At 58.1% G+C, this 69452-nt stretch overlaps 2 protein-coding genes across 4 annotated transcripts in view; one reads left to right on the top strand and one right to left on the bottom strand.

Moving 5' to 3' along the window:
* Positions 1–34140: 34140 nt before the first annotated feature.
* LOC121167549 (dual specificity mitogen-activated protein kinase kinase 3-like) lies at positions 34141–67638 on the bottom strand. Of its 3 annotated transcripts, XM_040997018.1 has the most exons (13): positions 67474–67638; positions 55347–55413; positions 40627–40693; positions 40291–40339; positions 39883–39996; positions 39654–39773; positions 39047–39163; positions 38600–38651; positions 38369–38496; positions 37952–38029; positions 36072–36211; positions 35347–35392; positions 34141–35062 (listed from the first exon to the last, which is right to left on the bottom strand). In XM_040997018.1, the coding sequence occupies exons 1-13, from the start codon at positions 67519–67521 to the stop codon at positions 34979–34981; spliced, it is 1110 nt and encodes a 369-aa protein (XP_040852952.1). In that variant the 5' UTR covers positions 67522–67638; the 3' UTR covers positions 34141–34978. The 3 variants fall into 3 exon arrangements, with proteins under 3 accessions (XP_040852952.1, XP_040852954.1, XP_040852953.1); XM_040997020.1 differs by lacking the exon at positions 67474–67638 and having other exon boundaries at positions 55323–55385; XM_040997019.1 differs by lacking the exons at positions 55347–55413; positions 67474–67638 and adding an exon at positions 50342–50587.
* A 1510-nt stretch (positions 67639–69148) lies between these two features.
* LOC121167552 (protein NATD1) overlaps positions 69149–69452 on the top strand; it is a 7275-nt gene continuing 6971 nt past the window's right edge. Inside the window, exon 1 of the mRNA XM_040997025.1 lies at positions 69149–69308. Within this exon, the coding sequence (XP_040852959.1) occupies positions 69203–69308 (106 nt within the window). The 5' untranslated portion in view covers positions 69149–69202. The remainder of the gene's footprint in view (positions 69309–69452) is intronic.

Below are 69452 nucleotides of genomic sequence, written 5' to 3'. Positions count from 1 at the left end.
CACTGTCACCATGACTCTCTGGAGTGGAAATGTATTGGTCTTACTTTACAGAAGCCAGGCATGGTAAGGTAAGGAGGGTCAGAGAGCTACCACTGAGCAGTGGGGCCAGGACTCAAAATGGGGTGGAGAGGGGACAGGCTGCCTCCCCATCGGTGAGATGGCTATGTGGGGCCTCCTTCCCAGGGGACACTTGAGCCCCAATGCCCTCACTCCAGCCCTGGCAGGCACAGCGCGTCCTGATTCCCTGTTCCTCCTCCAGGGAGAGACTCCCAGAGGACCGAAAGTCTTCAGGAAACTTTCCCTCCTTCTCCCTCCAACTGACCAAGTAGGGAAGTGATTCAGCCCCCACCCTTCCCTGCCCTGATTCCCAGAAGTGCCTCTGGCCCTCTAGGGGTGCACAGTCAAGGGTACCAGGCAGTGATCAGCAACATGGCAGATCTAAGAGCGTGATTGGTTCTGGGACAAGAGGGCAGGGCTGAGGGGGCCTGAATCACCAACACAGCCACGTGACCCAGCTGGGGTCTTGCCCCTCACCCCACCCAGGGTCCTTTTAACAGCAAACAGTAGGCACCTGCGCTTCAGGGACTGCATCTCACCCTCCAAGTGCCACCTCACCCTCAAAGTGCCACCTCCACCTCCCACTCCCAGCAGGGTGGGGGGGCTGTGAATCTGAATCTGACCCTTGGTAGGACAACAAGAGGTGGGACCGTCCCAGTGCGGAGCCAGTCCATGCTACTGATGCAGGGACCAAAGCCCAGTGGGGCAGGGCCGTGCATGGACCTCCGTCTCACCTGCCCACACCTGTCCTTAGAGCCTCAGAGCTCGCAGTTCCACCCAGGTCAACTCTTCCTTCCAGACATCTGGCTGGAATCCAGGCTGCCTGATGCACCTCTGTACCTACGGACTCCCTACCTGCTCTTCACCCAGGAACAGCTCAGATGGCACCCAGCAGGGGGGCATACCTGCCGACCAGGATTCACCCCCCCACCAGCCCCACTCTGCCTTCCTCCCCAGTCAGCTGTCCTCTGAGTGCCAGCTTGCCATTGGCCTCTCCTGCTGGCTGCTAGATCCACAAGGGCTGAGATGGTCCCATTCTCTGCCCAGGGCCCATGCTAGGATGCACCTGCAGGTACACGCGAGGCCCAGGGCAGGAAACCTGGAGGTGTAGGGTTGCACCCACTCAGCCTAGGTCAGGTCACCCCACTTTGCTCCGGCAGGGAGCCGCAGATGGCAGAATCCCAGCTCCCTCAAGCCCCTCTTGTCACACGACACTTTGGTGGTCGAGCGACCGCCGTGATAACAACTGAAGCTGGCCATTTCCTCGGTGCGTGCCAGGCTCGGGTTAATGCGACACACATACTTCACAAGGATACCATCAGTCTGTGGATGGAGGAATGACGCCAACAGGTGGAGGTGGAAGACAAGGACCCCTTGCCCCACCCTGCCCCCGCCCCAGGCACCTCCAGGTCCTGGCTGACCCCATAGCATTGGTCAGAAATTGGTCAGGAAACAACATGGACGGGCCCTGAGAACGGAATGCCTCCCACCCCTCCTGCCCTGTCGGGAAGCAGGCGTTGACCAGCTCGCTGCGGGAGCTAGCCACTGACTGATTTCCCCGTTCAGGGCTCTGCTCCCACGCCCTGCGGTGGCCCCTCCTCCCAGGGCTCCCCCTGCTCTGCAGCTGTGAGGCTGGCTCCTGCTGGTCAGGGGGGGCAGCAGCCCAGCCAGGAGGAGAGCCAGGACTTCCGGCCCGCCCGCACTCTGCCTGGCATCTCGTATCTCGGGGTTTTGTCCGGCCTTGCAGCCCTGCGGGGGCATCCCTAAGTCTCCGTCTCCCCGAGTTCCCATCCCTGTTCCAAAACTCTGCCCTCCGCCACCTGCTTCCTGTGGGCCGGTAGTGGTCCCCTCCCAGCGCTCAGGAGGTGGGAAATGCCTGGGGCAAGGCTGTGAGCCACCCAGCGAGAGCCCGCCCTGGGACTTTCGGAGTTGGAGGGGGAGAGCAGAAAGGGGCTGTTCCCCTGGACTACCAGCTCTGCACCCCAATGTAGGGTAAGCCCTAAAATGTGACAGAAAAAAGAAAGGTTCCGCATGGGTTCCGTGACTTTAACCCCTGCGCCACAATAATCCTGTTCCAGGTGTAACAAACTCCCAGGAGTCCTGAAGGCGGTGGATGGGAGAAGATGGGCCAGGTCTCCACCCAGCTCGACCCTCCAGGGCCGCAGCGTCGGGGCTCAGCGGCGGAGGGCCGGCTTCCTCCGCACCTCCTCCTTCCTCGGGGAGGGCCCGAGCTTCTAGGAAGGCGACAAGGCCAGCAGGCTCCAGGAGGACAGGCATAAAGGGCAATAAGGGAGGGAGGGAAGTGGCTGCAGCCGCTCGGCGCTAAAAATAGCTTCCCCCAAGGAGGCCTCCCCGCTGGGATAATCCAGCCAATTACCCCAGCCCCTCTCCACCCCGGTGGGCACTGCCGGCTCCAGGCACCCTCCCCCCAGCAACGCACGCCCCACGTGGGGGCCTGGCGCCAACCCTCCTCAGGACCCGCCCTTCCTCCCCCAGCAAGGGGCCTGGCTGCGGCGCATCAGCATCCGCGGACTCTGTGGCTCAGCGGAGAGTGACCCGTGCAAGACAAGTGCGGCCCCTCCCCACCCTGGCAGAAGGAGGGCCTGCTCGAGGCGGGATCTCGACCCTGTCAAGGAAGACAGCAGATCCGCTGGCACTGCTGACATGGCAAGCCTGGGACGGTTGGAGACGAAACCATGGGGGCCTGTGCACGCCCAGGAGAGGGAATGTCTGCTCAGAGCGCCCACAGCCAGACTGCGTGTCCGCACGCTTTCAGGGTTGAACTTGGTCTGGAAAGCAACCTTCTGTAGCAGATTTTTACTGTGAATGGAGAGAAGCCTGCTGATCTGGTCATTGGTGGTGGTGGTGGTCAGGAAACTACCCTTTGTTGGACCTGTCACAGGCCTCTCCCCACCCCACCCCCAGCTCACCACTCCTGGGTCCCCTGAAACCTCGGATCTGCCACCTGTCAGGTGGTCTGGCCCTACTGTGCTACTATGCCTCTGTTGCCGTCCCCTCCCTCCCCCCCCCCCCCCCCACACCCCGTCTGACTTAGGCTGTCCAAGGATTTGCAGTCCTGCTGGGAACAGGAGCCTGTCTGGCCTCTACAGCTGTGCAGACTCATGGCAGGACCCTCCTTGTCTGTGAAACTCATTTCTAGGGGCTGCTACCACCCTAGGAGCTGGGGGGCAGGGGAAGGGGCTTGCCCACTGGGCCTCCACCTGCGCACATAGAGCCGTTCATGGCTCCTTCAATGGGACCGTCTTGTGGGATAGGTGGCAGGAACTCTGGTGCACAGGTGGCTGCTTGGCCAGAGCCAAGCCTGTGCCCACTTGCTCTCATGGTCCCAGAGCAGGCTGGAAGGAAGCGGGCTGGTGCAGACCTGGGCTTTGGGGACAGCCCAGGGCTCCACTGTCTGACCCCGTGGCTGCTGGAAAAGCCAGAAGCTCCTCTTCATGGGAGCACCCAGTGCCAGGCGGGCAGTTCTCAGAGACAGAGGGAAACCTGTATCCTCCTGCCTCACGCCTCCGTTTGCTGTGCGACAATGTGAACATGACACACCCAGCCCCATGGAGTTTTCCTGTGTGGAGCGCCCATGGGTCCCACCCCCATTCTCAGCCCGGCCAGCCCCTGCACCTTTCTTTCTGTCACCTGCCCTCTGGTCACTTGGCTCACCAGCTGGGGCACCTCCGTGGCCACAACACGCACCCCAACATTTCAGCCAAAGTCTGATGCCCACGGGGCCCATTAGGAAGACACGTGCCCTTTGCCAGGGGATTCCATGTCTGGAAATGGATGCCAGCTTTGCCATTGCACCCAACTCTGCAGAAGCTGATCCCTGAGCGGTGACAGGTGCCCCACTGCAGCACCTCGCCACGTGTAACACCCGATGTTTGAAACATGCTTCATAAACACCCGGGGTGTTACAAAGGTTGCAGGACGTGGGCTTCAAGGATCAGTGTCCCCCAATGCCCCGGCAGGCGTTTCGCAGGGCGGTTAAGTTGCCACTTGAGGTAGCCCACATTCCGTACCACACCTGGGGGACAGAAGGCAAAAGGCTCAAATATGCAGGTCCCTGTAGCCTCCGTGAGGGACCCAGCCGGAGTTCCAGGAGCCTGGAGGCAGCTGGAGTCTGACCCAGCCCTAGCCACTGTGTACCTTCAGGCAAGCGAGGATCTCAGTTTCTCTCTACCTTTCAAATAAAATGAAAATAAACTTTTAGATTATTTAAAAGGTAAAATCGAGAACCCATTGCTGTAGCCTAGTGGCTAAAGTCTTTGTCTTGCATGCACCAGGATCCCATATGGGCACTGGTTTGTATCCCAGCTGTTCCACTTCCCATCCAGCTCCCTGCTTGTGGCCTGGGAGAGCAATCAAGGACAGCCCAAAGCCTTGGGACCCTGCACTTGCATGGGAGACTTGGAAGAACCTCCTGTCTCCTAGTTTCAGATCGGCTCAGCTCCGGTCATTGTGCCCACCAGGGGAATGAACTGGTAGACAGAAGATCTTTCTCTCTGTAAATCTGATCTGCCTTTCCAATAAAAATAAATAAATCTTTAAAAAATAAAAACAAAAAATCCATTCCCATGGAAATCCCATCACATGGCAAACCTCATGTAAAATGTACTTCATATTATTAAAAAAAAAAACCTTTGCATATATTCCAACACTTTAAAAATATTTATTTATTTGAAAGGCAGAGTTATAGAAAAAAGGAAAGACAAAGACAGAAAGAGGAGAATCTCCCACCTGCTGGTTCACTCCCCAAATGACTGCAACACCACAGATGGGCTAGTCTGAAGCCAGGAGCCAGGAGCTTCGTGAGGCTCTCCCATGTGGGTGCAGGGGCCCAAGCACTTGGGCCATGTTCTGCTTTCCCAGAAACACTGATAGCAGGAGCCGGATCGGAAGTGAAGTAACCAGGACTCAGAGCAGCCCCCCTATGGGATATGAGCACCTGCAGGCAGTAGCTTTACCCACTTATGCACAGTGCCAACCCACACCCCCCCACATACATACAGTTTTCTGTGTGTGCAACAAAATAACTTGATGTGATCATTCCAAGTCCACACTTTTGAATGGCCCTTGTGTATGCTGGGTCAAGCTTCATGGGAAAAATTATTTAAGACATAAGAAAGGGTACGGACAAGGGCCATCGCTGAGACGCTTTACAAAGCAGTGCATGTCTACCGAGCCACACATGGGTGTGTTGGACAGCAGCTTCTAGAAAGAGAGGCCAGAACCTTCTGGTGGACCAGGAGGCTGGGGGAGGGCGGACAGAAGCGCTGTTCCCCAGGGAAGTCTGCTAGATCTTCCGACCATGGCAATGACTCTGCAATCGCCCAACTTAATAAGACTATCACACAGCCCAAAGAGCAGGGGCAGGGAGATCCAGGGGGCACCCAAGAGGGACTGCCTCAGCCCCTGCCTTTGCCCCCCACCCCTTGCTCCCTAGACTGGACACCACAGCCCCCTCTCTACTCCCTCCATCCCCTCCTAGCCCCGACTGCCAGCACAGCTACCATAGACGACCCCATCCTGTCCAGGGTGATTAATACACTCTCAGAGCTGGCCTGGATCTCGGAAGCTCGCAGAGGGACTCGTCCTGATGTGCTCTCCTGGGGACAGCCTCAGCAGTGGCCCCTGCACTGGAATACCTGCTGGCTCACCACCACCACGCCTTCTGCCTTTGCCAGGGCACTTCCCTCCACCAAAACCCCCCACGCGCAGTCTTGGCCAGAGCCCAGGGTAGCAGATACAGAGGAATTTGGTTCCAAAGCCCGAGGAAAACTGTTTGGGGGCCAGGCGCTGTTAATATTGACTCCATTTAAAATCCATTAACTTGCCCCACCCAGACATGACAAATATAGAACCCGTTGTGAGCACAGCACCGCCCAGGGCACAGCAGCATCCCTTTAAGAAGCTGGTAGACCCCATTGCATTCCCAGCATTCAGCGCCCCAGAGTCAGGACCCAGGCTCTGCCTCTGAACGGGCTGGGCTCCCCGTGGGTGTCTTAAGGGCCCCTGCCCCTCCGCATGGGAGACCTGGGGGCAGTTCCTGGCTCCCCATCTTCAGCCTCACTCAGCTCTAGCCGTTGCAAGCATCTGGAGGGTGATAGTCTTAGTGTCTGTCTCTGGGTCTCTGCCTTGCAAATTGAAAACAGAAAAGCAGGACCTGTGGCGCTGGCATCCCCTGTGGATGCTGGTTCGAATCCCAGCTGCTCCCTGTTTACAGCTTGGGAAAACAGCGAAGGATGGCCCAGGTCCTTGGGTCCCTGTACTCATGTAGGAGACTCAGAATAAGCTCCTGGCTCCTGGCTTCAGGTACCAACCCAACTCCACCCATTGTAGCCAACTGGGGAGTAAATCAGCAGTTGTGTATCTCTGCCTAGAAGTTTTCCTTTCAAATAATTTAACTTTCAATACACACACACACACACTGCATGAGCTGTGTGATCCCAGCAGGTCCCTGAGTCTTTTAGCTACTTCCTCTGCAGATGGGGTCTGCCCCACTGCTCACTACCCAGGTTATCATGCAGGGAGCCCCAGCACAGAGCACAGATCCATGGTGGAGCCACCATGCCACCACTGCCACTTTCCCTTTGGGAGGCGCTGGCACGGGGCGTGTCAGAGCTGGGCTCTGAGTGTGAGCTGGCGGTGGCGACAGCAAGAGATCGCCCCTGTTCCTCCCCAGCCCCTGCCACTGTGTCACAGACCTGTCCTATACCAACATACATCCATTACTGTTCCATTTAGCGCCAAGGCCTGGCTGCAACTCCATAAGTGCCACCTGATGCAATAAGACAGAGATTCCCAGGCAGGTGCTGTGGCATTGTAGGCTAAGCCTCTGACTGCGACACCAGCATCCCATGTGGGTACCAGTTCAAGTACCCGAAGTTTCACTTTCTATCTAGCTCCCTGCTAATGAGCCTGGGAGAGCTGTGGAGTGGGCCAAGTGCTTGGACACCTGCCGCCCAAGTGGGAGACTTGGAAGAAACTCCTGGCTGTTGGCTTCAGACTGGTCCAGCTCCAGCCATTACAGGCCATTTGCTAAGTAAGCCAGCAGAGAGAAAATCTCAATCTCTCTCTGTCTCTCTCTCTCTAACTCTGACTTTAAAATAAAAATTTTATAAGTAATAAATAAGTTCTCACCCAGGGGTCCCGCCTGCCTGACTCCAGCCTGGCCTCCCCAGGCTTCAACCATCTCTCTGCATAAGCACTAGCTCTGGTGACTCCAGACACACAGGGTGGGCCTCCGGCAACCTCCCGCTTTGCAGAGACCCAACAGCTGCTCAGCACCACCACCTGCAACCCTGAAGCTGGTACCCAGCACAGCAGGCAAAGGGGCAGCAGGAAGTCCAGTCAGCACCCCCAGATCCGGCAGCGCCACAGACCTTGGCTCTCAGGGGGTCCCTGAACACCTCCGAGCGACTCAGCCCATGCCGACCCCCGTGCACCAAGCTCTCAACTCGGGGTTGCAAGAAGCCAGATCTTACCCCCCTACACACATACACACACAGACACACACACACCACATTTGCCATTTCCCAGATGAGGAAAACCGAACCATGGCGACTTTAAGTCCCAAAGGGGTCAAAGGCGTAGGTTTATTCCACTCCTCCAGCCAGAGAGGGAGATAGGCAGAGAGGATGGAGGGCCAGGAGCAGGGCTGGTAAAGTCACAGCTCGACCCGTGGCCATCACAAGTGCAGAAGAAAGAGCAGCTTTCCTGTGATCGCAGATGCTCAAAGCCACCCTGGGAGGTGGTGAGTGCCGCGTCACCAAGAGGTATGCAAACAGCCAGGACATGCTGTGCCTGAGCCACTGGCCTCCTGGGTCGGTTTGTCCCAGGCCCCGGGTGGGGGTGTGGAGAGCAGCAGGCACGGGTCAGTGTCCAGGGCTGGGCACCAATTGTCCTGGGATCCCCCCAGGGCTTGGGCAGAACCAGGGCTTAGACACTGAATGGGTGCAATGAGAAGAGCGAGATGTGGAATCCGGGGCGCCATGTCAGCACATGCCTCCCTGGGGGCCTGCCTGCAGCTCTCCCACACCCACCACCTCCCACCCTGGGGCAGCGATTAGGGCTGGCAATGCCAGGGTGAGGAGAGAGGCGCCCACTCTGGCCTTGCAAGCCGTTTCCTGTTACGCCCGGTTGTGTGTCCTGCACAAGGAAAGCTGGGGCCACCCACAAGTGATTCACAAGGAAAAAACCCGTAGCTCCCCATGACCGCCCAGCACCAGTGACCCAGACCTGGCCAGCCAAGGCCCAACACACAGGCCAATTATTGTACTTCAGGGCCAGCAACCCAGGTTGAGGGCTTAGGTCCCAGGCCAGGGGCTGATGGAGGGAGCGGCCGTCTTCCAGCAGGACTCCCTCCCCCCCTGCCAGTTCTTGCCTGGGGCAGTCAGAGGAAGCCTGTGGTCCGTGGAAGGAAGCAGGGAGGCAGGGCTGAGCCCAAAGTGTCCACCAGAGGGACCGGGATCAGACCAGCCCCTTCCCCACATGGTCTGGCCTCCTTCTGGAGCCTCTGGGTCCTCCTGCGAGCTGCAACCTCTGATATGATGATCTCTTGCTATCAGCTCCTCGTTGTCCTGACCCCAGCGGGCCTCGCCTACCCCAGGACCTTGGTACCTCCTGAGTGCGATTCCTTCAGCAGCTTGCTTGGCTCACTTATTCAGCAGGCCTAGGTCTCAGACGGCTCTTCCACGGATGCCTTATTTCAAGGGGCACCTCTCCCCTCCCCAGGCTCCTCCCCAGCTAAGCTCCCCTCCCAGCCCAGCCTCCCCAGTTTTCCCTCCCAGCCCCAGCTCTGCTTCCCCATTCTCCCCTCCTTCTCTCCCCAGCTCCCCTCCCACCCCAGTCACCCTCCCCCACCTAGCTCCCTTTCCCTGGCTCCCCAGCTCTCCTCCCTCCCAGCCCCCCTTCCCCATCCAGCCCTCCTCCTCTCCCCAGCTCCCCTCTCATCCCAGCCCCACTTCCAAGCCAGTCCCTCCCCATCTCATTCTCATGCATCCTCTGGGGACACTGTGTGTGCTAAGTGGTGAGCTGTGCTCATGGTCTGCTCCCCCAAAGCGGGATTGTGCATCTGCTGCACTGAAGACCATGTCCTCCATAGAGCAGAGAAGAAAGCTGCCTGTAGGCTCAAACCATGCAGCCCTGGTCGGGGCCACAGGCAGACTCCAGCGTCATCACAGGAAAAAGCTTTGTCCTGCAAGGACGTGACCCTGCTGGGAGGACCACAGCATCCGACGCTGAGCTCCAGCATGTGGCCGCTGCTGTCCCTCCTGTCATGGCAACCCCACTGCTGCTCCTCCTTGTGTCACCGTGGCACGAGTGCCCTGTGGGTGAGCTGGAGATTAGGGCAGGGGCAGGGGTCATGCCAGCTGCTTTCCCACCTGTACCTCCACATGGTGCCCTGTGCTGGAAGGACTGACTTCGGGGTCAACTGCCAATGTCAGCTCACACAGCTTCATGGGGACTAGCTCCCACAGATGCATGTCAGAGACCCCGAATTGGAGCTCATCCCAGGGGAAAAGGGGACCCAGTTTCATGCTGGAGACCCTGTCCTAAAGAGGAGATGGCTGAGGGCTCAGCTTGCTCGGCACAGATCGGCTCCCGCCACACCCTAGGTGGGAGAGTGTTGATTCGGGCCTCTGTGGCTCCGTGTTTCCATCTGTGTAATGGAGATGGAAATGGCTCCTCAGAGGGCTGCACCAGGAAAGTGAAGTGAGGCTGTTATGCAGAGTGCAGGCAGGACACAGGGAGAGCACTCAGTGATGGATTTGCAGTTATCGGGGTCACCATTATCGTGCCTCGCATCTACCCACCCATCTGAAATGACTGAACCATCAATCACCCAGCCATTTGTCCATCCATCCATCCATCCACCCACCCAGCCCTGCACCCACTACCCATCTACACATACCTTCACCCATCCACCCATCTACTCACCCATTTCACCCATTCACCCACCCATCAGTCACTGGTTCATCCATCCGTCCATTCATCCACCCACTCCTGCGTCCACCACCCATTTACCCACACACATCCCTCCATCCATTCATCCATGCTCTTCACCCATCCACTCACACACACACCTACCCACCTCTTTCTCTTTGTCGTCATCTACAGCTGTAGCTTGCTCATTTATCTCTCTCTTCCAGAGACTTGTCTAGAAGCCGCTCCAGCCTTCCCAGAGTAAATCCCCCTCTCTGCCAAACCCAACCTTGTGACGTAGCAGAGTCTGCACCTTCTTCAGCAGACACCTCTGGACTCAGGAGCAGGACAGAAGGGCATTGCATTGCAGGCATCCCCTGGAAAAGCACTGAGCCACACAGAATCCCTGCCCTGCAGTACAGGGGACAGACAAAATGACTGGATACAGAAGGAGAAGGCAGGGGAAAATGTGGCAGTTTTTGGATGGGTCACCAAAGGTCCAGCTCAGAAAGACCAACAAGAGGGTAATGGAAAAGCCAGCGGGGGTTTGGGGCTCAGGGATGGACACACCGGGCCTTGGGACCAGCACATGCAAAACCCTAAGGTGGGATTTCCCCCCATGAGTTGGAGAGAGCTTTGGGAGAAGGCAGGATGATTGATTGGGCAGGGGAGAGCGGGGGAACGGGGTGGGAGGCTGTGCCTTGGCGTGCAGAGTGACCCAGGCTGGTTGAGGTTCTGCAGAGAGGCAGCAGAAGTCTCTAGGGGGCCAGGGTGTGGAGTCTCCCCGCCCAGACCCTGTGCAGGCGTCAAGTTTGCTCAGGAGCAGAAGGGGGCATGAAGGGGCATGGACTCAGGGTAGGTGAGAGAGTGAGTGTGAGTGGGTGAATATGTGGGTGCGTGACGACAGAGAATGAGTGATGGGTGACAGTGAGTAAATGAATGCTTCTCTTCTCTGTAAGATGGAGTGATGATCCCATTCAGGATCCTGGGGCCCCACACAGCCCCAAGCTGTCCCTCAGGTTCCTGCCTCAGCCCTGCTTCCCTCCCCCATGCCACCGCAGATTCACTGCCCCCCATACACATTGCCAGAACCCCCCCTGGGGCTGGTTCCAGAGCCCCTCCATGCAATTCCCAAATACAACAAAGGCAAAATCATGCTTCTCAAAACTAGCTTGAGGTGTCAACTGCTTAGCTAGAATGTGGAAGCAAGAATGCGAGAAACAGCTTGACTTTGCTGCAGTCTATGTGTGTGGCCAGGGGCTGGGGATTCCTTGTCTGTCAGCAGGCAGCTAGGCAGAGCAGCAGTGGGGAGAGGGAACTGCTGGGTTACAGACCCAAAGGTTAGAGACCCAAGTCTGCAGGTAACAGTGTGGATTCCGGCAAACCAGGACAGCATGGGCAACAACTGGGACAGGACACGAGGTCCACTAGACAAGAGGTGCTCAGAGTGAGGGGAGGGCAGCCTGAGGGGGTTATCACATGGGTCGTTTCAGGCGCCAATAGGCATGGCAGGGCAGGCTGGGTATGAAGATAGCTCTGCCCAAATGGTCACAGGTGGAGCTGGGCAGAGGCTGGGAGATGGACCAAGCTTCTGCCCCCTGTGCCACCTGCCAGCCTCCACTGCTAGGACTCTGTACACAGGACCGAGCCGACTGACCGCAAGAGCCTGACTGTAAGATTCCCAAAGGCTTTCATTCCTGCTGACTCAACCCCCCAGCAGCTCCCCGGCTGCTGCCTTCTCTGTGAGAGCCCTATTTGGTTGGAGTCTCCAACTTCATGGTCCAGGATGGGGCTTCAGTGGACCTCCTCTGCCCAGGCTGTGAATCCTCCAGTTCCCCAATGCAACACAGTATGAACCAAGACCCCTGGGGCTGGTGTTGTATAATGTACTGCCTTGGGCTGCCATCCGCAGCTCCAGCATCCCATAGGATCACCCATTTGAGTCCCAGCTGTTCCCAGCTCCCTGCTGATGTGCCTGGGAAAGCAACAGAGCAAGGGCCGAGTGCTTGGTGCAACACCTGGAAGGAGTTCCTGTCCCAGCTGTTGTAACCATTTGGGAACCACCAGATCAAGCTCTCTCTCTAGTTCTGCTTTTCAAATGAATAAATGCAGCTTAAAACAAGCAAACACCCCAAGGCCCTGATGTTCTCTTCTGCCTCCTTCCCCCCTTCCCTCACTGGCTTCTTCTCTGAGCTTCGCACATCAACACTCACTGCTCAGCCCTGCACAAAGCCCACTCCTCCCAACCCAGAGGGGCTACCCCTGCCCTGGCTTATGTGAGGCGCCCCCTCCACTTGGCCCCTTTGCTCCTGGCAATCGTGCCTCTGTGCCCTCTCTCTGCAAAGTGGCCCATCTCATCTGCCTTCCCTGGCCTGGCACAAGGTAGACCCTTGAGCTGTTGCTAGTAAGTGGGGAGTTCTGTAAGTAGGAGGGCCTAACACCTGTCCCACCCACCCGAGGTTGAAGTCTTTTAACTCCGCCCAGCACCTGATTGATGAGTGTCACTCACTGCTCCTCCAGGGAGAGACGGCTGCTCTTTGCAAAGGCAGCAAAGACTGTGGTAACCACTGTCCCAGGGCCCCCACATCTTCCCCGACCCCAGCCACAGCCTCACGCTGGTAAGGACCAACAGCTCCTCCAGGGGCCACATCTCCCCACACCCCAGCCATACCCTCAGACCTAAGACACCAGCTCACACTTGCTGGCCTCCTCTTCTGCCCTCCCCTGACCTTGGATGCCCTGGCCTTGACCGTGCTGGGACCCCTCCTCTCGTCCTTCGGGGGCCTGGGGACTCCTGCAAGTGGAGCAGAAGCTCTTCCAGGAAGTGAAGGGAGCAGGCCTGAGGCCCAGATGGGCCTCTAGGAAGGGGGGGGATGGGGCTAATGGGCTGCTAATGGCCTGGCAGCTCAATCTGGTGACCCCTGGCTCTCCAGAGGCTGGTAGCAGTGCTAATGGGAGCTGCCCTACCAAAGCAGGCTGTCCCCCTCCTCTCAAGTGGGTGAGGGAATAGAACAGAGCAAGGGAGAGCCTAGCGCTCACCATCAAGGCATCAGGACATGACAAAAGACTTTGTCACTGCTCCCTGGCTTTCCCAGGGAGACTGAGGCCCAGGCAAGAGGCTGGTCCCATTTGCTCCTCCCTGCTGCTCTCAGACCCCCCTCCCTCTTCTCTGGGGTGCCAAGCCAGCCAGGTTGGGGAAAGCTGGAGCAACTGCCCCCAAGGGCACAGCAGGCACTGGTCCTCAGGCCCTCAGCAGGAGCATGGCTGGGGAGAAAGAAGGTCACCTGGCAGGGACCCACTGAGTGTGACATCTGGGCAGCCAGGAGTGCCAGGGGGAAAGTGGACTCAAGACAGGAGATGAAGGCGGGACAGGATACTGTCTACATGCAGAAGGACAGGGAACACGGGTGCATGGACAGAGAGGGAGTCTGTGGGAGACCATGAGGCACTGGATGGAGGCTAGGGTTGTGGCACATCAGCTTAAGTCAGTGTCTCACATGGGTACTTCTTACTCAAGGCCAGGCTGCTCCCCTTCCCATCCGGCTCCCTGCTGATGCACCTGGGAAAGCAGCAGAGGACTGACCTAATGATTGGGCCTCTGCACCCATGTGGGAGACCAGCAGGGAGCTCCTGGATCCTGGGTTTGGCACCGTAGCCATCTAGGAAGTAAACCAGTTGCCAGGAAATCTCTCTCTTTCTCTCTCTCTCTCACTCCCTTTCTTCCTCTGTTCCCCCCCACACACACACCTCTGTCTTTTCCATCTTTGCAATTTGGCTTTCTAACAAATAAATACATCTTAAAATGATCTTTTTAAAGATTCCTTTGATATTCGCTGGAAAGATTTACAGAGAGAAGGAGAGACAGAGAGCAAGATCTCCTGTCCACTGGTTCACTCCCCAAGTAGCCACAATGGCTGAAGCTGAGCCTATCCAAAGCCAGGAGCCAGGAGCTTCTTCCAGGTCTCCCATGCGGGTGCAGGGTCCCAAGGCTTTGGGCCGTCCTCGACTGTTTTCCCAGGCCACAAGCAGGGAGCTGGATGGGAAGTGGAATTTCTAGGATACAAACTGGCGCCCATATGGAATTCTAGTGTGTGCAAGGTAAGGACTTTACATGCTAGGTTAAAAAGAGATGATGAGGGTCCAGCAGCGTGCTCCAGTGGCTAAAGTCCTTGCCTTGAATGCCACGGGATCCCATATGGGCGCCGGTTCTAATCCTGACGGCTCCACTTCCCATCCAGCTCCCTGCCTGTGGCCTGGGAAAGCAGTCGAGGACGGCCCAAAGCCTTGGGACCCTGCACCAGCGTGGGAGACCCGGAAGAAGTTCCTGGCTCCTGGCTTCGGATCGGCATAGCACCGGCCCGTTGTGCTCACTTGGGGAGTGAATCATAGGACGGAAGATCTTCTTCTCTATCTTTCCTCCTATCTGTATATCTGACTTTGTAATAAAAATAAAATAAATCTTAAAAAAAAAAAAGATGGTGAGATGGAGCCTGCTGTGGTGGCATAGCATGCTAATCCTCCCATCTGCTATGCCAGCGTCTCATATTGGTGCTAATTCTAGTCTTGTCTACTCCACTTCTGAGCCAGTTGTCCGTTAATGGCTTGGGAAGGCAGCAGAGGATGGCCTAAAACCTTGGGTCCCTGCACCCACTTGGGGAACCCAGAAGATACCAGCTTCACACTGGCCCAGCTCTGGCCATTGTGGCCATTTAGGGAGTGACTCAATGGGTGAAAAATCTGTCTCTTCCTCTCTGTAACTCTTTCAAGTAAAAAAAAAAAATCTTTAAACATAAAAGAGATGGAGGGATGGAAGAATGGGGGAATGAGGAATGGCAGGGGAGGGGAGGGAGGAGTAAGTTGGGAGATGGAGGGGTGAGGAACAGGAATGGGCAGATGGGTCAGTGCTGGATGGATGGACAGATAGAGGGGTGGGAATGGGCACATGGAGAAACGGGGGCAAGCAGAGGGGATGGAGCATGAGCAGGTGGGGGGCGGGGACAAGCATTGGCAGCTTCGCCAGCCACAGCCGCTCTGTGCCTTCCCCCACTGTGTGACATCAGAGAAGTTCCTTTGCTTCAGCCTCAGTTTCCTCATTTGAAAGGAAAGGTCGACAAGGAGTGGAAGGACAGCCAGCACGGTGGACGCTCTCAGAAGCATCATCATCGTGCACCCTGTCCGCCAACCCCTGCCAGCCTGGAATCCCGGTGTAGCATCCAGCCACGGGAGGAGCTGGTGCAGAACACACCAGGGCCTGTCTGGGCTGCGGCCCTGGGCCAGGGAAGGGCACCTGCCAGGCCAAGCGTGGGAGTGAGGAGGGTGCTGAGAGGCGCGAGAGCTGAGGCCTGGGCCAGCCGGGGTCCATTCTGCAGACTCTGCCCCAGAGCAAGGGACACAGACGCTGTGCCCGAGGATCCAGCCTCACTATAGGGAGAACATGCGTGGGAGGCCAAGAGTGGCTCATGTGGAGGTGGCGTGGCTTCATTCATCCCTGCCTTTGTCGAGTGTCAGGCTCTGATCAGGGCCCCCCCAAAAAAGACACAGCTCCCCAGCCCTGTGTCACTGGGGGGGGGGGGGTGTTCTGAACAACAGGAGAGAGAGAAGAAAAACGGAGATGAATGGGCTGGGCGGGAGGTGGCACTGCCAGGGACGTCAGGAGAGGCTGCGTGGGCCAGGCAGGGCAGCCCAGGGATGTGAAAGCGGAGGTGTGGATGCAGCCGCTGAAGATGCTGAATATAGGAGGAGGACCAGCAGCCTAGCCAGGTGAGTGGCAGGTGTGGCGGGCTGGGGATACCTGGTCCTTCCCTGGCTTGGTCTCTTAGGGGAGAGGGCCCAGAGGCCAGATCCTGGGGTCCAGACTGAGCTGGCACCAGTGAGGAAAGAACTGGCCTTGTTCAGCACAAAGTCCAGGCTCCCTGGTGGGCACCGCCCTGGGTGCTGGATGGCAGGCGAGGAGCACAGTGTGGCTAGGAGTGCCTGGCGCTTAGTAGGTGCTCAGGAATCCGGCACAAGGAACAGATTTGATGGTGAAGGAATGTGATCAACTTCTCCCTCTGCCCTTCTCCCGGGACCCCCCGCAGCTGGTGGCTGGTTGACTGCATCATGCTGCATGGCCAGGGGCCAGGGCCATGCCCAGGGGTCACCCTGGAACAAAGTGCACTGGACACACCTGGTAGCTTGGTCAACGCAGCTGCAGCCAGGCCAGCCTTGTGGACCACAAGACCACCCTGTACTCGTTGTCTGTGCAAAGCTGGCTGAGGTGCCAGGTGGGGGTGTCATCTTGGTGACAAGCTGGGGAGCTCCAGTTGGGATAGCCGTCTGAGCCCTAGGCTTCTCCCTGGACCTCTTGCCCCTTCTCTCATCAGCGCTGCTGGACGTGACCTTGGTAAGGGAAAACCTGCTCCAGGGGCTCCCCCTTGTCTTGGCCCATCTGCTCTATGTAGCCACAACTGTGAATTCTCCTTCTAAGTAAGGCCCTGGATTTAGGAGGGGGAGGACTGCTCCCTCCATCCCTGGGGGACAGCGGTGTCCCCCTCCCAGCCTCGATGCTGAGGCCCCAGCTCCCTGAGGAGCTCTGTAGACACCAAGCTCTGTCTGCTGTGAAGACAGGACCCATACTGCCTCCCCACCACACACACACCTGCCTCAGGGGCTGCACCTGGTCAGGGGCAAGCCCCACGGTGGCCCTGTTCTCTGTGGGCTTGTTTACCCAGTGGCTGCTAGATCTTCCCCCTGCCGCCTCAAGCCCCCCCGAGGAGCATCCCCCAGCCCGGGGTGGGGGTGGGGAGAGAGGGCCTGGATGAGGGTCAGGAGGGGGACGTGAGGCCAACTCAAGCCCAAAATAGCGCGACATGGCAGGATGATAGAGGCAGTGCCAGGCTGGGTGGCAGGAGCCGGTAATTGATCGCTGTGCGTCGGCCATGAATAAAACATGGACTGTTCTCCACTCTGGGTTCTTCATGTGAGAGGGGCCAGACCTAGCCTGTGAGGGTCGCCCCTGTTCCTCTCCCTGGCCTGGCAACAACCCCGCTGCCTTCCCCAACAGGCCCAGCCTTGCGGCTTCCTGCCAAGCCAGCACTGCCCTCTGCCTCGCTTTACTCCGTGCTTCCACCTGCCACACTGTTACACCCACTTGGAAAGCCCTTTCCGCTCCTTCCCTCCCCCGCCCCCAGCCAGACACCATCCCACACCCAAAGCCAAGGTACGGTTGCATAGATCTTTCCAGAAGCCTGACTGCCCTTCCCTTCACCCCGACCTGCTCCCACTCAGATCTGCAAATGGCAAACCAAACTCTGTCCACCTCTCAGAAGAGACAAGGGGTGATGAGGGGACAGCGCCATGTCTGGGCCACCAGGGTCCCCTGGAACCAGGATGCTGACCACGAGCAGCGTGCCCGTGGGGCCTGCCATAGAAATGGTGGCGGCAGCCCTGTGGGCCATGCCATGGCTCCATCCCTCCCTGTGGAACACGGCCCCAGATGCACACTTACTCCACAAGACAAGGTGCAGGGCTGCACACACTACCGCACTCCCAGTCTCCCACGGGTGGCCCTTTCTGAATTGGAGACCCTAAGGGTTTCACAGCGGAGCTGGGTGTGTAGGTATCTTTTCTGGAAAGAAAAGGGATTGAGGTTGGCCGCTGTCTCCTTGGCTTGACCTCTCACCCTCTCTCTCTTCCCTCTATCCTTCTCTGACTCTGCTTTTCAAATAATAAATAAATCTTACCAAAAAAAAAAAAAAAGCTGGGGCTGGCATCATGGTTTAGTGGTTAAAGCCACTGCCTATGGTGTTGGCATCCTATGTGGGTAGCGATTCATGTCCCGGCTGCTCCATTACTGATCCAACTCCCTGCTTGTGTATCTGGGAAAATAGCAGAGGATGGCCCAAGTGCTTGGACCCCTGAACCCACGTGGGAGAACCAGAGGAAACTCCTAGCTTTGGACCAGCCTAGCTCTAGCCATTTGGGGAGTGAGCCAGTGGATGGAAGACCTGTGTGTGTGTAACTATGATCTTCTAATTAATAAATATTTTTAAAATGCTTATGCATACATCAGTTATATGCAAATCCTGCACCATGATTGCTTCTCTGAGAGGCAGACAAAAAGGAGAGTGACGCCACGTGTTAGCTCACTCCTCAGGTGCCCACAGCAGCCAGGGTTGGGTCAGGCTGACGCTGGGAGCCAGGTGCTCCAGCCGCATCTCCCTCTTGGGTGGCAGGCAGGAGCCCAGGGTGTGCCTCCCAGGGTGTGCCCTGGCTGGAACTGGAGTCAGGTGTGGGAGCCAGTGTGGGAACAGAGGTCCACTCCCATGTGGGATGCATGTCCCAGTGACTGCCATGTGAACTCCTGATTCTGTATGAGCTCTGAACACCCTGGGACTCTGGCACCCATAGGTGGGTCCCGGTGCCAGTGCCCCACCGAGGCAATGTAGTGTGTATCTCTGTGTCCCTGGGGGCCCTCTCTGCAGCTCCCCAGGGCAAGGCCAAGTCTTATAGCCGCTGTCCTCATCAGCTCCTAAATAAGCCAACTTGGACTCCTGGACCAGTCCAGTCCCCTGGCTTAAGCCCATCCAGAGAGGCAGGTGGGGAAAGCCAAAAGCAATGGCAGCACCCCCAGTCCCTGCTCCAGGCAGCTGCTCCTACAGGACTAATGCCTACACTGTCCCTGAGTGCTCAGTCCACCTGGGGTCCCAGGGACACTGACCTTGTCTCTCAGAATGGGCACATTGAACCCCTGCATCCTAAGCCTCTGGGAAGAGAGGGTCAGCGGCAGGTGCTTTGTGGCTTTAGGCAGGGGGCTAAGCCTGTCTGGGCTGCTTTTTCTGCCATGCGCAATAAGTGGTGGGAGCTCAGAGACTGGGGCCAGGTAGGATTCCTGGGACCTCATAACCCAGAGTCAAGACTGCAAACAGACCCTCCAAGGCCCCATGTCACCCTGACACTGGCCTTACCAAGGCATGGGATTCAGGGACTGAGCCAGGCCCCTCATGGCAGCAAGACCAACATGAGTTCTACTCTGTGGCCTGAGTCCTCCCCACTGGCTCCCAGGGGGTAACGGGAAGAGACCCTGCGACAGACCAGCCCGCCTCGTCTCCTATCCCACTCAGTGGATCCTCTCCCATCCTGGGGCATCTGTTGAGGCTAAGGACCTCCAGGGAGCCTGATCTTCCTGGGCAGGAAGCCCCCACTGAGTCCGACTCAGAGCACCGGGCAGGGCCAGGACCGCTGTGATGCCCTGCACTGCCAGGCTGGCCCCGACTGTGCCTGTCTAAGGAATGCAAAGTCACCTGGCCAGGTATGACATTGTCAGAGGCCTCGTCCCTGACCAGGGCAGTTGCTGTCTTGTGGAATCATTATTTGAGCAGAGGACTTCCTGGGCTAGGCAGTGCCAAGCATGAGGGAGCCAGGAGACAGCCGTCCAGGCCTGCCGGACAGGGGCCTGGCCCCTGGCGAAGAGTCACATGGGGACATAGGATCAGAACTACGCTGGGCCTGGCCTGGAACCCAGGAAGCTGTAGCTTCCCCGGGCAAGAGGCAGAGAGGAAAAGTGATGGGGTCACAAATCCAAGGCCCAGGGCACCATTCAGGCTGCTGCCCAAGGCATGACCCAAAGCACAGCCGAAGGTGGGCAGGTGCCTCATCCCTTGGCTGCAGACACAGAGGGTGCTGGGTAACGAAGGGTGGCACACAGGGTTGGGGGTGGGGAGCCACAGCTGTACTTCCAGTGCGATTCATCCCAGCAGCTGCCTGCCATACAACAGGTGCAGAATGAACAATGCATGTGAGATAAAGACCGGGTGGCTGGAGGCTGAAGACCCCACCTCACCACTTCTGGGGTATGGACAAGTACACAGTGACTTCGGGCATCTGCTGTAATGCCCCTCCTCCGGGAAGCCCTTCCTGCTCTCTTCCTGGCCCTCCCCCTTGTAGAGTTCTCCTCCCTGAACACTCAGGTCCCTGAAGAGGGAAGAAAATGTCATAACTCCCACCAACACCACTGCCCCCACCAACACCACTGTCCCCACTAAACCCACTGACCCACCAACACCACTGCCCCCAACATCGCTGTCCCACCAGCACCACTGTCCCCAACATCACTGCCCCACCAACACCATTGCCCCCAACAACACCACTGTCCCTAACACCGCTGTTCCCACGAACACCACTGTCACACCAACACCACTGTCCCCCCAACACCACTGTCCCCCTAACACCACTGTCCCCCAACACCACTGTCCCCAACACCACTGTCCCCCAACACCACTGTCCCCAACACCACTGTCCCCAACATCAATGTCCCACCAACACCACTGTCCCACGAACACGACTATCCCCAACACCACTGTCCCCAACATCACTGTCCCACCAACACCACTGTCCCCACCAACACCACTGTCCCACGAACACCACTGTCCCCAACACCACTGTCCCCAACACCACTGTCCCCAACATCACTGTCCCACCAACACCACTGTCCCCAACACCACTGTCCCCAACACCACTGTCCCTAACACCGTTGTTCCCACGAACACCACTGTCCCCCATCAACACCACTGTCCCACCAACACCACTGCCCCCATCAACACCACTGTCCCTAACACCGTTGTTCCCACGAACACCACTGTCCCCAACACCACTGTCCCCCCAACACCACTGTCCCCAACACCACTGTCCCCAACACCACTGTCCCCAACACCACTGTCCCCAACACCACTGTCCCCACCAACACCACTGTCCCCAACACCACTGTCCCCCCAACACCACTGTCCCCAACACCACTGTCCCTAACACCGTTGCCCCCACCAATACCACTGTCCTGACTGAGGCCCAGCAGCTGTGGTGGGTAAGAGTACATGAGAAGCATCCAGGTACGGCCTAGTATGGCGGGCAGGGCCATGAGCAGGATGGCACCCAGAGGGACTGAAGCAGACAGCTAGAGTCAGAGTCAGGGTCAGTGGGTGAGGGCCAGGCCCACAAGGGCTGCTGATGCAGACCTCAGCCAGCAGGAGCACCAGTCCCGAGACACAACGGGCTGTGACCCAGCAGCTGCACTCTCTGGCCACACAGCCGGAAGCACTGAAACAGGTGTCCTGACAAAAGGTGCCCATGAATATTGATGGCAGCACTGCCTGCAGGAGCCAGAAGCCCAGGCCAGCCAGCGCCCGGCAGTGAATGAAGGGACAAATGACACGTGGATTCTTCCAGCTGCTGATGGGCCACTGGTCTCAGAGACTCAGAGTCCTCCCCACACAAAAGGAGACCCGCCTGCCTTGCAATGCACATGCTGATCAGAGAGACGCGGCCCCTCCTGCCGCATGCATGTTCCAGAACATGCCATAGCCCAGAGATGCACAAAATTTTTCCTTGTCCATTAAAATGCAAATTATTGAAGACTGGGCCAGCACTGTGACACAGCAGGTAAAGCCACCTCGTATGATTCCAGCCTCTCACACAGGTGCAGATTTAAGTCCCGGCTGCTCTACTTCCCATCCAACTTTGTGCTTGTGATCTGGGAAGGCAGCGGAGGATGGCCCAAGTGCTTGGGACCCTGCACCCGTGTGGGAGACCCAGAAGAAGCTCCTGGCTCCTGCCTTCAGCCCATCCAGATATGCCATTGTGGCCATTTGGGGAGTGAACCAGAGAATAAAAGACAGCTCTCTCTCTCTCTCTCTGTAACACTGCCAATCAAATTAAAAAATTAAAAAAAAAAAACCTTTAAAAAATAAACATGGTACTCATTTTTTTTTAAATAAATGAAGCCCTGATGCATCCTCAGGCAGGGACACACCTTGAAAACATTGTGCTCAGTGAATGACATGATGCTCAGACCCAAAAGCCCACCTGCCACCACCTCCCCTTGCAGGGAGCACGGGGACTCCTGCGGGGAGGGACAGGAGCCCCGGCTCATTCAGGTCATGTTTTCAGGGCCCTGAGCATGCACTAAATGCCATTGAGTGTGCACTTAACAACGTTGACTCTGCCTGAAATGGGTGGCGTGATGGCTCATCAGGCTAATTCTCTTCCTGCAGTGCCTGCATCCCGTATGGGCACCAGTTCAAGTCCTGGCTGTTCCACTTCCAATCCAGTTCCCTGTTTATGGCCTGGAAAAGCAGTACAGATGGCCCACGTCCTTGGGACCCTACACTCACGTAGGGCACTCAAAGTTCCTGGCCCCTTGGTTTGGATGAGCCCTGCTATGGCCATTGTGGCCATTTGAGGTGTAAATAGATAGAAAATCTCTCTCTGTGTCTCTCTTCTCTATGTAAATCTGCCTCTGAAATAAAAATTAAATATGTTTTTCTTTTTAAATTTTATTTCTGATGATGTTTACATAGTTGAGAAGGATGCATACCCATGTGGACCACCGATCAGGGTGGGAAGGGTTGAGGAATGCAGAATTGGATGAAACCATTCCTTCCTTTTTTTTTTTTTTCTTCCTGTGTCTGGAGGAAGGGAGGAATGAATGGCAGAGGGATGCTCCCAGCAGCCTAACCACAGCAGTACCTGGGGATGTGAGATGACCACTCAGTGTCGTCCTAGAATTCCCAGCGTGGAGCATGTTCCAAGGGTACCTTCCAAGCGGTTTCGATTGTTCTGAGATGTTGTCGATTTTGTTGTTCCAAGGTTAAGAAAATCCTTCCAAGGTCCATTGGGTGACGTAGTCTGCCTTAGAGTCCAGATCCACTTGGTCCAGATACTTGGTGTCAACCCTTGGCCAGGAGAGCTTTCCGGTTTGTTCTGCCCTCCTCGGTACTAGATGCCCTCTGCAGGTCTCAGTAAGCTGTCACGTCCTCTGTGTGCATCTGGGCATGCCGTCCACTGCACAGGCCTCAGCAACCAAGCAGGCCCAGTTCTGACACATGCACTCCACAGTCAGAGCTCAGGTCCTGTGGTTTTCCCTGTGGTTGGAGTTTTGGGACCATTGGTCCAGTTGGGGTGGGGTCCCCAAAGAAATGTTGCAGGAGATGACCCCACACCTGACTCCTGTGTGTGTGGTGGCACAGGGTCCAGCTCAGTCTGTCACCCACTTCACCCTGCACATAGCAGTGGTTGCAACTGCCTGGTCAGTTCTGTCTCCAGCCCCATCTCATACACAAACCAATGGATGCTGTGGCCCGGCCCAACCCTGCCCACCACACGTTTAGCCCTTACATACACCAGCAGGAACTTCAGCCTAGTCGGGGTGACCCCCAAAACTCCCCACCAGGCAGGCTGCCAGCCTCAGTTTTGCGCATATCGGTATACGTAGCAGACTGGTCCAGTCACTCCCACATCCCGCTTGACTCTTGTTACACATCAGTGGGTGCTGCAGCCTAGCTCAGCCCAACCAACCCCACCATCCAGCCCACCTTCATGCCGATGGGTGCTACCACCTGTCCAGCCAGGCCCACCCCCAGCTCTGGTTCTCATGCTCACCGGTGGGAGCTGCAGCCCATCAAAGGGGTGCCCACCGTTTCCCCACTAGGCCCACTCTCAGTGCCAGATCTTGCACTTTCCAGGTGGTTTTGCAGTCTAGCCTGGCAGAATTTGCTCCCACCCATCCTCTGACACCCCGTTTCAGCACTTGCCAGCTGATGCTGCAGCAAAAGCCAACTAGTCTGCACTCATTCTGGCTCATGGACACCCCAGCGGATATGGTTACTTAGCCCCACCCGGCTCTCCTCCTAACTCAGTTCACCTACCAGCCAACAGTTGTAGCCATGCTAATCTGGTCCATGGGCCCGGCACAGTAGCCTAGCGGCTGAAGTCCTCACCTTGCACATGCCAGGATCCCATATGGGCGCCAGTTTGTATCCCGGTAGACCTACTTCCCATCCAGTTCCCTGCTTGTGGCCTGGGAAAGCAGTCGAGGACGGCCCAAGGCCTTGGGACCATGCACCCGTGTGGGAGACCCACAGGTGGCTCCTGTATGCTGGCTTTGGATTGGTGCAGCTCCGGCTGTTGCGGCTGCTTGGGGAGTGAATCATCAGATGGAGGATCTTCCTCTCTGTCTCTCCTCTCTGTATATCTGGCTTTCCAATAAAAATAAAATAAATCTTTTATTTAAAGACAGAGAGGAAGATCTTCCGTCCGATGGTTCACTCCCCAAGTGAGCGCAATGGCCGATGCTATGCCGATCCGAAGCCAGGAGCCTCTTCCGGGTCTCCCACACGGGTGCAGAGTCCCAAAGCTTTGGGCTGTCCTCAACTGCTTTCCCGGGCCACAGGCAGGGAGCTGGATGGGAAGTGGGACCGCCAGGATTAGAACCAGCGCCCATATGGGATCCCGGGCGTGCAAGGCGAGGACCTTAACCACTGTGCCATTGTGCCGGGCCCCAATCTTTTTTTTTTTTTTAATGTCTCAACTCACACTCACCAGCGGGAGTAGTGACCGTACCAGGCTCGCTGCACCCTGCTCTGCAATCTGACCTGTGCTGCTGGGTGCTGCAGCCCAGCCTGGCATGACTCACCTTACCCCAGCATTCGCTAGCCGGTGCTGTAACATGGCTCAGCTTGGTCTGCCCCCAGTTCCAGCTCATGCTGGCAGATGCTGCAGCCTAGCCTGGCCTGGACAGCCCCTAGGCCCGGCTCTGATGTGAACTGGTTGGTAATGTGGCCCGACCCAGTCTGTCCCACATGCCATCCTGGTTCTCACATCTGCCAGTGGGTGTTATGAATTGGTCCAGCCTGGCCCACCCCCAGACCTGACCCACGTGTATGCTGCTGGGGACTATAACCTGGCTTGGTCTAGACTGCTCCCAGTCTGTTCTTGTATTCACCTGCAGGGACTACATCCTAACAGAGGAGTTAAAATTAAATCAATGTTTAAAATAGATTTCATTTGTTAAGAAAAAAAAGGACCCGGCGGGGTAGCCTAGTGGCTAAAGTCCTCTTCTTGCACTCTCTGGGATCCCAAATGAGTGCCAGTTCTAATCTCGGTGGCCTCACTTCCATCCATCCCCTTGCTTGTGGCCTAGGAAAGCAGTCTAGGATGACCCAATACCTTGAGATCTTGCACTTGCCTGGGAGACCCTGAAGAAGCTCCTGGCTCCTGGCTTTGTGTTGGCTTAGCTGCAGCTGTTGCAGCCAGCTGGGGAGTGAACCAGCTGACAGAAGATTTTCCTTGCTCTCTGTCTCTCCTCCTCTGTGTATATCTGAATTTCCAATAAAAATAAATAAATCTTTACATATATAAAGGACAAGGGAAAATCCAGCAGTGGGCGTGTGAGTTGAGCCACCACTTGAGTCACACAAATGCCACAGAGCACCAGTTCGAGTCCCGGGTGCTCCACTTCCAATCCAGCTCCCTGCTGATGTACCTGGGAAGCCCCCTGCCACCCCAGGGATGACCAGGACGGTGCTCCTGGCTGCTGGCCTCGGCCCGGTGTGGCCACGGCGTGCCCTTGGGGAGTGAGCCGGTGGGTGGAACGTTCCTCTGTTCTTCCTTGTCGCCCTACCGTCCGCGTCAATTAAAAACTACATAAACGCTTTAAAAAAAAAAAAGAAAATCCATCGGGGACACAGCAGGAACAGCAGTACATGCAGTCAAGCGGCCTCACTCCTCACCCCCACTCACACTCATGCACACACTCATAGCCACACTCACACTCACAGCCACACTCACTCACACACATTCATAACGTCATACATACACTCAGCTTCACTTACATGGTCACACACCCACACTCGTGCACTCACACACTTATGTACATACAATAGCACACATCACACACACACACACACACACACACACACACACGCAGCCCCACTCCCGCGGAGGACAAGCTTTATTCTCGGGGTGAGCCGGCCCCATCAACCTCCCTTTATGAATGTTGCATGCTCATGGCTATGAATAGCTTCCCTCAGCAGCCTGACAGTTTTCTCAAAGGCAGGAGCCACGCCTGAGACAGGCCGGGGGCCGGGCCAGATGCACCCCGAATCCCTACTAGGGTTGGGCAGCCACGAGGACCGAGCCGGAAGTGTCAGAGGGTGGAGCTGGCAGGCGCATTAGGGACCTTGTGTGGCCCATCCCCGCTTCTGTGGTTGGCAAAGGGGGACCCAGGGCAGCCCCAGAGTACGCAAGGGGCAGGTGATCCTGAGATGGGGTTCCCAGGCTGTTTCTTAGACAAGCTCACTAAGGCCCCAGGGTCTCACACACTAGTCTAACGTGAGCCCTAGGGGAGTGATAGAAGGAGACGGGGAATGGGACCCAGCACCCCTGGGACAAGCACTTTGCTAGGACCCTGCCAGCAGCTGGGTGTGCACCTCTGTGCCTGAGACTTTTCACCGCAGGTGTCACTTAGGTGGGTGTCTGGAGCATCCTCATTGTCTCGGGGCTGAGAAGCAGGCCCAGGGCACAGACGTTGCCTCATCCCTGGGTCAATCTTAAGGTTCCGGTGGGGGCGTTCCTCCCCTCCCCACCCCCCATCAGGTGTCAGGTGACAGAAGACCGGAGCTGCACTGTTCCTCTACTTGCTGGCAGGGGGTGGAGGCAGGGAGGTCCCTAAGTCACCTGAGTGTTGCTGTTCTCTGTAAAGTGGGACCGGGGTCTGGAGGCAGCACCCGGCAGGTAGCAGAGGCCTGGGAACCGCCGATCAGGGCTGTGCAATTGTAGAACAGGCAGGGGCAGGGCAGGGTGGGGCGGGGGCGATTCCCGAAGCCCCAGACTGGAGGAGGAGTTTCCAACAGCCAGGGTCCCAGAGGCCTGGGAGGCACTGCACTCGGCTAGCCGTCGACCCAGATCACAGGGCAGAGAGCTGTGCCAGCCCCTGGCCTGCAGCCTGAGGGTCAGTCCTCCACCTCTGCCTCTCTGTGTGCCCATTCCCCCACAGCCAAGATCTGTGACACCTGTGAGGCAGGTGCACCAGCTGGGCCAGCATCCCCTGCCTGATCCTGGACGTCGCAGGGCCGGACACTCCCTCTGCCGCGGGTCACCTTGTGACTCCCAGGGGCATGGTGAGGAACTAACAGCACTGCTGTGTTATCAGGTCCCCCACCTCCAGAAGGGGAGGCCAGGGAGGGTTTAGCCAGCACTGCTGTTCCCCATCACCGCCATCACTGTCACTGAGATACCAGCCCTTGTGGCCGCGTCGTCTGGGTGACGAGGGGCAGCTGGGGACGCACCTCCCTCTGTCCCCTGCCAGTTGGACAGGCATATGGCCAGAAGGGAGAGGAAGATAGAGGCCAGCGTGGCACCCAGCATGAGCCTTGGAGCCGTCTTACGGCCTGGCCCGGCCTCCACCCTGGCCATGCCTGCATGAGCTGCCTGATTGCCTGAGAGGCCCTGGCTGCCTTAGAGGCCACTGAGGCACAGGGGTCAGGGCCAGCTGGCTAGGGACAGGTGGCCCCAGGCTACACGATCTTGGTGGTCCTGAGCCTCAGCTAAAAGCATAGAGCTATTAAGAATCAGCTTTGTAGGGCCCAGTATGGTAGCCTAGGTGCCTAAAGTCCTGGTCTTGCACATGCCAGGATCCCATATGGGTGCCAGTTTGTATTCCAGCTGCTTCACTTCCCATCCAGCTCCCTGCTGGTGGCCTGGGAAAGCAGTGGAGGACGGCCCAAAGCCTTGGGACCCTGTTCCCGCGTGGGAGACCCAGAAGAAGCTCCTGGCTCCTGGCTTCAGATAGGCTCAGCTCTGGCCATTGCAGCCACTTAGGGAGTGAACCAATGGGTGGGAGATCTTCCTGTCTGTATATGTGACTTTCCAATAAAAATAAGTAAAATATCTTTAAAAAAGAATCAGTTTTGTAGAATGCCCTAGCTCCTGGCACTCCCCACGGCCATCCTAACGCCTGCTGTCTGCGCTCCTCTCTCCTTGCCTGCCCCTCGTGGCTGGCCAAGTTCATTACCAGGCACCAGGTTCGAGGGGCAGAGTACAGTTCTGGGGAGGGGTTTCCGAGGCTCTAACCAGTACAGGAGGCCGCTTCCCCACTGTCCTCTGTAAGCCCCTCCTTACCTGGCCTTGCCATCACTGCATCCCTTGCTGTCTGTTCCCAGGGCATCCACAGCCCGTATGCTCACAGCCGAGCTTGGTGGACCTTGGACCAGCCCAGCAGAGGAACCCAGCCATGCCTGACCTGGCTTAGGGCTAGGTTAGAATTAGGACTACAGTTAGGGTTGGGTTGAATTGGTTTAGGGTTAGGACTAGGTTAGGGCTACCGTTAGGGATAGGATTAGGGTTAGTGTCTGGTTAGGGTTAGGTTAGGCTTAGGGCTGTGTTAGGACTCGTGTTAGTATTGAGTTAGGTTGGGCCCGGCGGCGTGGTCTAGCGGCTAAAGTCCTTGCCTTGAACGCCCCGGGATCCCAAATGGGTGCCAGTTCTAATCCCAGCAGCTCCACTTCCCATCCAGCTCCCTGCTTGTGGCCTGGGAAAGCAGTGGAGGACGGCCCAAAGCCTTGGGACCCTGCACCTGTGTGGGATACCCGGAAGAACCTCCTGTATCCTGGCTTTGGATCGGCATAGCATCAGCTGTTGTGCTTACTTGGGGAATCATTGGATGGAGGATCTTCCTCTCTGTCTCTCCTCCTCTCTGTATATCTTACTTTACAACAAAAATAAAATAAATTAAGAAAAAAAAAAACATGGCTGACACTCCTAGTCCCATTGTGCCCCTGACGCCAGGTAACTGCCAGGCAGCACTTGAAACCAAGCTGTCCTCTGCAAAGGTGCAATGAACCAACTGCTGTGTCGCTTGAACCTCATGGTTTGGGTTTGTTTTTGTTTTGTTTTGCTTTTAAGATTTATTTATTTTTATTGGAAAGAGATTTAGAGGGAGAAAGAGAGAATGATCTTCCATCTGCTGGTTCACTCCTGAAATGGCTACCTTGGCCAGAGTTGAGCCTATCCAAAGCCATGAAGTTCTTCTGGGTCTCCCACGTGGGTGCAGGGTCCCAGGCACTGGGGCCGTCCTCTGCTGCTTCCCCAGGCCACAAGCAGAGAGCTGGATGGGAAGTGGAGTAGCCGAGACACAAACCAGCACCCCTAGTGGATCCCAATGCTTGCAAGCAGAGGATTAGCCAATTCAGCTATTGCATCGGGCCCTGTTTTGTTTTTAAAGGTTTATTTGAAAGGCAGAGTGACAAAACAAGGAGACTCAGACCGAGATACAGCAAGAGCGAGGGAGAGAGAGAGAGAGAGGGCAAGAGAGAGAATTCTTTGATCTGCAGCAGTCAATTCCGGTACAGACTTAAGTCAGGAACTCCATCTGCTTCTCCCACATGGGTTCGGGGATCTGAGTGCTTGGGCCACCACCTGTTGCCTCCCAGGTGTAGCAGCATGGAGCTGGATTAGAAGCACAGCAACCAGGACTTGAACTGGTTCTCCAGTATAGGATGCAGGCACACCAAGCGGCAGCTTGACCTAAGTGCCACGCGCCAACTCCCTCTCCAGTGCATCCCTCCACTTGGCGCAGAGAAAGCCTACTCCTTGCTGACACCTCTCATCCTGGGACAAGAACTGGGGGCAGCCCCTTGACAACAAGAGTTTGCCCAGGGCAGAAGCTGCATCCACAAACCACGGCTCAGGGTAGTGAAGTGGGCAGCTGGGGAGTGGCAGGGCACGGCTACACACCCACAAGGCAGGAGGGGTACCCCAGCCTCCAGTGCAAATTGCATTCCTTCCTCAATCTCCCTGCAGCTCCCTCAGAACCTCGATCGGAGACAGTGCCCAGAGCTCAGCCCCCAAGGCCACGCAGACACCAGCACAGCCCCCTCAGCCAGCCAGGTTAAAAATACACGCAAACAAGGTTTCCATTGACCTGGCCTGAGTCACCCAGATGGCCTGTAGCCCGCCTCCCATTGCTACGCCCAGGCCCTCCAGCCAGAGACACGGCCTCACCCTTCTCACCTGGGAAATGGGCTCACGTCTGTCACACCCAGCGAAGGTGCCCACGAGCATCACCACCGATGAGTGATGTGTGCATAGGGGCCCAAGCAGGCTGAGGGTGGGACCAGGGGAGGGGCGGAGGCCTGAGGGTGGGCTCAGGTTGCCATCAGTGGGGTGGGGGTGAGAAGCAGAAACCAGAGCCAAAGGGACTCACCAACCACAGACCCCACTCAGCTGGAGCCATGTGCCCCCCCGCGTGGGGAGCCGTGCTGGCTGTCATGGTCAGCCCGAGCCACACGTGGAGCTGTTTGCTCTCACATGAATGAAAATGGCCTTTAATAAAAACTCAGTCCGGGCCGGCGGCGTGGCCTAGCGGCTAAAGTCCTTGCCTTGAATGCCCCGGGATCCCATATGGATGCCAGTTCTAATCCCAGCAGCTCCACTTCCCATCCAGCTCCCTGCTTGTGGCCTGGGAAAGCAGTCGAGGACGGCCCAAAGCTTTGGGATCCTGCACCCGTGTGGGAGACCCGGAAGAGGTTCCTGGCTCTTGGCTTCGGATCGGCATAGCATCGGCCGTTGCGCTCACTTGGGGAGTGAATCATCGGACAGAAGATCTTCCTCTCTGTCTCTCCTCCTCTCTGTATATCTGACTTTCCAATAAATAAATCTTAAAAAAAAAAAAAAAAACTCAGTTCCTGAGCCGCATTTCAAGCAGCTACTGTGTTAGACGATACAGGTCTAGAAACTTCTACAATTACAGAATTCCCAGGGGACTGCGTGGGGGTGGGGGGAGACAGAAGGAAGCTCAGCTGTCCACAATGAGTGCACACTGCTCAAACCAATCAGGGAGGCTGGCCTCAGGGCGCACTTCCGAAGGACAGAGCAGAGAGGCTGGTGCTGGGCACAGAGGCCAAGACACCACCAGGGTCATCTGACACCCCCACATGGCAGTTCCTGGCCTTGAACTCCATCCTGCCTGTGATCCAGCACCCTGCTACAGTGCACCCCTGGGGTACAGCAGCGACGGCTCCAGCGGTTGAGGCTTCCATCCATGTGGGACACCCAGATGGAGGTCTGGGCTCCTGGCTTCCACGTGGCCCAGACCCAGCTACTGTGGGTCTTTGGGAAGTAAAGCAGCAGGTGGAGTGTCCCTCCGCGTGTGCACGTACGCACCTTTCAGATGGGAATTTTTTTTGAAGATTTATTTTATTTTTATTGGAAAGGCAGATATACAGAGAGAAGAGACAGAGAGGAAGATCTTCCGTCCAATGATTCATTCCCCGGGCAGCCCGGACGGCTGGAGCTGAGCCAATCCGAAGCCAGGAGCCTCTTCCGGGTCTCCCACAGGGGTGCAGGGTCCCAAAGCTTTGGGCCGTCCTCGACTGCTTTCCAGGGCCACAGGCAGGGAGCTGGAAGGGAAGCAGGGCTGCCAGGATTAGAACCGGCGCCCATATGGGATCCTGGCACATGGAAGGCAAGGACTTTAACCACTGCGCCATCGCGCCGGACCCAGATGGGAATTTTTTAAAGGTGAGAGATGAAAGGAACAGTCTCTCTCTTTTTAAAGATTTGTTTTACGGGGGCCCATAGCTGCCTAATCCTCCACCCTGTGGTGCCAGCATCCCCTATGGGCACCGGTTCGTGTCCTGGATGCTCCACTTCCCATCCAGTGCCTTGCCTGCGCCCTGGGAAAGCAGTGGAGGGTGGCCCGAGTGTTTTGGGCCTCTGTACCCACTTGAGAAACCCCGGAAGAGGCTCCAGGCTTCGGCTCAGCTCACGCGATTTCCCCTCCTGGAATGTGTTTTGGGGCAAGCATCCTGATGCACCTGGGTGAGCTGTGTAGGTTCACACGCCCGCTCCCCAAAACCGGGCACCAGTTTTCAACTCGGCTGCTGCACTGCCACCTCAATGATGAGACCCCCAAAGCCAGATGCTCGGCGACAGAGGCTGCAGACACTGTGACGCCATAGCGCCCTCCCCCCACCCCCGCCCCACCCCCATGGTCCTTCCCGCACCCTGTCCCACTGTCACAGTCAGACACAGCACACGCCGAGTGTCTGCCACTCACCACTCCGTGTCTGATGGGAACTCCTGTAGGAAGGCCGGAGGACTCCTGGGGGAGAGCCGGGTGCTGGGCACAAGCCCGGAGGGCATACAGCTCAGGCTGTATGCCAGAACCCTTGTCCAGCAGCGGAGACTCTAGGGTGCAGCCAGGGAAACTGAGTCACAGAGCACCATGGTCCCATCAAAGTTCAGAGCTGTGTGACCCCTGGAGCCGGGGACCCTGGAGAGGCTCTGAGGCTGAGAGGTGACCCCTGTGCTCCCGATCCACCAGCTCAAGCCCCCTGCGACTGCTGTCCACCCCAAGGCGTCCAGCTGCTCTGCCAGCTGCCCTCCTGGTCCCTTCTCTACCCCCCGCACCCACCAAGGCCCCTCCCGCCTGGGGGCTTTGAAATCCCAATGTGAATAATTGAAAGAACCAATCAGACCGAACCACTTCTTGGTAATGAAGTTTCATTATTTTAAATGGTCCACTTAATTACTGTTCGTTTAATTTGGGGAACAGGGACAGGTGATAAGCTCTGCCTATCTCCTCCTGGCCTGAGCAACACCACCCCCACCCCTCGCCCACTCAGCTCGTCGGCCCAAAAAGGACCGGCCAGGACCTGGATCTAGCTCGGCCCTGCTCCATCCTCAGTCCTGATTCCCCCAGGGCCACCTGGCACACAGTAGGGCTGCTCAAAGCACATGCTGGGCTTCCTTTGCTCTGGATATAAGGGGCAATAGGGAGCAGCGGAGGGCTTGGGAGCCGGCGAAGGGAGAAACTTTCCCAGCTTGCCAGGAATGGCCACAGGCCTCCTGCCAGCCCAAGCCCCCCTGAGTAGGACCCACAACACAAACAAAGCAGCCGCCGGGGCTTCTGTGAGGTTTTGGCCAAGCCAGGCTGGCCAGGTGCAGGGTGGGTGTGCAGAATGTCTGAAAACCCCAGGCCTTGGGGATAGGGGCCAGGCAGAGCCACTCTGTCCTCCCAGGGAGCTGGCATGATGGTCAGGGCACTGGCTTCTCTACAGCCCCCTGCACCTGGCCTCCCAGGGGACCCACAGCAACCTGCCAGCGAGCTGAGGGGGCCAGGGTTCACACACGGTCGAGGGGAGGCCCTTGCTTTGCACGCCTCGGGAATTCAAACAGGGAAGTTCCTCTGTGTATGTGGCAGTGAGCTCCCTGTGTGGGCAGGTATGCAAGCAGAGGGAGGCAGCTGCAAGGTCTCTGAGTAGAAGAGAGGGCAAGCTGGCATCGCTCAGGCCTGCAGCCTCTGCCCCGTGTCTGCAGCCACACCCAGGCCTGGACTGGCCGGGAGGCGACTTGCTGCAGACCCTGGAGTCGGGGGCACCTGCCGGGCCGCGCCAGCAGGGCGGGCAGTGGGTGGGCAGCGGCAGAGGGGTCTCCGGCCTCGCGGCCTCGACCCAGGGCGCGGCTCCGGGGAGGGGGCGGCGGCGGGGCTGGCCCCGGGCTCTGTCGCCCCCTGGCGGCCGCGGGAGGAGCCCAGCGGGGCCGCGCGGAACCGGCAGGCGCACGCGCACGGGGCGGGGCCGGGAGCGCCGTGAGCCCGCCCCCGCCGCTGTCACTCTTCCGCACTCGCCGCGCTCATTGGCGCTGCTGAGGTGACGGGCGGAGCCAGAGTGGAGGGCTGTCCTCCGTGGGGAAGGGGCGGGGACGAGTTCCTGGACGTCGGAGCGGCAGGGGAGGACTGGAGGTGGCAGACCGGAAAAGGCGGACGCGGGGTGGTCGCCGGTGTTCTTCACGTGGCTCCCGGGGCTGGTGGGCCCTGACTTCTGGTCCCCAAGCCCTTCGGGACGAGGCTGGCCCTTGGTGGTCAGCAGAGAGCCACCAGCCAGCCCTTGGTGGGGCTGGGCAAGGGGACCCCCCTCCAGCTCCCTTCCCTCTGAGGGGAGGCCCCGGGTCCCCAGGACACAGCTTCCCTGCTTCCTCCATGATGTGTTGGGGCCGGCCACACTGGCTGTCCCACCCTCTCCTGTCACACGCCCAGCAGGGACCCAGCCCCAGTCCCCGTTACTGTGCCCAGCATCCCGAGTCCAGCATGGGGTCAGGCTGGAGACACCTGCCTGGCCCGAGCCCTCCAGGAGGCACGATGCCAGAGGTAGTCCAGGCCAGGACCTTGGTGGCCCAGTAGCCCCCTGTTCCCTTTGTTCTGGGAACCAGGAGACCCCAGGGGACCTCACCCCTGTCACGCGACCTCGCACAACCCGTTACCCCCCCTACCCTCCAGGAAAACGACTCAGAAGTACAATCCTTTCTTCATAAAAATATATTTTCCTTTTTTTTTTTTTCCCTCAAACACCACCAAAGCAAATTCATAGCCCTTGATCAAGCAGGCCTCCCCGTCAGCTCCTATCCCAGTACATCTCCCCAGGTACTTCTCTGAGAAGAGACTGACCAGGGCTCCACCTCCTAGCCACACACACACACACACACACACACACTCACAGCCTGAGCCCACGTCAGGGGGTGGTGGGGTGGGCAGGAATGCACCTGTTGCCACCCCAGGGGAGGGAAGAGAAGCGATCAGTTCCAATCCATGCAAGGAAAACCAGCCAAATCCAGTAAGCAAAAAGAAAAAAAAAATCAACAGAGGATAAATTAAAAAAAAACAAACTCCCAAAAAAAGTGAAGCGACAGCCCTAGACGCCAACAGACAGAAGTAATGGACACCAGGGTTGTGACAGCAAGGCCTTGAGGAGTTGGGGTGCAGGCTTATTCAGGGCTCACCCCCTTGTCCCTGTGTGTGTTTCACATCCAGGCCAGGCCCAAGGCACAGTCACCCCAGACCTAAAGTGTGCCAGGTCCATTCAGTTGAGATTTAAAAAATATATACAGCTTGGGCAGCGTCCAGAGCAGGGGCCCACACAGCACTGGCTCTCTGACACCTCCGCGTCCAGGGTCCGGGGCTGGAGGCGCTGATGGGGCCCAGGCGGGCTCGGTGGCAGCGGCCAGAGGTCTTGGTTCTTTGGCGTGAGTGCCCAACGGTTGGCCTTGCACAGCCAGGTAGGAGAAGCCCCCGGATTCCTCCCAAGGGCTGGATGGCAGCAGTTTCCAGCTGTGGGCGGGCACTGCCCCGGCACAGGGGGCTGCGGGCACCCAGCATCCCAGCAGGATCCCGGCCCAGCCCCTACGAGTCCTCTCCCAAGATCTCCTTCACAAAGGCAGCGATTTCCGTCTTCTTAGTTTTGTGCAAGGTGAAGAAGGGGTGCTCCTGGAGGGGTGACAGGGGGCACAGTCACTGCCTGGGTTCCTGCTCTTCAAGGACAGCCACCCCCAGGAAGCCCTCCCTGACTGCTCCTCCGCAGTCATGTCCTCCCGGGCTACCGGCCAACCACTGACCCCTCAGTACCCTTCCACAAGCCCTGGCGTGCTGGACGGGAACCTGGGACCACCAGGACCAGCCGGCAGAGCTGCCCATCTGTACATGGGGGTGCAATCCCCAGACAGGCACTGCTGCCCACCTCCCCAGGGCAGGCCCCGTCCTCATGCACTCACCATCAGCTCCAGGTAGCTCATGCGCTCTGCAGGGTTCTTCCTCAGGCTAGGGGAGAAAAGAGCAGCTGGGACAAGGCCAGGGCCTTCAGGCCGGCTAAGCTGGGTCGGGTTGGGCCTTACAGGCCAGCCAAACTGGGCTAGGCCTGCGTCTGGCCAGGCAGCAGGGGGCAAGGGGGCGAAGGGAAGTTTCCTGGGTAGGCTGCAATCCCTGGGCAGCAGATGAGGGACCGGCCCTGTGTAGGGTCTGGGCAAGTTGGTCAGGTGCCGAGTGTCCTGCCCAGGAAGGGACCCCAGAGGGTTGAGGCCGGCCACTGGCTATAGAGCCTGGCCTATGGATTGTCCATGGTCCGTCCTTTCTAACAAGGGAAATGGACTATGCATGGCCCTCTGAGTGTGGCTTTGCCTGCATCACACAGACCCAGGCACCATCCACTCCCATATATATATATCTAAACAGCTTGAGCAGACTTGTGTGTTCGGATGCTCTGAGTGGGTCTGGAGCGTTTTGTTTGTTCCTCTGCCTTTTCTTGCCTTCCTCTCAATCTGTTTATGGAAGGTCTCTGATCAGATCCATCCCCCCTCCATTCACACACCCCCTCTTTGGGACCCTCAGACTTCCTTCACACTGCTTCCACCTCATGTGCTATGATGCCATGCAGTGTGGGTGGTTGTGTGCTGAGGGGGTGCCAGAGAAAAGGGGTGCTGAGGAGTTCCCCCAGACTCACCACTGTGCCGTGAAGTCCACAAACTCGGGGGAGAAGCGGTCAGCCGGGAGCTGGGGAGAAGGCTCCTCCACCACTTGCTTCAGCTGCTGGAACGGGGTCCCCCAGGACTCATAAGGGAAGCGTAGAATGGCCATCTCGATCTGCAGGCAGGGGACGGCAGGGTCAGCAATGTGTACCCACACTCCACACCGGAAGCCATGGACCCTGCCCATTCTGGCGCAGCCCCGGGAGCCAGGCTGAAGGGCAGCCCTGACACCGTGAGTCAGGGCACCCGTGCCAGAGTACTGGAGGAGCCACAGCTTTGGGTCAGGTGCATGTAAGGCGATGGCTGGCAGGTCCCTGGCCGCCTTCCGTAGGGGCACAAGCTCCAGGAGAGGAGGCAAGTCTCTTCCCCACGGGACAGGGAGTCCTCCCTCCTTGGCTCCTCCTCCTCCTGGACCTGCAGGCCACTATTTAGCTGATCCGGTCCTTGGGTGCCAGCCCCAGTTGGCAGGAGTTTTGTGGAAATGCCTGGGTTGCCTTACAGGGAACCCTTGATTTCAGCTTAGGTCTCTGGGATGAGAACCAGATTGGGCGGGCCAGCCCAAGCCCTTGTGTGGAACGGTGCCCTATTCTATGGGTGGAATGTGGGGCTCCAGCCAGCAGGTGCAAAAGGGCAGCCAGGGACCCAGGCCGAGGTTCATGCGGCTCCGGCCCAGTCGTGGACACGCCTGTGGAGGCAGGGCCACCAGGAGCTACTGATATGGACACACCCATGGGGTGGAGCCCAGACACAGGCTCGCCTATAGCATGGGCATGGGCGTGGCCTACAGGAGCACTCCTAGACTTCCTGGCTCTCCCCGAATTGCCAGACTTATAATTAATACGTCAGAAATTGGTCCAAACGCTTGATCCAATCATCCCATCTCGGGCTGGTGTGCAGCGACACCTACAGGGGGGTGGGACGGTCAGCTGGATGGAGGGCCTAGGCCGAGGCCCTGGGAGACCTAGCCCACCATAACCCTGCCCCATCAAGCCCCCCACGTGCTCCCCTGGCAGGTCAGATGACTGTGCACTGGAGGCAGGGGGCCTTTGGTAAAGAGACTGAAGGGTTTATAGCCACTCAGAGAAACAGAAGTAACACAGCACCCCCAAATCTGTTTGTTGGGGCCACCCATAAGGGTGCCAGCCTGAACCCTGGCTGCTGCTGCATTTCCAATCCAGCTCTCTGCTGATTCACCTGGGCAAAGCAGAAGATGGCCCAAGTCCTTGGACCCTGGCACCATGTGGGAGACCTGGAAGAGGCTCCTGGCTCCTGGCTCCTGGCTCTGGCCTGGCTGAGCCCTGGCTGCTGCAGCCAGGAGCCAGTGGATGGACAAAGACTGCGGCACAAGAGGCGCTGTCTGCGTGGAGACAACCACAGCTTTCCCCTCCCCACCACTCGGTGCTGCCCCATTTCGTATGCTTTTCTGAGTCCCTGGGGAGAAACTGTGCTATACCAGAGAGCGCAGTCCAGGCCAGCCACCACCCTGCCAGCATGTAGGGGGCTGCTGGGTGCAGCCCAGCTTCTAAGCCGCCCAGGAAGCAGATGGTTGGAGGCCGCCTCACATGACCAAGTCTGGAGCCTTGGGGTCACCCCCAGGACCCCTGGGTCTCCCTCTCACCATCTGTCTGAGACCCCCCTCCTCCTCTGCCCAGTCCCTCTCCATGATGGAAACTGGGATACAAGCCCTTCCTGTCCCAAACACTGATAGGTGAGGGGCCAGAGCTCACTCCGACACCTGGGCCTCAGGCGCATCCAAGTTCAGCATGGTCCCCCCATCCTCAGCCCAGGAGGACATCCCAGGACCCCAGAGCCTCTCCCCACCCACACACACACACACACACGCTCGCCTGTATACCATGGTGATGCCGAGACTCCAGACGTCTGATTTGACATTGTAGCCCTTCTGGTTCAACTCGGGGTTGATTCTCTCAGGCTGTGGGAGAGACCAGCCAGGCTTGAGTGTCCCCTCACCCCTGCTCATCCCTTCCCACTTGTCCATGGCACAGAGGAAGAAACTGAGACCCCCCCTCAACACACACAGCAGCCAGGCCTGCCCGGGGAGAGCCTGAGAGGCTGGATCTGCCCAGACCAGGAGCGCCCAGGTGATGCCCCCCCCCAGCGCAGGGTGAGGCTGCTCTTGGCATGGTAGACAAGTCCAAGCCACCCCGCAGTGGGGAAGGCTCTGACCTGATGGACAGAAGAATGGCCCAGTGCAGGGCAGAGCGGCAGCAGGTGGCTCAGCCCAGGGCCCGGGCCCCCCGAGGGCACTCACAGCCATGTAGGGCTTGCAGCCGGCATCCATCGTCTTGGCCACCGAGTCCACCAGATAGCCGCTGATGCCGAAGTCACACATCTTCACGTGGCCATCCTTGTTGATGAGAACGTTGGATGGCTTCACGTCTGCAGAGAGCGGATACACCATACTCAGCCCCACCCCCTGAGGCCCCGCCCCACCTCTGAGGCCCCGCCCCACCTCTGAGGCCCCACCTCCTCCAGCACTAACCTCTGTGGATTACGGATAGCTTGCTGTGTAGGTGCTCCAGGGCCCGTACCACCTGGAGTGAAGAGGGAGGGGGCAGAGGGTGAGGATGGCACAGCCAGGCCCCTCTCACCTCCCTGTATCTACTCCCAGGGACCCTCCAGTCCTGTCACCACCACCTGTCTCCCACAAACTTCTCCCATTTCCTTTTTCTCCTTGGCTGCTGGGATGCTCAGGCCCCGTGTTCATCATCTCCCCTGGGACCTTCGAGAGCCACACGCCTAGAGGGCTGACCCTCTCCCCCACCTTACTCCGTATCCCTGTGAAGCACCTTAAGGCGTCTTTGGTGTGAAGCCTGGCACCAGCATCTCCCCCAGCAAGCCAGCTATGGGTGCAGTGCGGGAGAGCTGGGTGCCCTGCCGGGCAGTGCTGGGGCCCCTGGCTCTGCTCCTGGGTCCCACAGCCACTTACAGACACGGCAATCTCCCCCAGGATATCTTCTGGAATCGTCATGTTCTTCTCCAGCACCTTGCGGTAGAACTTGTCCAGCGATGTGTCCATGAGCTCCATGCAGATCCACACATCTCCCTGGGGGCAGCTCCGGGCTCAGCTGTGGTGCCCACCCAAGGCCCCTGACCCCCAACCCCAGTCTCCACACCCTTGCTCAGACCCCAGACAGGGATGGCTTTGAACCCCAAACTCAGGTTTTCAGAGCAGCAGGCTCCTCCCAGCCCCCCCCGCGTCAGCAGAGGCAGCTTTGTCTTCTTGGCTGCACCTGTTTCACTCTGGGCTGTGCCCTCAGCTCCTCACCCACACCTGCAGACCTAGAATCTCCTGCGTGCAAGCTGCGTGGCTCATCCCCGCCCACCCGGCACCTGCTGGCACAGCGCCAGCCACACGGCTTAACCTCCGGGAGAAACAGAGGGCAAAGGGCGAGGTGGTGCCAGCTAGGGAGCGGGAAGGCTGGGCTGTGCGGCCTCCGGTGGGCAGGGAGGACTCTTCCTTGCCTCCCTGACCCCTCCTGCCCCCACGTCCAACCCCGGCGCCGGGAGGGGCTGGCGGCCAGGCTGCTGCTCACCTCTCTGAAGAGCGCCCCGTAGAACGTGACGGTGTAGAAACAGTCCACAGTGCGCATGTTGATGTCCAGGTCCATGAGCAGCCGCTTCTGTTCCTGGGAGTTCACAGTGGCCCGGATCCGCTGTGGAGGGGCAGGGGGGAAAGGGGTGCAGTGGAGGGGCTGTCCAGCAGGAGCGGGCATTCCTCATCAGAGGCACCAGCCCTCCCAGCCACCGCTGCCACTGTAGTACCTTCACAGCCATGATGGTGCCACTCTGGGCATGCCGCACCTTCTCCACCACCCCATAGGCGCCGCGGCCCAGCTCCGAGATGGTCACCAGGTCATCGGCCTCTACCTCAAAGTTCTGGAGGGACAGAAGCGATAGGAAGGCATTGGAGGGCGCCGAGCCCAGGGAGAGAGAAGCAGACCCTGGCAGGAGGGTGTTGTCAGTCCCTGGTCAGGCACTACAGAGTCCAAGTGCGCATGACACAGGCTGAGGCAGCGCTGGCCCAGGTCATGCCCACAGCATTCTCCTCCCACAGACAGGTGTCAGAGAGAAGGGTGGGGTCAGCGGCTCCTACCCTTCCCAGCGGCCCCTGGCACGTCAGAACGACTGGGGGCGGGTGGCCTGCCCAGGCCCGCCGCCGCCAGCACTTACCCGATCTCCAATGGTGATGAAAGTCCGAGAGTCCAAGTTCCGAGGGGGTCTGCAGGAAAAGCAGGTGCTGAGCCTTGGAGGGGCTGCACCCCTCCCTGGGATGCGAATGAGGGGAGCTCTCTGGCTCCCATGGGGCCACTGACCGCCCCTTGGGCCAAGACTGTAAAAGCTGAGCATGCGGGCACAGAGCCAAGGTGCCAGGATGCTGTGAGCCATCCCCTCAGCATCCCCGCTTCCGCCTGACCCACTCGGGAGTCTTCCTAGCCCACCCTCACCCGCATTCCCTGCCATAAGCACGCCCAGGTTGAGCTAGGGAGGAAGTAGAGGCCGACTCACGTGGGGTTGGGTGCAGGTGGCTTGGACACACAGGAGATCCGTAAGTCTTTCTTCCGCTTGGGTTTTGCTTAAAAAAAAAAAAAAACAGGCAAAGGGGAGACATCTGGTCAACCCTGGGGCCCTCACTATGTCCTGCCTGGCAGTCCTGGCACTGCCAGGCAGGACCAGGCTGGACACAGAGCTGACGTAGACACCACAGCCTCACCCCTCAAGGGGTCCCAGTTCTCAGACACACAGGGGCTTACGGATGGGCACCTGCCCTCTTGGCAAGGCATGCAAGGAGTGAGAGGCAGGAGCTGCCACACCTGGGGCCCGGCTTGGGGACACACCTCACATGCAGGGTTGAAGCCCCCACCCTGCCCTGCAGGGTTGCAACCCAACATAGCCCACTATGCACTAGGCTGATGCACCTGCCACAGACAGACACAAAAGAAGAAAGCTTGCAGCCTATCCAGGCCACCCAGCCCTGGCACCAAGGGTGACCTGCTCAACCCTCACCACAGCCTCTGACAGGGTACAGCTGTTGGACAAACCCCCCCCCCCCCGCCACACTGCATAGCCATGGTGTGCCTGATGCTGCTGAATGGCTGGGGAAGTGCAAGGGACAGGGCTAGGTCTGGGGGCCTTGGCATGACCTCAGTGGCCCCTGGGCTATGGCTTTCCCACCTGCTAAGCACATCAACCGCCACCCCCACTCTGCCTCTCTCACCTACAGGGAGTGTGGGCTGAGAAGGAGCCCTGTGGGGAAGGTGGGGGCAAGGCCCTGCAGCCTGAGCCAGCCCAGGGCTCCCAGCTCAGACCAGGCCCATCCCACATACAGCAGGGAGAAGCCCAGGTCCCAAGAAGGACACTGAGAGTTGGGAGCATGGCCAGGACTCCATCCTGATGCCCTCCAGAGATGGGGACCAGCTCTGCCACCCAGGCCCAGTGCCCAGCTCAGCTGCCCTACTCCAGGGCCAAGTGCAGGGCCAAATGCAGGCCCTGGATCCAGACATGCATTCTGCAGAGGAGATGAGGGACTCTCCCAGGGCACCCAGCTCCCAGTGCCTGGCCAAGCAGGGATGCAGCCAGGGCTTGCCACTCAGCAATGCCCTCCTGCTGTCCTGGCATGACCCTGCCACCTGTTCTGCCTGCCGCTGGCCTTCCATGGGGCCTGGGAACCCCCTAGGCCATGCTGTCACCTGCCAAGCAGACCTCAGGCCCTGAGCCAGGCTGGGATCCGGCCTCAGCCATAGCGCAGTGCAGCCTCACAGCCTAGCACCCTGGCCAGGGAGGGCTGGGGTCCTCTGTGACCATGCTGGAGCAGGTGGGCGAAGTGAGCAGATAGGGGCAGCTGAACCCCGTGGAAGCCACGCCAGGGCCCCCAGAAGTCAAGGTCAATGGTGTCTCCATCCACACACCAGAGGCCAGCAGCTCGGCCAGAGAGCGATGCCCAGGCATATCTAAGCCCAACTCAGGGACTGGTCATGGTACTGCAGACCACTGAGAGTGGAGGCACCATACAGCCAGTAGGGCTCAGCAGGGGTCAGCAGAGGTCAGCAGGGGCCAGCAGGGGTCACCAGAGGTCAGCAGGGGCCAGCAGGGGCCAGCAGGGGCCAGCAGGGGCCAGCAGGGAGCCCTCACTGTCTGTCATTCCAGGTGTCCCTACAACCCTGGGAACAAAGCACTCTTGGCCCAGCTTTCTGGGGGGTGAGGGGTGGGATGGAAGGCACCAGCCCCAGGCCACACAGAAAGTCAAGGGGTTCAGCCAGCCCCAGGGCAGGTCCCCAGCTTAAGAGCTTGCCTTGTGGTAAAGGAAAGCTCTGCGGCCTGAGGTGGGTGACCGAGTCTGGAGGCCTGCCTGGGCTTCCCTGGACCCCACACTTCCTTTGGGATGAGAAAAAAAAAAAAAAGGTCGCAGTGTGTCAGGCATGGGGTGGGATCCTGAGGCCACATCAGCCCCTCTACCTTGCTGCTCTAGGGAACCAGGCAAGGGTTCTGGGCCCTAAGACCCCCACACCAGGTGGCACCCCAGGTTCTACGCCTGTGCGGCCAAGCACAGTGGGAATGCTCCAGGGACTGGGGCCACTGCGGCATCAGGCAACGCCACGTGAGCTCCTGTCTGTGAGGCTGGGCGTTGCCCCCTGCCCACCCCGAAGGTTCATCTCCCTGGGCAGAGTTGGACAGTTTCGTCCTGAACAGCGAGGAGTAGACACAGCTTTCATTATGACCTGGGACCACCAGTAACCTGTACGGAGCCCTTAGGCTACAGACAGGGCGTGCTTTGTGCTAAAAATTGAGACCAGGGGCGGGGCGCTTAGCCCAGCGGTTAGGCAGTCTGCCCTCCACGTCAGCTCCCGGTCCTAGCTTCCTGCCAATGCACACCCTGGGAAGCAGCAGCTGATGGCACAAGACATGGAGTGCCTGCTGCCCTCATCAGAGACCCGGGTGGAGTTCCTGAGGCTCAGCCCCAGCAGTGGACAGAGTAGCTCATGCTCTCTCTCTGGGAAGGTGGCTTGGAGGTACACCTTCCTCTGTATCCTCCCATCCATCCCATATGCCCTGAGAGCTGGCGACACTTACAAGATGTGGCCACCCCCAGCCTGTGGCTTGTCCCTGTCCGTGGCTCGGCTGGATGGCTGAGGCCTGGGGAAGTCCTGGCCTGGTCACCCCACCACCTGCCCGACGGGGCACATTGCTTGCGTCAGGAGAGACCTGAGCCTGTGGGCCGGCCACACCAGCTGTCATGGGGACGGCCCCAGCAACAGCCTACGGGCTGCCAGTCGCCGTCCCTGTCGGCCCAGGTGTGGCCGTGATGGAGACAGTCACCACAACAAACAGGCAAGGCCTTACAAGCTGCCAGCCCGCCAGGCAAGGCCCCGGGCCAGGCAAGTCAGTGCCAGGTGTGTGTGTGTGTCCTTGGGTCCTGCTTGGTCAGATAAGGGCTGAGAAAACCAGGGCAGACACTAGCTCAGCCTCCGACCTGAGGCCACTCCAGGGGTAAAGACAGGACTCTAGTTAAGCCTCCACCCGCAGCACCAGCATCCTATAGAGTTGCTGGTTCGAGTCCCAGCTGCTCCAGTTCTGCTCCAGCTCCCCGCTAATGCACCTGGGAAAGCAGTAAAGCAAGGCCCTGCACCCACGTGGGCCACCTGGAAGAAGCTCCCAGCTCCCAAGTTTGGTTTGGCCCAGTGCAGCCATTGCAGCCATTTGGAGAGTGAACCAAAAGATGGAAGGTTTCTTCCATTTCTCCCTCTCTGTAACTCTGCCTTTCAAATACGTAAAATAAATCTTTATTTATTAAAAAAAAAAAAAAAGAAGAAGAAGAAAGAAAAGGAAGGGACCCCAGATTCTGACACAATTCCCTTATGGGTCGTCAGCTTTCCTACCTCAGGGACTTTGCACATACCATGCCCCCACTGCCCAGATGCCCATCCGGGTGGCCCCACCCCCGCTGTCAAAATACTCCTCAATTGCAAAGCTCAGGAGCTTCCCAGAGGAGCTGCTTGGCACGCACCTGTCTGCTCAGAGAGAGAGGCAGGGCTTGGCCCCAGGAACCCACAGCTATGTCCACTTGCAGCCCTGGGCAACAGGGCCTCCATGGTGAAGCAGGGATAGGAGGACCTGACCTGCCAGGGCTGCCAGTGCAGCACGCTTGGTGTGGAACACCACGTACACGGGTCATCTGGAAGTTCCAGAGATCTCACCGTGTCAGGATGCTGCAGGGGAGGCAGCTCAGGACACATGCCACCAACACAGCAACAGTGGTGAGGCTCTGTGGGCACTGGGCATGAAGGCATCCCAACAGACACAGCCAGCCTGGCAGAGAGGGCTGCCCTGCCCACCACAGGTACATTCTCCCTAAAGAACTCCATTCCCGGAGCTGGTGCCATGGTATAGTAGGTGAAGCCTCTGCTTGCAGCACTGGCATCCCATGTGGGTGCAGGTTCGAATCCTGACTGCTCTGCTTCTGATCCAGCTCCCTGTAGTGACCTGGGAAGGCAGCGGAAGATGGCCCAAGTCCTTAGGCCCCTACACCCACGTGGGAGACCCAGGAGAAGTTTCTGGCTATGGCCTGGCCACTGTGGCCATTTTGGGAATGAAGCAGCAGATGGAAGATCTCTCTCACTCACTCGCTTGCTCACTTTTAAACTCTGCCTTTCAAAGAAATGAATCCTTTTTAAAAAGAAAGGAGAAAGGGCCCGGCACGATGGCGCAGTGGTTAAGATCCTCACCTTGCACGCCCGGGATCCCATATGGGCGCCGGGTTCCAGCTCCCTGCCTGTGGCCTGGGAAAGCAGTCGAGGGCGGCCCAAAGCTTTGGGACCCTGCATTCGTGTGGGAGACCTGGAAGAGGCTCCTGGCTTCGGATCGGCATAGCATCAGCTGTTGCGCTCACTTGGGGAGTGAATCATTGGACGGAAGATCTTCCTCTCTGTCTCTCCTCTCTGTATATCCGCCTTCCCAATAAAAAAATAATAAAATAAATCTTAAAAAAAAAAAAAAAAAAAAAAAAAACTGCAAACAGCTCAGGAGCCTCACCTCACTGAAACCAGGGAAGGGGGCAGAGGGACACAGCCTCCTTAGAGAGCAGGGACTTAGTGCTGAGGTCAATGTGGGCAGAAGATTCAGCACCCAGAGTGGTCAGGGCATGGGGGCAGCACATGCAGAGGGGCCAAGCATACTGTACGGGTACAGGTTCGAGTCCTGGCTGCTCCACTTCCCATCTAGCTCCTGATGATAAGCCTGGGAAAGCAGCAGAGGACTGCCCCGTGCACCCACATGGGAGACCTGGATGGAGCCCCTGATTCCTGGCTTTGCATCAACTCAGCTCTGGCTGTTGCAACCATTTGGGCAGTGAATCGGCATCTGGAAGATGACTCTTTGTCTATCATTCTTTCAAATAAATAAACAGATTGTTAAAATGAAGAGGTCTGCTTCCTGCCTGGCATAAGACACCATGGGAAAAGCCCCACAAAGCTGCCCAGGGCAGCATCTGGGTGGACCCAGCTGACAGAGAGGGGTGCCAGCCAGCCCATGGAGCCCCTGCATTGCCCACTGCCTTGGTCCCTTCCACCCTGATGTCGTCCACACTGGTACAGTGACTTCTAGGAAAGGACAAGCAAGGGTCAGGGGGTCAAGATGAGGTCATGCTCCAGGTTCGACCTCTGTGACCTTGGCCAGCCACTCCCCAACTCCAGGCCGTGGTTACTCACTCCTAAATTAGGGTGAATGACCGCACCCTGCCCAGCTGCTGGGTGCCCAGAAAGGCTGATGACAGCGTGCACATAAAGTGTGTGACAAAACCACGTGACATGGGGCTTCAGGAACCCTTTGGGGTCCTTCCCAGAACCTGGGGGGTCAGCAGGGTCAGTTCAAGTTCAGCACTGACCAGCACCTGCAGCAGATGACATGGCTTCTCACTCGAGGCTAGGGGGACACGGGGACCAAGGAGGTCACCAAAATGGGACAAAAGACGAAGCCATGGCACAGAGGACATTCAGGGAAAGCAGGTGTCCACCAGTCCCTGGCCCACCTGTCCTGAGCAGGCCTCAGCAGCACTGACTGATCCAGCATGCCCTGCTGGATGCCAGCCACGCTCCCCCACCCCTGTCCAACGTCTTCCACCTCCATCATGGAAGCCTGCCTGTCAGTCCAGGCTGGCACACAAATCTTCCCCACTCTGCACAAACCCTCCAGGCTGGCAGCATCTGTTCTCCTCAGGGCAAGGACAAGCCAGATGAGTCTCCCCAAGAGAGGTGCCCAGGCCTGGCTGGCCCTGGTGCCAGGAAACTTTGCAAACAGGCACCTGTAAAAGTGGCCAGGCGAGGCAGCCAGTCTTAACTGGGCAACACCAGGGCATGACCCAAGGGAGAGAAGCCTGCCTCTCTGCCCACCTGGCTTTAGGACCAGCACCCTCTATCAGGGGCACCATGCAGCTGTTACCCACTATGTTCCTCCTTGGGGTTGCCCCCTCCCCCACCCTGCAGAGACCCAAGGTTGTGTACCCCACCAGGCCTGCACTCAAGCTGCTTGCCCAGCTCAGCCCAGGGACCATTACCAACATTCCCAGCAGGAATCCAGGGCATGTCCCTTCCCTGGGTGCCCCATACCAAGGGGCTGGTCCAGCAGGCTGTGTCCTGGCTCACATCTCCCCAGAACTTCCCCTTAGTCTGCCTCTGAATGCCAAAGTCAGGTCAGAGGCAGGTCTGTGAGTTCCAGAAAGTGCTGGAGGCAACCCCAGCCTCCAGCATGGGGACCCGCAGGGCAGGAGGTCCCAATGTCCAGCAAATTCGAGCTACGGCCAGAGAGTCCCCGTGTTGCTCCATCCGCCTATCCAACCATTTCCAGAAGCCTGGACTCATGCGTTCACGACCTATCAGCAACACCCACAATAAACACCACAGCCAGAGCTACACTGGACAGGCACCACCTCGTGTCTCCAGCATGCCACTTTTCAAAGGGCCAGCTAGTGGGTCACTATGTCACTGTAGGCACCTGGCTTTGTCCAGGCGAGGATGCGAGCCCAGACCCTCCTGAGCATGGCCCAGGGTCCCACCTCCACGGACATCAGGCTGGCTGCATCCCATTCCCATTTTCAGGCATGGAAAGACTGAAGCTTATGCTCCCTGAATGCTGGGTCCTGAAATCATTCGGGGTGCAGGGCAGGGTGCAGGTGCAAAGGGGGCTGAGCTTGAATCCGACCCCAGGCAGCTGAACCCTTTGCCAACAACCCACACACCCCGTCATGCTCCCTGCCCCATCGATTCACCTCCCGGGGGCCAAAGTGGCTGACCCCGCATGCAGAGCCCTCTGCTCTTCACACTGCATGAGCCCCCAGCTGCTTGGCTGAGCTGGACCAGTCCCCTGGGCCGAGGGCGGAAAACAGCCGCCAGCAGCCACCACCTGCTTCTGCTCCACGAGCAAGAGGAAGCAGGGCCCCTTGCCTCATGGAGGAAGTGCCTGGGTGAGACGCCGAAGACCAGGAGGGCCCATCTAGGGCAGGGAAGAGTGGGGTACAGAGGGGTCTTAGCCCAGCCCATAGTCCAAGACAGGGTCCCCTTGGGTGCTCCAGTTCAGAGTCAGGCATAGCATGCTAGGTCCAAGCAGGCAGCCCCCTCCCAGTCACCAGGATGGTGGGCAATGCCCCTTTAAGCTGCAAGCAGCTGGCTGGCATGCCCGGTGGGTGAGTCAGCGCCCAGTGCCCGCTGACTCACCGGAAGTCTCCACTGTCCCAGCCCTCTCGCCACACAGGCCGCCTGAGAACTTTGCTCCTCTCGGGCCCAGAGCCACATGCTGGCTGATAGAGAGTTTCCTGTGCGTCACGGCAGGGGTGGGGGAAGTCCCCAAGGTACTACCTTCCAGTCTTTCCGACAGCCTGGATTTGGGGGGTTAGGGGGGATGGCCCCAGAGTCGATGCATGGTCCCTGCAGCCTCGGGGTGCCTGACTGATGGGCTGCCCAAGCAGCACAGCCAGAATGTGAACAGGAACAGGGACACGTGGTGCCCTCCAAGGACCCTGCTCCCTGGTCCCAGCAGTAGCTGACCTTGACCTCTGACCCCAGCCAGAGAGAGCATGTGGACAAGAGGGCCAGGAGAGGGTAGCAGGTCCTGCAGGGAGGACACCTTGCGCCTGGCAGGAAGCTCTCGGGTCATGCACCAACCTCTAAGAGCAAATGGAGAGATGCTCCAGGCTGGGGGAGGGAGGGGGGGTCCCAGAGCTTAGGAGTAGGGTGGGCACAGAGAGAGGCCTTTCTCATCTGTGGAATCCATGTAGCCACTGCCTCTACATCACCTCAGTTTTGTATCTATGCAATGGACTACATTGTAGCAAGAATGCAACACACACCCACTGCACAAAGCATTGCACTGGTAACAGGCACTGCTCCCACCTCTCTCGGTCCACCTTCCCCCAGGCTTAGGAGCCATGCAGGGTACTGGGGATGGGGACAGGGAGCATGCACCAAGTCAGCCGGGGACCCTGTGCCCATGGGGGGGGACCACCATCGACACAAAACAGCTCCGGGTACAACACCAACTGCAGCCGTCACAGCTGTGCAGCCCCTGGCAAGGCACTTGCACCTGTGACTCTGAGGGCTTGGGATCTAGAGCAAGAGGCATGCAGATGTCCTCAGCCCTGTGTCCCAGGACCCCGCCCCCCCAGAAAACTCCCAGGTCCTGAGAGGGTCCCTGTTCCTCCATCCAAGCCACCTGACACCCTCCCAACCTATTCCCTGCATCCCCAAGCCAGGCTTTTTCTCTCTTCCCTGCAATTTCAGCTTTCGCCCTGACCAGACATGGTCTGCCTGGACCACGGCCTCCAAACACTGCTTCCCACCCCTTCCCGAGCTTCTCTCCGCGAGGGAGGTCGAAGCACAGCAAAGCCCTCCCTCCACACAGCCACCTCCCCGCAGCGAGTGCCTGCTGAGTTACTCACAGGGGTTGGGCAATGGTCAGGGATCCGGCCTCCCACTTACGTAAGACGAAATTACCCTGCCCACCCGGCTTCAGCCCACAGCCGCCGCCGCCGCTGCTGCTGCTGCTGCTGCTACTACTGCTGTCGCTGCAGCCGCACCCTCCCTTGGGACCCTTCAGACTCCCCTGTCTGGGCCCCTGCAGGATCAGAGGGGAGCCAGCCTCCCGCTCCCTAAAGGGGATCTCCCTCTGCAGTCTCAGAGGCCAGGTCCTGAGACCACATGGCCTCCAGCAGGAAGAAGGAACCAAAAGGGCAACCTTAACGCTTGCAAACAGGCACCCTACTGTGTGCAGCCTCTCACCCACCCCTGCTTATTCACCGGCTCCAGTCACACTCCCGTGCCTCCGGAGGCATGTGTGATCACCTCCATTTTACAGATAAGCAAACTGAGGCCCAGACCCATGTCAGGAAGGAGGAAGGGGAGGGGCGGGGGTGGAGGCTAGCCAGGGCAAGGCGACAGGCAGCAGGTTCACCAGGGATCAAGAGCCCATTCATTACAGCCAGGGGCGGCTTTGGAAACCCCTCCCACCACCCAGCCCACTGAGACTGGGATAGGCCAAAAAAACATCCTTTCCTCTTCCTGAAAAGAAAAAAAAAAATCCCCTTTCACCCTGCAAGTCTCGTCCACCCGCCCTCTGCATGACAGATGCGACCGCAGCCACCTCACCGAAATTTCCAGGAAGGCCAGCTACCAGGACAAGACCCTCACGGGACCAGGGCAGGGGTCCCAGGCAGCGAAGGGAAGCTTGCAAACAACAGACAAGGAAGAGTTTGGCAGACTGGGGGTTGAGCTAAAGAGGGAGGTTCCCGGGTCAAAGGAGTACAGAAGGTCTTGGCCAGGGAGGACCTCCAGGCTCAGGGTAAAGTTGCAAGGGGGCGAGGGTCCCGGAGGGGCGGATATGGACGCAGCCGGTGCACCAGCCCTGGGAACGTAGTGGGGTCCCCGGCAGCAGCACTGGCATCCACGCGTGGAGGAGCCTGGAACCGCAGCACCAGCACCCAGGTGGGGGTTCAGGGCTGGGTCCCCAAGGTGGCGGAAGGAGTGAGGGCTGAGTTGGGGAACGAGCGGGTAGCCCTGCCAGAAGCCCCCCTCAGGCTTTAACGAGGTCATTTCGCGAGGCTCGGGATCCGGAGCGAGCTGAGCTAACTAAGCCGGACGCGGAGCAGTTTGGGGACCAGCCTGGGGGCTGCGGCGATCAGAGTGAAAGCTAGCAGGGGCCGGGGTTAGCGCCCCTCACCCCGGCCCGGCGGCGCGCCTACCTTTGGCCTGGGGTATGCCGGCGGGCTGGTTGGAGGCGGGCGACTCCATGCTGCAGGCGCGCGTCCCGGGCGGCGACGGGGGCGACGGCGACTGGGGCCGGGGGCGCTAATCGAGCGGACTGCGGGCTTCCACGGGCCCGAGAGCCTCCATGGCTGCGGACGACCAGCCCGTCCCGGGCGCGGCGGAGGAGCAGAGGCGAGGATCCAGGCGCCCAAGGAGAACCCGACTGCGCCGGGCGGTGCCAGGGCCCAGGCTGGGCAATGCCGCGCGCAAGGGGCCCCAGGTCCCTGCGCCCAGATTGGCCAGTCCGTCTCCAGGGCCCGGCCCCTGCCTATCATCGCCAGCCTCCACCTGTCCATCAAACGCCGGCCCCGCCCCGCCTCGCCGGTCTTGGGGCCGCAGATCCGGCCCTGTCCACTCCCAGGGAAACCCAATCCCCATGAGGCTCCGCCCTCTCCGCTGCCTGTCAAGGCGCGAGTCCCACCCACCTCGCGGAGGGTTGGGGTGCCCGCCTCCCGGGCGTCCCGCGCGGCTCCGCGCCCCCAGCCCGCTTCCCCGGAGGAAGGCGGGTCCCGGGTGCGTCATCGGAAAAACCCGGGATCCCGAGGCTGGCAGGGCCGGGGCCCCGGGGATGCGCTACCACAGCGCCCACGCGGCTGCCCTGGGCATGCACGGGACGAGGAAGGGGCCGCTTCCGGGTCCTGGGCTTGCTCGCGGGCCTCAGGTTGCTTCCCCTCGCGCGATGGGCAGGTGGCCCGATTCCTCCCACGTGCAGCCCCGCGGGCTTGCCGAGGCCAGCCCCGCTGACCCATCCTGCACCAGCGGTCAGGTGACTCCGGCTGCATTACTTCCCGGGAGGGGTCACAGGGTTGGTCATAGGGTGGCCCCTGTCGGGTACCTCACCTAAGGGCCTCAGATGCCACCGCCTCCTGCATGGCATGGAACTGGGGGAGGGGAGGTTGTGGGCAGTCTACAAGGGCCCGGTCCACACAGGTGCGTGACAAGGGGACGACCGGTGGCATCCTTCCCACCTCTTGCTCCCCTACTCACGGATGGCACCTGCTTTGGAGGGCACCTTCTGGAGGGCACCCCAGAACCCAGGCTGATCTGAATGCAACAACCTCCCTTAGGGAGTTTCTGCCCCAACTTCCGCTCCTCCCCCTACACACCCACCCCCAGAGCTCTGCTCCCTGAGGGCCCTGTCCTGCCTGCCTGCCTGCCTGCCACCCTCCTACACCGTGCAGCCTAGGGTGCCTGGTGCTCCCCGCATCACCACTGCTCGGCTTATTCCCTGTTCTCTTCCCGTCACACCACCCAGGGCAGGCGGCACATCCAGGCCCAAGGAGAACCAGGCCCAGTGGCACGGATGGTGGGGGAAGGGAGAGGGAGGTGCCGCCCAGGTCCCAGGTGAGTCAACCAGGCCCTCACCTGCCAGGAGTTGGAGGTGTTGGCTGATGAGTCAGAGGGCCTGACCAACAGCCCGGGAATCACACCGACTCCACGTGGGGCGCTGTAAATAGATGCATGAGTCCCCAAGAAGGTGCAGGTCCCCCAACACTGGGGTGGAGTCCAGGAAGGCTTCTTGCAGGAGGCAACTTGGACACTACACCGGTCATGGGTTTGCCGGGTAGAGAGACAAGGGGAGAAGGTCCCTGGAAAGAAATCAGAGTCCCCGACAGAGGAGAGTCCCAAGCAGGGAAACTGAGGCTCGGGTGGGCAGGGCGAGGCCAGATCGCTGTGGGGTGAGAGGCCTGGAGGGAGGGCGGAGGTGGAACCCAGGGCACGTTGGTGCATTCATTCCTGGGAGAGTCACCAAGCATGCCTGCACCGGGGCACACGTGCTCCTGTGCTAAGAGAGGCATACAAGGCAAACACGCCTAAGACCTGAGTCAGCCCCGGCAGGCCCCAGAAGGCTGTCATCCAAAAGGAGCCATCCCAAATCCAGCCCCTATCCATGAAGGCGACCTGGTGGGGAGGTGGGGGGAGGCAACCCAGGGTATGAGGTGGCAGGTGTAAAGTGGTGGAAGGGGTTGAGGGATGTCTGTGGTAAGAGAGAATCCCAGGAGACCAGCATGGCCAGGGCAGCACCTGCCAGGTGAGTGACCCGTAAGTGCACCTCGGGGACCATCTCAATTCCTACGTACTGTCCGTATGCCGCACACGTCACACCAGGAGGTGCACCTGTGCATTCCTGCAGCTGCTGCGCACCTGTGGACTTCACCCTGCCAGAGCAAGAGGTGTTCTCTGGGGATGTCACCTGCACAGCCACAGAACGGGGGTCCCGCCATCCTCTTCCTCTGGGTGCTTCCTGCCCACCCTCTCCCACCCCAGCACCACCACCACCAGGGCCTCCACGTGCCGCTGAGGACAGCAGGGCCCCCTCCGCATCCAGTCATTCCCAGTGTTTCTCTCTGCAAAGGCTGATCCCACGGCCTTGCCTTCCCCACCTGCCGCACCTTCCCCACCACTCCTTCAAGATCCAGTTCTGAAACCAGGACGGGAGCAGGGGTTGGGGAGTGAGGGGCTCTCCCTGACGCCATTTCCGACACTGTGCGGTGTCCCCAGCCCCTCGCATGGTGGTGGCTCTGCCTTGAGCTGCGACTTGTCCCTCCTCACCCAGCTGGGGAAGCAGAGTTCCCCCTCGGGGTGCTTGCAGGCCGAGTTGCTGTCACAATACAGAGAGTGGCTCCCCTGTTGCTCAGCCTGACCCTTGCAGGACGCGCGGCCCATTCTGAAAGCGCTCACAACCTGCAGCTCCCTCTGGTGGACACGCTGTGATGCAGGTCTCCCCCCGTGGCCTCTGCGCTTAGAACAGGTGCCCGGGGGGTGCAGGGGAAGCTCATCGCATCTCAGCCAGGTGCATCTCAGAGCCGCCACGTCCATGGAGCAGTTGAAGGCAACCGAGGTTCAGACAGGTGCTGGAGCGCACACGAGCGCGTTGCCAGAAGTGGCAGGGAGGCCGTCCATTAGCACGCTGTGAGCTGAGGGCACAGCGCTGGAACACCCTGCTGCTGCCACCTGCAGCAGTATCAGCTCTCTGCTTCTGAGGGGGGGGGGGCGGAAGGAAGGGGCGCCTGTCCCGCTCCCCATGGCTGTGAGGTTCACAGAGCTTCACGGAACTCCAGGCACCCCAAAAGCCTCAGTCTTGGTGCGAGAAACAGGTGAGTTTTTGCCTTGGTGGTGTGATGCCCTGATGATTGCGGTAGGCCTAGAGCTTCCTCTCCACTGAGGCCCAAGGTTTCAAGCAAGCCCCCTCTGGGTCCCACTGCCTGGAAGGAACGAAGCCGGTTTTGTGTCTTTGCACAGCTTGTCCCGTCACCCCAGCCTGCTGGGTACAGAGCTTGCCCTACATGACTAGCAGCTTGCCTCCTTCTCCGGGCTGTGAGCCTACGGGGGTGTTCTGATCACATGAACCCGTAAAGAGTGGTGAGCCACCTGCCAGTGATCACGTGGTGGCCCTGGGGGAGAGAATACACAGATGTGCACATCTGCCTGCAAGGCACTGCTTTCCCATGGGAAAGCCAGAAGGTTTCTGCATGGTCTTAAACCAGCCAGGCAACAGGCAACCTTCAAGTTCCCCTGTCAGTTGTCTCCAGTGGTACTCTGTCTCTCTCAGACACCCCAAGGTCTGGGCTGACCTCCCTGTCATGACAGGGGTCCCTCGGAGCTTCCCCAAATTCTTCCCAAGAGCCTCTGCTCAAGCCACACCTTCACAGAGCCCATACCTGGCTACCTGGCATGATGGGAAGCAAAAACCAAGACAGACAAGGCCCTTTGCCTTCCAGATGAACCCCCTGGAAGAACCTAAGAAAGCAGAAAAGCAGGGGCCAGTACAGTAGCTCAACAGGCCAATCCTCCTGCCTACAGTGTCAGCATTCCATTTGGGCACCAGTTCTAGTCCTGGCTGCTCCACTTCCCAACCAGCTCTCTGCTGATGGCCTGGGGAAGCAGCAGAGGATGGCCCAAGTCCTTGGGACCCTGCACCCACATGGGGGGACCTGGATGAAGCTGCTGGCTCCTGGCTCTGGGCTGGCTTAGCCCTGACCTTTGCGGCCATTTGGAAAGTGAATCAGGATAGAAGCTTTCTCTCTCTATGTCTCCCTCTCTCTGTATCACTCTTGCCTTTCAAATAAATAAACCTTTTTTTTAAAGATTTATTTTTAATATTTTTTAAAGGCATACAGAGAGGAGAAATAAAAACCAACATGGAAAGTACAAAGTGTGCCAATCCGAAGCCAGGAGCCAGGAAGGGACACGTGCAGGATCTTTGGGCTGTCCTCAACTCTTTCAAAGCTGGAGAAAGGGAAGAAATGGTGCCCATAGCGGGCGTGCAGCAGAACCACTTGCGCACCGCAGAACTTTTAAACAGCTCACGTGGAAAGTACCAGTCAGTGACAGGGACAAAGAATCAGAACCAGCTGAGAAATCAGAAGCCAGCCCAACAGAATCAGTGCAGCAGAACCAGCTCAGAATCAGCTCAGCAGAACGAGGAGGCTGCTAAGACACAATCCTGCAGGGCCCCCGAGGTGACGGCCACTCAGGAGCACCAGGGCAGGTGCAGAGGCAGGCGAGGTGGAAGCAAACTGAGCCCTGAGCTGGTACAATGGACCATCACGCCTTCCAGCTCCTCAGAGCCAGAGGCCTCCAAAACGAAGGGGGCACACGCAGGCTGATGGGAGCAGAAAGCAAGGCAATCGTGAACTCCTGGAAAAAACAATACACATGACATAGAAAAGGCAGCAGCGATGCACCCCACAGCTCAGTGGAGACCATATAAACCTCACCATTGTTAGTATCAGATATTGCAGCTCCAAGGATTGTGGTGCCTGTATGCATAAAGGGGTCAGTCCTGTTTCCCACCATTTGGAAAGAAGGAAAGAGAAGAAACACAGCAGGCAGAAACACGGAAGGAAGGAAGGAATCAGGAAGGCAGACTCCCAGTAGGGAAGAGGTTACGCAGGACTGCTGCTGTGTGCTCACCTGTGCGAGCAGGTGTGTGCTCACCTGTGCAACAGGTACGTGTTGGCATGCTCTGTGGCGTTCCATCTTGGAGCGCCGTGTGTGGCACTGCCTTCAGAAAGTAAAGAAAGAAAAAAAGTCATGGAAACCTGGAGAAGATGGGGGAGGGCGGGGGGAGGGAGGGAAAGGTCTTCGGCAGGGGGACAGGTGGAGGTGGAGGTGGGGTGGGGGCAGGTGTTGGAAGGAGGCGAGGTGGGGAGGTGTGCAGCCGAGAAGTGGTGGAGGGCTAGAAATGCATTTTTGCAGAGGCATCCGAGACACGCAGGTCTTCCTGTTAGCGGGGGGGTTCAGGAAAAGAGCCACAGGGCACCGCTCAAGGCCTCCATGCCCGCTGACCAGCCAAGCCTCACGCAGGCCACTCCCTGACAGGCACCTCCTCCCCCCCATCTCCCACCCAGGCGAGCATCTGATCAGCTGCTCTGGTCATGCAGCCACATCCTCCAGGCAGTCATACCTCCTGCTTACACAAGTGTGATTGGATGTTCCAGTCACACCGCCGCACAGACACCTCACCTGTCACCAACACCCCTAGCAGGCCACACCCCAACAGGGTTCCCCTCTGGCGCAGACAGCGACGGACTGGCTGCTTGGGTCACGCGTCCTCCCCTGCCCCAAGGCGCCTGTCCTGCCTGGTTGCAGGGAGGAAAGCGCGGGAACAATGTCCACCGCGGGAGAAGGGGGCTTACTTTCCGGGTGTCTGAGCGGCCGGTGGGCTCCCATGTGAGACTAGATCGCATCACCAGCTAGACGTGTCCTGGACCCCAGAGAGAAACCTGGGCTGGCTGTGTTCTCAGATTGGTCAGTTCAAGGGTCTGGCGCTGTGCTCGGAGCCCTGCGGGCTCAGCTGGGATGCTCCAGCCTGCCACCTGCTAGACTGCTGCTGAGTTCCAAAGTTCACCCAACCCATCCTTCCCGGGGAGGAGCAGGTCTGAGGTGTGTAACTGCTGCTCACCCCCTGGGGGAGCAGGTGCACAGGCCTGCCTGGGTGGACAGGAGACTGTATCCGCAGAGGATGCTGGCTGTGGGGAGAGCACTGAAGGGAAGGGGGATCCCCGATGTGTTTCCTCTACTGTCCTGAGAATAATGATCTGTTAGTCATTTAAAAGGCAGAGTCGCACAGACAAAAGGAGAGACACAGAAAGTGATCTTCCGCCCGCTGGTTCACTCCCCCAAGTGGCCACAACGGCAGGAGCTGAGCCAGTCTGAAGTCAGGAGCCTGGAGCTTCCTCCAGGTCTCCCGCAAGGGTGAAGGGGCCTTGGGCTGTCCTCCGCTGCTTTTCCAGGTACATTATCAGGGAGCTGGATCATGAGGCAGCTGCCGGGACTCAGACCTGCACTCATATGGCATGCCAGTGCTGTAAGCGATTTTTTTTTTACTGGCTATGCCACAAGGTCGGCTCCATTTTCAGGATCTGTTACTCTTCTGTGCCCCAGAACTCTAGAATGGGGGTTCTCAAAGTTCTCCAAGGCAGAGCAGCTCCTGGCACACCAGGATCTGAGGGATACTTCAACCTGCAAGTGTCGTGAGCCCCCTGGAGAGAGGGGGCCCAGTAGAAAAGCAGTGGGAGGGAAGTCTCTGAACTGGCCCTGGGCTGTCCAGGGGCCAGCCATGCCTTCTCTGCAGAACATTCCTGCACATAATGTGTGTTATTTTCAGGGTAAGGTAAGTGCTTAGCCAGGATCCAATCCACTCATGGCCATAACAAGGTAATCTTTTCCCATTTACCAAATGATACTTTGTTTCAATTCTGCCTGTGGGAGATAGTTGGAATCCTGCCCCTTACAGAAAGCCTTCCCGAATTACCCAGCCCCTCCTCTGTTGGAGGCAGAAGGAGCTCAGCGCCACCTAGTGATCCGATCTAGACTCTGCTTCAAATGGCATCAACAGCTAGCCAGGTGTGGGTGTGCAGACGGGTGCTGTGGTGCAGTAGCTTAAACCGCTGTCTACAGCGCTGGCATCCCACGTGAATGCCAGTTCAAATCCCACCTGCTCCATTTCCCATCCAGCTCTCTGTTTATGTTCTGGAAAAACAGTGGAGGATGGTTCAAGTGCTTGGGACCCTGCATCCATGTGGGAGACCCAGATGAAGCTCCTGGCTTCAATCTGACCATTATGGCTATTTGGGGAGCAGATGAAGATCTCTCTCTCTCTCTCTCTCTCTCTCTGCAACTCTGACAAATAAACCTTTTATACAAAACAGCTGTGTGTGACTTGGTGATTTGAGGACACACGTGTTTGGCCCTTTGTTTGGCTGGGGCTGGGCTAATGGTATCTCCAACGTGGCCAGATTTCCAAGCCAGTGCCATGTCCTGTGTTCTATAGCACCTCACATGTCAAGAAAGGAATGACATTGAGGGACCTGGAAGTCACAGAATCCCAGCTCTACCTGGGCTGGTTAGAAACTGCGAAACAGGTGGCTGGGGGCAACGCCGGGAGGAACTATACACTCTACCTCTCAGTGTAAGCCTGGCAGAGAACTTGCAGCCACACTTGGAAACTAGACCCTTCTAGCATTGACTGCCAAGAGTGGCCGTGCATGGATCCAGTACTTCCCAGCTTGCCAGCCCGGGCAGCAGCTGGTTTTTTTTTCCCCCAGTAGGTGGGTGTTGGGAGGGTGTTGAGCAGGACAGAGAAAGATTCCAAGGCCATGGTGGGAGGGTGGTACAGGCTCGGGGAGGAGGCCACTTGATAGAGAAGCTGGAGGGTGGGAGGCGCCAATCGCCACGATAAAACCCGGCAGAACCAACCCTGTGTGTGGGAGATGAGATTGTAGACTTGGCAGTGAGCTGAGAGCTTGGGTGGCCACCTCATCCTTGCAGGCCATGTGCCAGCACTCCCTCCCCCAGGAAGCCCTCCCTGCTGGCCTCACCCTGCTCATCAGGACTCCAGCACCGCCCAAAGACTGGGCCCAGTTGCATCTTTGGGCTCCTAGCCCAATGCAAGGTGACAGGTTTCCTAGGGTTGCTTGGCCGATCTCCCTCTTGACCTCTGAGATTGAGCTCCAGTTGCTGCGAGTACCACCGGTGTGTGACCCCAGGGAGTGGATGTAACCACTCGAGGCTGCTTACCCCTCCCTAAAATGGAAAATATGATTGTCCTCACTTTGAAGAGTCAGGGTGAGGGGCTGGTGCTGCAGTGTAGCACCTGTGACAACCACATCTCATATGGGCGCTGGTTCAAGCCCTGGCCACTCCACTTCCTATCCAGCTCCTTGCTGATGACCTGGGAAAACAGCCAAGGATATTTCTGCCCCTGCACTCACGTGGGAGCCCAGGATGAAGCGTTGGCAGCTAGTTTCAGATCAGGCCACTTCTAGCCATTGCGGCCACTGGGACAGTGAACCAGACACTGGAAGACCTTTTCTCTCTCTCCTCTTTCTTTCTGTAACTCTTTCAAATACAAATAGATACATCTTTAAAAAGAAGGAGGAAGAGACGGAAAAGAAGACAAGGCCGTGGCTCCACCCTCATAGCTGTCACTCGGTTTCTCAGGGTACGGGCCAGTCTGGGAAGAGAGCAAAGCTTTTGTGCCATAGGACATGGAGTGAAGAACTTCTTCCCAGGTCCCCCAAATGTTTGGAGGCCTCTGGGGCTCAACCAGCCCAGGAGTTCCTGGCAGCCTTCGAGCGACAAGCCTCCCATCCCTTCTCCTGTCCCACAAGTGCTTGGCTCACAGCCCCATGCAGCTTCGTGGACCAGTTGCCCCGGGGCTGCCCTAGCCAGGGGCCCATGTCCAGGCCTCAGATCTGCCCCAGGTCCTTGACAGTTTTACAGCGGTGACTGTCTGGGGCAGCCAATACCACGAGCGGCATCAAGGTCTAGGCTGGTATAGCTGGAGACACACGGCTTGCTGAACCACATGCCAGGGCCACAGCTGTTTCTTTGGGGAGGGGTGCTTGCTGGAGGGTGGAACAGAGGCTGGGGGGGTGGGGGGCGTTCCTGGGACTGGGATGCAGAGAGGCAGAACCAGGATGAGCTCCAAGGGGGAAACAGAGGGGAACAGGGGTAGAGATCTCACACACACACACACACACACACGCACGCACACCACTCCCAACTGTCTCCAGAACTGTGGATGAGAAGGGAAGGGACAGAGCCTGGGATTTCATCCCTGAGGCTGAGCCAAGACAGCCTGATGGCATCAGAATCCTGTTCTGCCAGAAATTCATTGTGTCTGAGTCATGCGGTTGTCCTGAGGCCTCAGTTTCCTTATCCATAAAATGGGACAACAACAACCCCAATAACACTTCCCCGTGTGAGCTCACTCTTGGGCTCAACAGGCCCTGGCAGCCTCTGGGCGTGATTGGGAATAGGGTAAGACATGACTGACAGGGTACAGCATTGGATCCAGGGAGAGGCTGTGTGGGGGGGGGGGGGGGGGTGTTGGAGCCTCATTGGCTCTGGAAGGGTCAGAACCTTAGAACCTTGACACTAAGCCTGCTGAGACTGTGCACCAGTACCACAAGCCACTCCTCCAGTCCTCAGGCAGGGTGGGGTGGGGTGGGGCTCAGCCACCCCATGAGCCTCCTCTGAGCTCCCCTGCCCTTAGGTAGACCAGACCAGCTGGCAGCTGGTGATAAATGGGCATTATAAACAACAAGCAACCCAGCCAGCATGGAGCCTGGCTCAGGAGGGCAGCCCCAGCCCTTCTGGGTGCTGGCTGTGGCAATGAGGTAGCTCAGCAGGAAGTGCGGCTCAGTGGCCCTGGGCTGTGAGATTGATCCTGGCTCTAGGACACTCTAATAAGATAGTGCCGGTGACCCTGAGAGAGATAAGGGCATCTACTCAGGGAGTGCCAGTGGCATCGCTTAATACTGGAAACTATCCTGAGGTGGGCTGATGGGGTGTAGCGAGTAAAGCTTCTGCCAGCAGTGCACGGAGCCCATACAGGTACCTGTTCGAGACCTGGCTGCTCCACTTCTTATCTAGCTCCCTGCTAATGCACTAGGGAAAGCAGTAAAAGATGGCCCAAGTGCTTGGGCCCCTGCACCTACACAAGAGACCTGCATGAAGGCTCCTGACTTATGGCCTGGCCCTGGCCATTGTAGCTATTTGGGGAGTGAACCAATGAATGAAAGATCTCTCTCTCTCTCTCTCTCTGTAAATCTGCCTTCCAACTGCAAATAAACAACTCTTTGAAAGCAACAGCAACAAGCCTGAGAGAAGAGTCCCGGCAAGCACACGGCAGGTGAAGGATCTGTGCCTGCACTGTATGAGGAATTTCTGAAACTGCACAATAAGAAAATAAATAACCCAATAAAAACGTGCGAGGCAGCTGAACAGACGCCTCCCCCAAGGCCATGCAGCTCACGGCAAAGGCTCCACAGCTTGAGTCACCAGGGGCAGACGGTAAACCCGTAGCGAGATTCCATGCGCACCTGCCAGACGGCAAGAACGGAGGCCCCAAGAACCGGCGAGGTGTGCAGGAGCTGTGTGAGCACAAGCAGGTGCCCCAGTTCAGAAACAGCTGGACAGTTCCTTCCACGGTCCACATGCCCCTGTCAGGGATGCAACCATTCTGCTCAAAACACACACACACACACCCCAGATGCAAATGTTAATGCCAGCTTCCATGACAAGACTTGGGCCTTAACGCCGCTGTCTGTGACGCCAGTAACCCATACAGGCAGCAGTTCGAGTCCCAGCTGGTCTGCTTCCCATCCAGCTCCCTGCTGAGGCATCTGGGAAAGCAGCAGAGGATAGCCTGTGTCCTTGGGCCCCTGAACCCACGTGGTAGACCTGGAAGAAGCTCCTGGCTTCAGACAAGCATAGTTCTGATTGTTGCAATCATATGGGAAGTAAACCAGCAGGTGGAAGATCTCTCTCAATGAAGACAAACAAGTAAACATTCAAAAAATAAATAAAAAGGGGAAGGCAGTTGTTTGAGGAGAAGCCCAGGAGCCCCCAGGAAGCCCCATACACAGACACCCCACCCCCCACAGGAAGCTCAATGAGGGATTGGCTGTGGCTGCTGTCACTCTTCAGCCTCTTGCCCCGCCTTTTACAAGCTGGTCTCCATTTCCCATTCTGTGAAATGGATAAGAATGGTCCAGGATCATCTCTGCCAGGTGATGGGGCATAGGAACTCGCACCTGCCCGAGGGAGATGCTCCCGGGAGCCTCACCTTTGGAGGAGTTTGAATAAGAATTTTAAAAGTGGCTGTGAGCCATTCTGCTGAGCTGCTGCCAGCCTGGACAGCAAGGGCTGTCATGACTGACATGGCTCTGGGGCCAGGCACAGCTTGAGAGTCTGCAGCCTCAGGGGGGGACAGAGGCAAAGGGACACATGACAGCACTGGTCATGTGCAGGGTAGAGGCCGGCAGGGAGTCTGCTCGGGACTCCTGCAGGCTGTACTCCGAGAGCTCAGCGAAGACAGATACGCTTTCAGAATCACAACGGACAACGTGGGGAGGGCAGGGGAGGTGCCAAGAACCAGTTGCCCTGTGGCTCTGCCAAAGGGCGGGGCCACCTCCCTGTGCAAAGGGAGACAGACAGAGCCCTGGGGCAACCTGAGGCACCCTGGGGTGTCACATGCTAGCTTGCAGGTGGCAGAGTGTGTGGGGAAAGAATACTTCCTCGTGTTTGTGCGTGGGAAACCCTGGAAGAAATAGCAAGAACTGGGCAAGAATGTGGCCATGGTTGGGAGGAGAGCCGGAAGGTGGGAGCAGGCTGTGGGAGGCAGCATTTTGCTTAGCATCTGTAGATGCTACCTATACATTGCCCAATCAGATCACATCTAAACATATCCTTAAGCACAATGCTGTACTTTAAAAACAAAAACAAACAAACAAACAAAAACAAAACAAAACACTATTTTGGGCCTGGAGCCGTGGACTAGCAGCTAAAGTCCTCGCTTTGAACGCGCTGCGATCCCATATGGGTGCTAGTTCTAATCCCTGCAGCCCCGCCTCCCATCCAGCTCCCTGCTTGTGGTCTGGGAAAGCAGTCAAGGAGGGCCCAAAGTCTTGGGACCCTGCACCCATGTGGGAGACCTGGAAGAAGTGCCTGGCTCCTGGCTTCAATCAGCACAGCACCGGCCGTTGCAGTCACTTGGGGAGTGAATCATTGGATGGAAGATCTTCCTCTCTGTCTCTCCTCTCTGTATATATCTGCCTTTCCAATAAAAATAAACTCTTTTTAAAAAGTTATTCTTTGTTTAATATTGTTTATATAGTTGAGAGCCCTCAGATCAGGGTGGAGAGGTGGAAGGTGATATGGAGGACGGTGGGTGGGACAAATATTTCAGGTTCTTTTGTTTAGTTTTTACTGTATCCGCAAGAAGGGTGGTAAAATTTGAGTTTACAAAGGCACTTTGCCTAGCACCTTCACAGGGCAACTCTGTAGCCCTCGGATGGCACTGGTTGCAAGGTGCCTTGTGTAACAACCACACCCTGGGCCTCTGCGACTTTCCAAGCATCCTTCAACTGCGGAGGGGTCTCTCCCCCTCCATCTCCCGGTCCGCCATGCCTCAGAGCTTCTCTCTCTGCACCCCACCCTCTTAGCTGTTTCCTTGCCTGCCTTAATCTACTCTGAAGAGCCGCCTTGCTACCCGCACGCTGCATTTCTGATGCAGACTCCGAGAGGGCCAAGCTTTGGATCAGCCTAACACAAGTCCTTTCTTCCTGCTCTAAGGCTCCTAAGCAAACCACTATGTGTTCGTGGTCGGGAAGCCTGGCTAGACCTCTAGTTCTGAATGGCAGGTCCTTGACCGGCTTCCGTTCCACCACATGATGCTAAGACAGCATCCATTACACTTATCTCCAGCAGGGAGAACAGACTCAGACTGGGTATCTGGGCCCTGGCATTTGCCATAACAGGTTAACCTTCCACCTACAATATCAGTGCACCATATGAGCGCTGGTTCAAATCCCAGTTGCTCCACTTCCAATCCACATCCTTGCTAATGTTCTTGGGGAAGCAGCAGGGGAGGTCCATGAGCCTGGACTCCTGGACCTGTGGCGGGGGGGGGCGGGGGGGGGACCCTAACTAAGCTCTAGGCTCCCGGCTTTGGACAGACATAGCTCCAGTTGTTGCAGCTGTCTGGGGAGTGAAACGGAAGATGAAACATCTCTCTTTCTTTCTCACTCTCTCTGCCTTTCAAATAGATAAGTTGAAGACCACCTCCTGGCACCAAAGGAATAGAAAACTGGACCCAGGAGATGCGAGCTTCAACCTCCCCTGTTGAACTCGATGCTCCCTCCTCCACCTGACCCTACCCTCCCACCTGCCTTTTTCTCTTCAGCACCTGCTATACCCACCCACCCTTTGGCATCCTTTTGGTTCTGTGGAGTCCTTATAGTTGAGACTCTGGATACCAGTTCCACCCCGGATGCCTCCCTCACTTTCTCCATCTCTGGACCCCCCTCATCACTCTGTGGGAGGACATTGTGACCCTAGAAGGTCAGGGAACACAGGATTACAACTGATTGGATAGTATCTGTATGATAACAACCCATTGGATACCTTTTGTATAACTGATTGGATGTCATTTGTATGAGAACAGTTGGGCAGACAGCATGTGAATGGGAATACTTGGTGGAATATACAAGACAAAAGGAGTTCCAAACAAACACACAGAAACAGTTGATGGGCTTTGCTGATAAGCTCGATACCTCCTCCCTTATCCCCTATGTGTATAAAGCCTGATGCCACTAATACACTTTGGCTTTAGCCTGTCAGAGTCCACGCGTGTTACTACTGGGGCTCCGTGCACCGAGTCCATCGCTGCGGGACAGCGACAACTCTCTCTCCTCTTCAAGGGTTTTGCGTCCCCCACGCACATTCCCAAGGTCTCACCAAGAAGCTGGCACCTACACATGGTTCCCGCTGTCACCACTCAACGCTCACATCTGTGTGTCCTCCTGTCGGGTTCCCATTCATCATCCAAGGGTCAAGGACAGGCACCATGAGCTCTCAGCACAGAGATGGATGAAAGAACTGCTGGAAAACTTAGCAGACTCTTGCTCCTGGCCTCGGTTTCTCCTTTTTCTTTAGGGCTTCCTAGACAATGCAGACTGGGGAAAGCCTTTGTCCCCTGGATACTGCAGGCATCCGGCATCTCTCTCTCTCTGTTTCCAGAGATACACAGAGAAGAGACAGCGAATCTTCCATCCGATGATTCACTCCTTAAGCAGCCGCAACAGCCAGAGCTGAGCCGATCTGAAGCCAGGAGCCCAGAGCCTCTTCCAGGTTTCCCATGTGGGTGCAGGGTCCCAAAGCTTTGGGTCATCCTCAACTGCTTTCCCAGGCCACAAGCAGGGAGAGGATGGGAGGCAGGGTTGCCGGGATTAGAACTAGCACCCATATGGGATCCCGGGCATGCAAGGCAAGGAGTTTAGCCACTATGCTATAGCGCTGGGCCCACATATCGCGTTTCTTTCCAGAAGCAGCAAAGACCAAGGCTCTCCTATCACCATATGGAGCCCCCAGGCTAGCAGCAGAAAAGAGGAGCAATAATAGCAGGCAAAGCTTTCTGCTGGCCGGCATGGAGCCGCATGCCGTTGGCTTCCCAACAGACACCTGTATTACTGACGGTCTGGGAAGCCTCTAGGCTTCCCAGGCCACGTGCTATGGGACATTTGAGCTGCTCAGGAGGCAGACTACGGAGAATGTCAGGGCCCACAGGGAGCACGGCTGTCACGAGGTCAGTTTGTGAACAGAGGGCACCCACAGATAACCTCTGAGAAGCAGAGTCAGGCTTGGCTCCTGAATTCTCAGGGTGAGCAGGAGCTCGGTGTTCCTGCCACCGCCCTGCATGCACACAGCCTTCCCCTGGGGTCAGCAGCCTGGAGGGTACCCTTGGTGTCACCCCTGGTGTCGGGACTGAAGGGATTAGGTGCAGCCCATGCACCCTGCAGGCCACTTGGTGCCTGTGCAGAAGCAAACCTGCTCTGTTTTCCTTTCAGCAAAGCTCCGCGAGGAATGCACCAGGCTCTGAGAAGCCTGCTGCTGCCCCCACACCTCTGCAGGGCAGGCAAACTGCTCAGGACCCAGGCACACTGCAGCAACTCCCTGAATTCCCAGCTAACCTCGCTGAGACTCCCTTTTCAGAACCACCCACCATCTACATTGACTGGACAGAAGAGGAAAACTCTATGGAGCAAGACGGCTCTGAATCCCTCAAGCAAGACCCCCCAATGCAGGCTTGTGGGAGTCCATGTGGGTCCAGCCCCGCCAGGGCCCCTTGGACCATGTGCCACTGGGAAAGGCTGCTCCGGTGGTGGAGTCTGCCCGATCCCCCAGTGCCTGTGCATGGCACAGATGGCCCAGCCCCAGAGCTGGGCAGCCAGGAGGGCCCACAGGCCCCTTCCCTGCATTCCTTCAAGCCCCTTGACCCAGGGTCCATGCAGGCCATCCATGGCCGAGACACAGGGCTGAAGACGGCTTCCTCTCATGACTTCTATGGGACTCTCCTGCAGCATGGCGATACAAATGGGCTGTTGCCTCCCCTAAGCCACGCTAGGATGGAAGACCATCCCTGTCTGCCCTTCCCGGCTGGAGGCCTCCTTGCTGGCCGCTGTACAGGGCAGCTCCATGTCTGTGGGAGCCTTGAAGAAGCAGTGAGCCCCCGCAGTGTCCACCACAGAATGGTCGAAAGCCTGCCCTGTCTACATGGGGTGGCCTCCTCGCTGCAGGAGTCTCCCTCGACCTCTCCTGTCCCCAACTCCCTGCTTGTGACCTGGGAAAGCAGTCAAGAACAGCCCAAAGCCTTGAGACCCTGCACCTGCATGGGAGGCCCGGAAGAGCTTCTGGCTCCCAGCTTCATATCAGTGCAATACCGGCAGTTGTGATCACTTGGGGAGTGAATCATCTGCCTTTCCAATAAAAACAAATAAATCTTTTTTAAAAATCTGACTTTTCAATAATAAAATAAAATCAGCAACAGCTTCGTCCACAACCCTGTCTCAAAATGAGGAATTTTTATTCTGTGTAAACACTACTTTCCTTAACTTTTGTGTGTGTCTGTGTGTGGGGGGAGGGGTTCAAATTTATTTAAGAGGTGAGGAAATCATAGGCACACATGGGACAGATTATCTCCAAGGAGTAGACGGGGCTGAAGAATTGAGAGAGATGTTGCAGCTTTCATTTTGTGTCCAGAGGAGGAGGGAGGGAGCCCTCCCTGTTTCCTGGCTTCCTCCCGCCCTGTGTCCTGGGAGAGAGGGAATGCATCCTGGGACAGGGAGGCCATCCGACTGACAGGTAGGCATGGCGATGGGGGAGGATGGGGGTGGGGGAGGATGGGGGATGGGGGAGGATGGGGGAATGGGGGGGATGGGGGAGGATGGGGGAGGATGGGGGAGGGGATGGGGGAGGATGGGGGGTGGGGGAGGATGGGGGAGAGGATGGAGGAAGGATTGGGGAGGATGGGGGAATGGAGGATGGGGAGGATGGGGAGGATGAATGGGGATGGGGAGGATGGGGGAGAATGGGGAATGGGGGAGGATGGGGAAGGATGGGGGAATGGGGGAGGATGGGGGAGGATGGGGGAGGTACGGTTTCCAGTTTGGGACTCTATGCTTGCAACCTGCCTGCCCCATTTTGTTCCTCCCTCGGAGAATCCTGACCCTTCAGAGCGGCTGGAGGGTGCAGTTTCATTACTTCTTCTGCAGCCACTTCCTGATGATTTAGGGCACAATTCTTGTCGATCCCAGGTTCAGAACTCTCTCCCCGGGCTCAGCGGTGTGGCCAAGCGGCTAAAGTCCTTGCCTTGAATGGGTCCTTGAATGGGCCCTTGAATGGGCCAGGATCCTATATGGGCGCCGGTTCTAATCCCGGCTGCTCCACTTCCCATCCAGCTCCCTGCTTGTGGCCTGGGAAAGCAGTCGAGGACGGCCCAAAGCCTTGGGACCCTGCATCGTGTGGGAGACCTGGAAGAAGTTTCTGGCTCCTGGCTTCAGATCGGCATAGCATCGGCCATTGCGGCTCACTTGGGGAGTGAATCATCGGACAGAAGGTCTTCCTCTCTGTCTCTCCTCCTGTCTGTATATCTGACTTTCCAATAAATAAATAAATAAATCTTAAAAATAAAAAAGAAATCTTTTCTCATCTCATGGGCCCATCTCATGAACTGGTGAAATTGCAACTGGTGCCAATGACCGTGCCCCCTGCTCACCATCGCCACTCCAAGTCGCTGGCCTGTTTCTGCCTTCTGAAACGGCATGCAAGGGCCTGGACAGGAGCAGGCTGACTCACCCTTCCTGTACACCTGGGCGTGAGCCTCTCCCTCCCCCTCCCCCGCACAGGAGGCAGCACAACACGCACCGTGTGTTCCGCTGTCAGGACACACACCCTGGGCTCTGGCTCCTCAGACATAAGATCCTGTTGCATCTGAGAGGCATGGGACACAAAAGCTCAGGTTTTGTGAAGATTGCAAAGGTCAGCAGTGCGGATCTCTCCCTAGGATCCTGGACTAGTGTGGATGTGACTGCCCAGAATCTGCCAGGTCTCTGCTCTGCTTTTCCTAGACCAACACAGTGCCCACAGCAGCTACAGCCTGCCCAGGTTCCTGGCTGGCCCAAGGCCATCAGTGGGGTCTCCCTGCATGGTGGGACCTCAGGTCCCTGGCCAAGCTCAGTGGTGCCCAAGGATGTGGCTTGTCCAGGACCCCTGAGGCCCACAACCTGCCCTGGCACACTGCTACCTTCAATGTCTTAAAACAAAAATGTTAAAACCTCAGCCAGCAGCGTGGCTAAGCAGCTAAAGTCCTTGCCTTGAACTCGCTGCGATCCCATTATGGACGCAGGTTCTAATCCCGGCAGCCCCACTTCCCATCCAGCTCCCTGCTTGTGGCCCGGGAAAGCAGTGGAGGACGGCCCAAAGCCTTGGGACCCTGCACCCGCGTGGGAGACCCAGAAGATCAGACAGAAGATCCCCCTGCGTAACTCTGCCTTTCAAATAAATAAATCAATCTTTCAAAAATAAAAATGAAGCAGGAGAGAAAGAAGGGAGCCAGAGATAGGAGGGGCCTGGCTTTTATCTGGTGCTTGCCATGTGCTGGGCCCTGCCAGGAACTCTCCCCCCACCCAGGCCTGCAGTCATACGAAATAAACAACGGGGCAGGTGCCCGCTGGGCATCAGCACGTGCAGCGAGGCTAAGTAAACCGGGTCTCCCCATCCCCCTGCCCCAAATGCACGCGGGAGGTGGCCCCCAACTCCTGATGGTCCCTCCCATCACCCGGAACTTCTTTCCTCCTCCTTGTCAGTGGAACCCAAATAGTCAAAAAGAACAAAAAAACAAATGCAGAGCTCCAGCTGCCGCTGGAACCCTCGCCGTGCTGCTCTGCAGGGCAGCAGGCCCCTAATAAACGCTGCCTCAGCAAAATCTCCCTATAAGTGAGTGGAAGTGGGGGGTCCGTCTTTTTTTGGGGATGGGTGGGTCGTGGGAGACCGTTCTAGCTCACGCCAGGAGGCTCGCCACCGGGCAGAATGCAAGGCTGCGAATTGTGGAGAGGAGGGGAGGGAGAAGGGGAAGAGAAGGCGGCCCGCGTGGGAGGCGGCGCCTTGTTTTGTTTGGGGTTGCCTGCGGCACGCGGCGCGCGGCCCCTTTAAGAGCCGACAGGAATGTATCAAAACAAAAAGACCGCCTGCCCTTGGGCCGCGCGCCGCACGTGACCGCACAGCTGATTTCCTGGCCGCCGCCCCGCCCCCGCCGCCGTCTTCTGCTTCTTTATTTTATTTTATTTTATTTTATTTTTTTTTGTTGCTGCCGCCGCAGCAGCAGCAGCCGCCACCGCGCAGTGTCAACGCCAACGCCGCCCCGGGCCGCACCCCGCGCGCCCGGCACCCCGCGCCCGGCACCCCGCGCGCCCGGCACCCCGACCCCGCCGCGGCCCGCGCCCCTCATGGCGCACTCGGGGGCCGCCGCGCAGCCCGGCGCGCAGGAGCAGGGATGCCCCATCCGCGTGGAGCACGACCGGCGGCGCCGCCAGTTCACCGTCCGGCTCAACGGTAACGCGCCCCGCTCGCCTTTTGTGTGCGCCCCGGGGGGGGGGGGGTACTCTGGCCTCCCGGGCACCTGCTCGCACGGACCGGGCCGTCTTCCGGGGGCGGGAGGGAGCCCGCGGCGGGGTGGCCCCCTGCGCGACTCCGGTC

Source organism: Ochotona curzoniae, unplaced genomic scaffold (assembly GCF_017591425.1).
Source record: "Ochotona curzoniae isolate NIBS_2020 unplaced genomic scaffold, NIBS_Ocur_1.0 patch386, whole genome shotgun sequence".
Lineage (NCBI taxonomy): Eukaryota > Metazoa > Chordata > Mammalia > Lagomorpha > Ochotonidae > Ochotona > Ochotona curzoniae.
Note: the sequence above shows the minus strand (reverse complement) of the source record. Positions and strands in the feature narration are given on the sequence as shown.

Bases quoted from the DNA above. Each gene is read 5' to 3' on its own strand.
- LOC121167549 (XM_040997018.1), bottom strand. From the start codon at position 67,521: ATGCCGTTTCAGAAGGCAGAAACAGGCCAGCGACTTGGAGTGGCGATG. The intron at 40,340-40,626 runs GTGAGTCGGCCT...CTTTTCCTGCAG, and splicing joins CCACCTGCACCCAACCCCAC to ACCCCCTCGGAACTTGGACT. The intron at 39,997-40,290 runs GTAAGTGCTGGC...CTGTCCCTCCAG, and splicing joins TCATCACCATTGGAGATCGG to AACTTTGAGGTAGAGGCCGA.